Below are 72,089 nucleotides of genomic sequence, written 5' to 3' on the forward strand. Positions count from 1 at the left end.
TAACCACATTGATGTGAGATACCATTGAATTCGAGATGTGTTAGATTTTAAGTTGCTTGAACTTGAGAAGATTCATATGGATGATAATGATTCCGACATGATAACTAAAGCTTTCCCAAGAGGGAAGTTTGAAGAATGTTGCATGATCGCTGGGATGATGGTCTTCTCCACATAGACAGGAGGGGGGAATTGTTGGATTTTGATCTTTTTTCCTTCCTATGTGGATAAATAAAAGCCCAATTTGGACTAGCCTACTTTTACCTATAAGCCCAATATTATGGTGCATATGTAAGACTTATTTTAGGTTTTATTTCAAGAATCACAAGAGAGTATAGTAGCCACACATAGAGAAAAAAGTGATAAAAAGATAGATTTTTGCACCTCATTTTCAGCCCTAGCAGCCATTTTCAAATCACGATTCCCACTTCGTTTCTTATCCATTTGAGCAGGGTTTTAGACAGCTTATTCCTTTCAACTTAATTTGATTGGAAGCTGACAAGGGTGGTTTTGGAGTCCTGTAGGTCCACATTTTCGATCGTGAACAGTAGCTGCATTTTGGTGATTTTGCTCCTTTTACTTCTCTAATTTTTGGTGTTATGTTGTTGTTATTATTGCTCTTTGTTTGGCATTTCTTTGGTGACTATTTTGGAGAATAATTTTATAACTCTTGTTGATTATGGTGGAGTTGTTGGTCCCATGATTTTTACTCTTCACACCGAAGAGGTTTTCCACGTAAATCTTGGTGTCTCGTATATTGATTTAGTTTTGCCTTGCTATATTTATTTTGGTAATTTATTTGCTGCCTCAAACAGAGTTTGTGCTTGCATTAGTTTGTCTTCTCTTGATTCAAATAGTAGAAAAAATTTTGATTTGGGTTTTCTTCCACTGTTACTCTAGCGTGCACCTTTATTTGGTTTTTGCCTTTTCCAACAGTAATTCTTGGAAAATATCCATAGGCAGAATGACTAATGAAATTTGAGTTAGAGCGTTAATGCATAATTAGATTGATGAACAAATAACTTAAGAATATAATTAAAAATACATACTTATTAATAAGAAAAAAATCTTAGAAGTCTTACTATGTTAAAAAACAAACAAACCTAGCAAATTAATAAGGGAGATAGTAAGAGAAATAGAGACAGTTGAGAGAATTTTTGTATCAGTGTACGTTTTATTACACACTAGAAATGGGCTATTTATAGCCAAAGTGCAGCTAAATGATAAGGGAGAAATCCAAAAGAAATTGGCTATTAAGCAATAAGTAGGGACCATTTATTATTTGAAGCATCCACTAACTTAGTATAATAAAATACTCTCCCTTGGATGTCCATGTAAAAGAAACATTCTAGTGAAAGAACTAATATATATAGTTATTCTGAACACTCATAAGTGTTGTGCCTCATTCACACCTTACTAGAAAAAATCCAGTGGAAAAAAACCTAATGAAGAAAAAAGAGTACACACATCTGGTAATACGCCTTGAGTGTTGCCTCATTAAAAATCTTATCAGAAAAACCCAGTGGAACAAAACCTTGGTTAAAGGAAAAAAAGTACAACGCGTATTTTACTTCCCCTGATGAAAATTTCATTTGATATTTTGGAGACGACGCATTCCAATCTTATATCTTAGCTTCTCAAAAGTTGATGTTGGTAATGCCTTTGTGAATAAATTTGCAAGATTATCACTCGAACGAATTTATTGTACATCAATATCACCATTCTTCTCGAGATCATATGTGAAGAATAATTTTGGTAAAATATATTTCGTTCTGTCTCCTTTTATAAAGCCATATTTTAATTGAGCTATACACACGGCATTGTCTTCGAATATAACTGTGAGTACTTTGACATCATTTTTCAGTCCACATCTTTCTTTGATGAACTATATCATCGATCTCAACCACACACATTCTCTACTTGCTTCATGAATTGCTATTAATTTAGCATAATTTGAAGAAGTAGTAACAATAGACTGTTTTGTAAATCACCATGATATAGCAGTTCCTCCGTGTGTAATATAAATAAATAGCCTATTTGAGATCGAGCTTTATGTAGGTCTGATAAATAACTTGCATTTGCATAACCAATAAGGTCTGCACAACCTTTATTAGTATAAAACGAACCCATATTAATGGTACCCTTTAGAGATCGCAAAATATGCTTGACACTGTTCTAACAGAAAATGTTATATCAAGCCTGGTTACGTTGGCAAGATAAATAAGTGCACCAATAGCACCGAGATATGTTACTTCAGGACCAAAAAGTTCTTCATTCTCTTCTGGAGGTCAAAATGGATCTTTATCCACTTCAAGTGATCGAACAACCATTAGAGTACTTAATGGATGTGCTTTGTCCATGTAAAATTATTTTAAGATTTTCTCATTGTAGAGAGATTGGTGGACAAAAACTCCGTCTGCTAAATGTTCAATTTGCAAACCCAGACAAACTTTTGTCTTTCCAAGATCTTTCATCTCAAATTCTTTCTTTAGATATTCAATCGCCTTTTGGACCTCTTCAGGGGTTCCAATGAGATTTATGTCATCAACATAAACGGTGAGTATAACAAACTTTAATTTTGTTTTCTTAATAAAAACATATGGACAAATGACATCATTTATATAATCTTCATTTATCAAGTACTCACTAAGTGAGTATACCACATACGCTCTGATTATTTCAGACTATATAATGATCTTTGCAATTTGATTGAGTACATCTCCTGAGACTTAGTACATGCTTCAGGCAATTTTAATCCTTTTGAGATTTTCATGTAAATTTCATTATCAAGTGAACCAAAAAGGTAAGTTGTAACTACGTCCATTAGATGTATTTCAAGATTTTTATGTACAACTATACTGATGAGATATCGAAAAGTTATTCCATCCATAACAGGTGAATATGTTTCTTCATAGTTGACCCCGGGTCTTTGAGAGAATCCTTGTGCAATAAGGCTTGCCTTGTATCTTACAATTTCAATTCTCTCATTTCATTTTCGCACAAAAACCCATTTATAGCCAACTGGTTTTACACCTTCAAGAATTTGGACTACAAATCTAAAAATCTCACATTTAGCAAGTGAATCTAATTCTGATTAAATTGCCTTTTGCCATTCTGGCCAATCACATCTACGTCGAATTTAGTTTCAAGATTTTCACTATCTTGCATTAGGTTAAGTGCAATATTATATGCAAAAACATTATTAATCATAATTTTTGATCGATCTAAATTTATCTCATCATAGGTAGAACTTATTGAAATCTCTTCATTTACTTGAGTCTCGGGTTCACTGATTTCTTCAAGAATATCAGGATTACTCAAATCTTGACATTCTTTAAAAAGTTCTTTTGTAGTAGTATCATCTTTATTATTCCTCACGATTCTCTTTCTAGGATTTTTGTCCTTTGAACCCAATGGTATACCACACTTCATGCGTGTTTGGGATTCAAAAGCTATGATACTAGTAGATGGTCCTTTTAGGACATCAATCCGGATAGACACATTCACTGCAGGGATATGTGACTTATTTATCTATTTCAAATAAGTAAATGCATCTGAAATTTGATTTGTTATTTTCTGTAAGTGGATGATCTTCTGGACCTCCTGCTCACATGTGTGGGTAAGTGAATCAAAATGAGATAGTGATGAAATTTTCCACACAATTTCTCTTTCGGGGTCCTTTTTCTCTCTCCTTAGTTGCAGAAAAGTTGTTTCATCAAACCGACAATTTGCAAATTGAGCAGTAGGTAAGTTTCCTGTTAATGGTTCAAGGTAGCGAATTATAGAGTGTGAATCAAACTCAATATATATATCCAATCTTCGTTAAGGGCCCATATTTATACGTTGTGGGGGTGTTATAGGCACGTATACCGTACACTCAAAAATTCGTAGATGGGCTATATTTGACTCATTACCAAATGCTAATTGTGACGGAGAGTATTTATTATAATTTGTCGGTCTGAGATGTACAAATATTGTTGCATGTAAGATAGTATGACCCCAAATAGTAATCAACAATTCTGTTTTCATAAGTAGAGGTCTTGTTATCAATTGTATGGTGCTTAATAAATGACTCTGCAAGGTCATTTTGAGTATGAACATAAGCAATAGGATGTTCGATTTTTATCCCAATTGATAAGCAATAATCATCAAAAGCTTGGGATGTAAATTTTTCAGCATTATCAAGGCGAATAGCCTTAATTGAATAATTTGAGAATTGCGCCCTTAATCTTATTATTTGTGCTAATAACTTCGTAAATGTCAGGTTTTGAAATGATAAGAGGCACACATGAGATCATCTTGATGATGCATCTATTAGGACCATAAAATATCTAAACAACCCACTGGGTGGATGAATAAGTCCATATATATCCCCATATATACGTTCTAAAAATCTAGGAGATTCGATGCTAACCTTCAGGGTTGATGGTCTGGAAATTAATTTGCCTTGAAAACAAGCAGCATATGAAAATTCATCATTCGTAAGAATCTTCAGGTTCTTTAATGGATGTCCAGTTAAATTTTTAAGAATTCATCTCATCATTATTAATCCAGGATGACCTATTCGATCATGCCATAGTACAAATGTATTTAGATCAGTAAACTTCTGGTTTACGATCAAATGTGCTTCAAGTGCACTAATTTCTACATAATATAAGCTAGACGATAAAATTGGTAATTTTTCCAAAATATATTTCTGGCCTGAGACACTCTTGGTTATACCAATGTATTCGATATTCATTTTTTTTAGTATCTCAACATGATATCCATTTCTGCGAATATCTTTAAAATTTAACAAGTTTCTTGGGTATTTAGAAGAGAACAATACATCTTCTATAACAATCTTTGTCCCCTTAGGCAGAAATATAGTAGCTCTTCTGGAGCTTTCAATAATTTTTGAATTACCAGAAATTGTAGTAACATTTGCTTTTCTTTTAAGCAAGTAGGAAAAATATTTTTTATATTTAAAAATGACTTGAGTCGTTCCACTATCAATTACACAAATATCCTCGTTATTGATTATTGATCCAAACAAAATTTGAGGCATATCCATATTTTTTTTCAAAAAAAAATAAAATAAACATTATAATTAAAATATGGTTCATTATACAAATTTTATTTATTTACATAAATTAGAAAAATATAAACATAATATTTAATACAGATAAATAAAAAGAAAATAAATATTATCAGGCTTATCTTCCTTTTGGAAAACTGAAGAAATCAGCTACATCCAGATGAATAGGCTCAATATTATCTTCAGAGATAAAGTTTGTCTCTGCATTATTTTTTGCACTCTTCAAGGATGCCTAATATAGTTGAATCAGATGTTTTGATGACCGGCAGGTCCGTGACCAGTGCCCCATACCTCCACATCTATAACATATATTTTCTAAATTTTTCTTTGGTATAGCTTTTTGCTTCTCACTCTTCTTTTTATATTGCTGATCATTTTTCAGTGCCAGACGAGCATTATGATTATAATTTCTTCTTCGACCACGATCACAGCTTGGGTCATGACCTCTTTCTCGTTGGTTATAATTTGCCTGATTCACTTCAGGGAGTGGCAAAGAACCAACGGATCGACTATCATGATTTTTTATTAACAGTTCATTGTGGAGTTCAACAATAAGAAGGTGAGAAAGTAATTCAGAATATTTTTTAAAATCCTTTTCGCGATATTGATGCTGCAGAAGCATATTCGCGGCTGAAAATGTGGAGTATATTTTTTCAAGTTTGTCTTGCTCAGTGATTTTTTCTCCGCATAAATTTAACTGTGCTATAATTCTAGACAAGGCAGAATTATATTCAGTTATACTTTTAAAATTCATTAATCTCAAATTGAACCAATAATGACGTGCCTGTGGAAAGATGACCAACTTCAGGTGGTCATATCTTTCTTTTAGATTCTTCCACAATTTAAGGGGGTCTTTTAATATGAGGTACTTTAATTTTAACCCTCGTCAAGATGGTGGCGAACAAATATCATGGCTTTGGCACGGTCTTGACTAGATGTCATATTGTTATTTTTGATGGTGTTTGCTAGACCCAACGATTCTAGGTGTATTTCGGCATCTAATGCCCATGATGAGAGCCTTTTCCAGATATATCAAGAGCAACAAATTCAAGTTTAGAGATATTCGACATTTTATGACAATAAAATTCTTACCCTTTTGTTACTTTTTTAAAATAGTTCAAAGTGATGGTTCGTGCTGATAACGTATTATAAAACAAACAAACTTAGCAAATTAATAAGGAAGATAATAAGAGAAAGAAAGACAGTTGAGAGAATTTTGTATCAGTTTACGTTTTATTACATACTGCAAATAGGCTATTTATAGCCAAAGTACAGCTAAATAATAAGGGAGAAAGCCAAAAAAAAATTGACTTAAACAATAAGTGGGGCCCATTTATTATATGGAGCATCTACTAACTTAGTATTAATATTCTATATATTTTAAGATGTGTCAAGTTATTTTTTTCCATAATAAGTTTCTCGTCCACGAGAGTAGCTGCAACACATTCGTTTGTGACTCGTGGCATGGTTTCTTGAAGAGCATGAAACAAAAGCCACAAATTTTTTCATTCTTTATTTCCTTATTTTCCTATGCTTCAACAAGTTCATTTCCCTCTTACCATGTAATTGTCTCTTCCTTTTACTTTTTCCTCTTTGTCCAAAAAAGAATTCAGACTTTACCACTGTTATCTCACGGAGATAGAAATATTATTTTCAAAAGATTGACTTAAGAGCATCAAACTCAAGTAAAAAAGAAGAAACTAATGAAGAAAGCTTAACAGTAAATACGAAAAGTAGTATAGCACCTACAAGAAAGAAACAATATTAACAACAAAATAGTATGATAATTGAAACACAATACACAACATATGACAATAGATAACAAAGGAAAAATAACACTCTACCCCTATTGACCTTCTACTCTAATACGCGACCTCCTTCCTATCTAGAGTCATGTCTTCGGTAATATGAAGTTATGTCATGTCATTTCTAATCACCTCTCCCAATACTTTTTCGCCTACATCTACCCCTCTGTGTACCACCTACAACGAGCCTCTCACACTTTTTCAATGAGGCGTCTGTACACCTCCTCATCACATCTCCAAACCATCTCAGTCTCGCTTCCCTCATCTTATCCGCCAAAGGGGTCACTCCCACCCTTTTCCGAATAACCTCATTCCTAATTTTGCCGCTCCTATTATGCCCACACATCCATCTCAACATTCTCATTTCTGCAACATGCATCTTTTGAACATGTGAGTTCTTGACTGACTAACACTCCACCCCATACATTAATCACATTAAAAATAAATTGTAGAAAGGAATAGTCTGATTATTTATTAATAGATAGAGATATTATTTAATGATGTTGGTTGGCCACATTAATTAAGTTGGTAGATAAATATTAGTTGAAATTAATAAATGATGAGTGTTTTTATAAATATAAAAGTTTTGGGTAATTTTTAAATTTTTAAAATTTTTCAAGTTTCCAAGTTCTAGTTTTTTCTAGAACTTGGGATATTTGCCAAGTACTGACAAATTATATGCCAAGCACTAGTTCTACAGTTTTTTTCAAATTTTTCCCAAAAACTATTTGGGGCTAAATGACACCTAAACTAGAAATAATTTTTTTTTCTTAATTTAATTTATATGATGATGCTTGATTAGATATTACACTTAAATAAAAAGAATTTGTTTGAAACTAGAAATACAAAGCAAGTCATAGTAAAGTGAGAAATATAAAATTCAATTATTCATAAATAAAAGGTATTATATCTTCTTTGGGACAACGAGTAAAGAAACTAGCTAGTATGATACATAAATTAACGTAAAAAACTCTGTTTGAATTGATAGATATTGACTCGTCATATAGTTCAAGCCCCAAATTAAAAAAATGAGAGAAAAATAAATTATTTTTTAAATAACTTATTAATATAAATATTTTTATTCAGTCAAGTATATAAAAATTAAACTCTTTTTATAATTTTTTTTAATACTACTACCACTTTCATTACATATCATGACTAATGCCTCGAAAGAGTTCCACCTTCACTTTGCGTATGAGCTTAAGTAAGCCTTTTTGACTAATACATTTTATTGATGCAACAAACTCTAATTGAATCGATGTGTATTTTTATCGATTCAGCCACCTTAATCAGTTCATTAAAATTTTAATTATTAATGAACCCTAAGGAGGCTGCAATTACTATGTCACCCAAAATCTACTTTTAATTTGATTCAACATTTTTCCCTCGTCTTTTTTAATTTGGTGACATGACACATCAACTTTCTGTGACATTCCACCTTTGCAGTGTTTCCATATAAACAAACTTCTTCATTAATTAGGTGACTCTCAATTTGCAATACTAATAATCTACCAAATCACTTCTACATTTCTCGTAAATAATAAAATAAATACTCATATTGGGTTGGGCAGTTTATTCATTGGTAGTTGATGAGAAACAAATAAAATAAATATTAGATCAGATATCAATTATTATATATTCATTAGTAGTTGATGGGAAACAAATAAACAAATATTAGACCATATATTATCAATTATCATAAAAGCATCAAAGTACGTGTTATGCCTTCCCAAATAAACACTAAATTACTACTACACACCTAATTATTGGATTTGTTGCATACAACATTATATTATATTATACAATAATAACCAACCTTGATAGACATAGACATCGTGACAACCACTTCTTAGAATTTGTTTCACTTTCAAATTCATTCTTGATGAACATATATACTACTTATCTTCATCTCTTCATATACAATAATAACAATTCATTCAATTTCTTCTTGTTTCTCACATGGATTCTTTTGCAAATTTATTGAGAGAGCCATTTCAATTTTTTACAACTATACTTCTTAGTCTTCTTTTTCCTCTTTCTTTTCTTATACTTTCTAGGCTATCAGTTGCACATTATCTTATTGACCTTGTAGGTTATTCCACAACACAAATTGCAAATAATTCTGATCTACTAATCAAATTTTTCCTTGAAGCCAATCCTATTTTTCTACATCTTATTGTTTCTATTATCAGCGTTGCTGCACTTGCTCATACCTTAACGGGTGGTGGTACCTCATGCTTTATTAAGCATACCCTAGAGCCCGTCTCGAGACCGCAACTATACACCGCGTGGATTTTCCTTTGCATATTGCAAATTTGCGTTGGTTTAGGCATCGAAGGTACGTGTTGAAAATATAATTTTGAATATTCTTGAATATATTACCAAATGCATTAAAATCAAGATGGTTGGTTTTGATAAGTATTTCGAAAATAAATTTAGAAGTCAAAGGAGAGATAAAGAGTAGTTTGAGAAAAATATAAAGGATTATTTAGTCAAATAGCCCATCGGATCAAGAATCTTGAAAAAATGGAGTTATTTATACGACCTACTCTCTCATGGTAGTTACATTGATAATGTGTGATATATTTAGTCTAGAAGTGCATCTTTGACACTTATAAAAAAAATCCGTTTGTTATAATATTATTACGTATCGACGGAGTTGTCTAATATTATTAATGTTCTTATATTTTTTATTAAGAGCTTATAAATTTATGTTCCAACAGGTAGTATAGCTGCTGGAGTAGATGCATATGAAATTGGTCATGAAAGGGGATTCTTGACAAGAGCTATATTTTTCTTGGGCCTAAATGAGACAATGTTCTTTTGGTCCAATATAATTGTGAAGCCAGTGGTGGATGACACAGTTTTTGGCATTTCAAGGGAGAATAGATGGGCTGAAAAGGCAGCATTGGCAATGAGTTTTGGTGGACTTTGGTGGTGGAGATTGAGAGATGAAGTTGAGTCTTTAGTGGTTGTGGTTGAGAAAAAAAGAGACTTATTGATTATTATTGGATTGGCTGATTTTGTTGGTTGGTGGTTGTATTATTTAACTGTTACAATTGGTATGATCAAAATTGTTAAAAGTCTTGTTTGGGTTGTTTATGTAATGTTTGGTAGAAGAGTTGTTGATATTGACAATAATGTTGGTGACTCTAGGAACAATGATGAGAAGGTCTGAATTTGGACATATTCTTTTCTTTCTTTTTTCTCTTGTATTTTCCTTTTTGTGTAATTTTTACTTTTGATAGAGTTATTGAGTAATACCCGATGTTTATACCAAATCACATCAACTTAATGTGGTTATATGATGAATTGATGTGAGAAACACACACTATTTCACCGATGATTCAGTGAGAACACGTCATGTGTTTATTTGTTCGATGTAAATATGATTCATATGAGTCCATTCAAAGCGAAGAAATCAAAGTGCTGCTATAGTCTGCGATAACGATGTAATGAGATTAATTGTTGTTTTGCGATTAATATTTTCCTTTCCATCCAAACATGTCACTAATTACGCTCTATTCCGTTTCAGATTGTAATTATTCAACTTGTCCACATTCATATATATGTGATTGAAGTTTCTTTAAAGATAAAAACAATGGTAATCTATTTGGGATGTGTACTCTTTCATCTGGACTCTTCTGCTTGTTGCCATGGAAACATCACACTGAATCAATATTTTAAAATGTGATTTGATCTCTATGACCAGGTTATCTTATTGGCTCCTCGATGTTTACACCAAATCGATATCAACTTAACATAGGTAAGCGAGATAAGTCTATATGCAAACATATGTCATTCATATATATTCATTTGGTGTAAACACTATGTATCCATAAGTTTTTACTCTCAAGAATTCAGCTTCATACTCCTCCTTCAATCTAATTATTTCTTTGCTACATCTATAAACCCTTCTAATAAATGCATGTTACCACAGCCATCAAAAGAACAATATATACCAAGAAGTTAACTGCATGGTGCTGATTTTCAGACTCTACTCCTGAAGCTATAGAGTTCATTCGGGGCTACTTCGTTACGAATTTGTCCTGGAATTGGGACCATGGCTAACATCTCGATCTCTAATGATAATTTTAGTGATTTCCAGGATGATCAGTTTCATCTTAAAGGATATGAGAGAAGTGAATTAGTGGTCAATGGCGTCGAAGATCCTTGGTTTGAACATACAGATTGTGTAGACATTGATTCTCTGTACTCCATGTGTGGCCTTCACAATGAAGAGAATACATCTGATGAACAAGTTACAACCAACTTATTGGAAAATCAACAACAAAGTCTATCAGATTGGACGCAAAATCATTTCCCTACCAGCATAGTCATGCCCTTGCAACCGGTCCAAAACCAATCCACTATTGAAGCACCAAAGAATGATTATTTCCAGCCTCAAGTACCAGAACCTGGCACCTCTAGCAATGAAAAATCAAAGACGTTTCCATTAGCATCTTTGGAGCTACTGAACAATTATGGCAGACTAAGCAAGAAATCGAGTGAGGAAAACTTGAGCACTAATGCACTAAGCTGTGAGGCTCGCTTAGGTAACAGCCACAAGTTGCCAATGGAAATCTTGAGGGTTGCTGGAGAAAGGTACTGTTGAATCATGTGACCATCTCCGCTAAAAGTTTAAGCTATTAGATCTTTGCATACCCTGATACCAAGTTGAAGTATGCGACTTCTCATCTAAAAGTTTAAGATGTTAGAGCGAGCACACTTTTAATTTACTTGATCATATTATGTCTCAACAGGTACATACAGTACTCCACCCAAAGGCTAGATGGTCTTTCTACGTCACTCTCAGGACTTTGTATGGAGGGAACAAGGGACGTGGAACTTGTCCACCTTCTCCTAGCTGCAGCAGAAGAAGTGAATAACCAGAAATTCCATGTAGCTAGCAAATTGATTTCTCGTTGTATGTGGGTGGCATCTGATTCAGGTAATCCAGTCCAGAGACTTTCTTTCTATTTTGCTAAAGCTTTAAAAGAAAGGATTGATCGATCAACTGGAAGATACACATGTACGGATGAAGATCGCCACCCCAAGTATATAAAAATTATGTCATTAGGTACCAACTCTGCATTCTTGACCTGCCACCAACTAATCCCCTTCAATCAAGTGATGCAATTTGCAGGAGTTCAAACAATTGTTGAAAATGTCCGAAGCGCAAAAAAGATCCATTTGATTGATTTTAATATCAGAAGTGGAATTCAGTGGACAGTCTTGATACAAGCACTTACAGAAAAAGGTGACAGTCCAATTGAGCTTCTTAAGATAACTGCAGTTGGAAGCACAGAAAAAGAGAACATAGAATTCACAGGCAACACATTACACAGTTTCGCCAAGTCCTTAGGTCTGGCATTTTCATTTGATATAGTTTTTGTCTCGGACATGAAAGATTTCAAGAAAGAGTCGGTCAATATTAAAACAGATGAGACTGTAGTTGTTTATTGTAACTCTATACTAAGGACTATGCTACCGAGACCAGATTGTTTGGATAATTTGATGAAAGTAGTCAGAAGTATTAGACCAACAGTTATTGTTGTTGGCGAAGTCGAAGCAAACCATAATTCCCCATCATTTCTAAACCGCTTTATTGAGACACTTTTCTTTTACGGTGCATTTTTTGATTGCTTTGAGGACTGCATGGATCGAGGCAGTCCATGTCGAACAACGATTGAAGGGGTGTATTTTGGTGAAGGTATTCGGAACATTGTGGCGGCTGAAGGTGAGGACAGGTTCACCAGGAATGTGAAGCTTGAAGTATGGAGAGCATTCTTTGCAAGGTTTGGTATGGTGGAAGAAGAGCTAAGTGAGTCAGCTTGGTATCAAGCTCATCTAATTCTCAAGCAATTTGCCCAAGGCAGTTCTTGTGATCTTCACAAGGATGGGAAAGGCCTCATTATTGGGTGGAAAGGAACACCAATTCATTCCCTATCCATTTGGAAGTTCTTGTAAGAAAACAACTTTCCTTGAGTAAACAAATAGGATGCTTACTTTCTCAGTTCATTTGTACACCACCAACGGACCATAAGGCATCTCCAAGCTACCTAAATCTAGATTTTTGACCTTAAACTCATATTTCTGGGATAGAGGTGCTCGTAGTACCTGCTGTTCACCCTTCCTCCTTTTTTTGGGAGCACCTTGTGAACAAAGAGTGGGCAGAAGAAACGGAGGTCCTCATTTAGAGTTGCATACTTTAAGCAGTGCAGGAGACTGGGGAATGGGTTGGTTAATTACTACTTCTATCCCTTTAGATCGAGGATGTTAACCACAGAATTACAATAGACACCTGGATTAGGCCTGAAAAAAGCAAGAGAAAAATTTGAAGTCCTATGGTGTCAAAAGGTATAACCTCATCACAAGTGTCATGCTTCTGGTTTATCCTTTTACCGAAAAAATTCCCCTAGTGAATTGATTTTAATGAATTTCTTACTGAACGGGATATAAACTTTGGGAAGATTTCAGTCAATTTACTAGACTGGAGGTGGGAAATGGAGAAAAAATAGATTCTGGACAGATTTGTGGGTTGGTGATGAATGTCTAAAATATAAGCTTCCTACTCTAACTGCCCAACTAAAAAGGTTGGTAGTATTGCTGAATTTCATTCTAAATCTGGTTGGCAGCTAAGGTTCCGGAGGAATTTGAATGATTGGGAGAAGAAGAATTTTGGCAGTTTCTTCAACAATTGGGATCAGTTTATATTGATCAGAGTGGACATCCTGATATGGCTGTTAAGTAAAGACGAGAAATTTTTCAAGTTAAGAATTGCTATAGTATGTTGATAAAGCAGCCAGGTCAGAGGGATAATTCTTGGCCTTGGAGGATGATATGGAAGACAAAAGCTCCTATTAAAGTAGCATGTTTTGGATGGTTTGCAACATAGGGGCATGCTTAACTCAAAATAACTTGCAGAAGAGAGGTTTTGACCTATGTAGTAGATGCTACCTGTGTCAAGAAGATCAGGAAGCAGTTGATCACCTTTTTATTTTATTATTTTGATGGGTACATAATATATTGTATAAAATATTTGCACTAAGCCAGTGCAACAGGCGTAATTACAAGTTGTTCAAATCAGCAGCATTGAGCACCTTTTTCTCCACTGCAGATTTTCTAGAGAATGTTGGGAGTTATTCCTAAACCTTCGTGGTATTACATGGCTGATGTCTCAGAATGTGAAAGGTTAACTGGAAGGATGGCAGTGGCAGGTGATACCAAAAGAGATAAAGCAGAGAACTATTCCATTGAGCATCTTATGGACAATATGGCTGGAGCTGAACAAGGCTTGCTTTGAACGACAGAGAACTCACATTTTCTAGAATTAAGAACAGAGGTTTACAAAATTTGTACTTTTGGTGTAAAAGTAGCTTAGTGGATAGTTTGAACCAGTATATGGATTTCTTCGTTTTGCTAGGAAGAAGAGTGTAGTAGGCTGCTTTTTGTTCTATGTTTTTTTTTTCTTTTCTTGTACCATCTTGGTATCATTTAATAAAATCTTTACCTCATCAAATAAACAAAAGGTAACCCTGACTTGCACAAGGACAGACAAATCCAAATAAAGAAGCCAATTTCCACACAGTTCTTTGTTTAAAGAAAAAAATCTTGAGGGTGGCCTTGTTAATTTTGTCCACAAGTTCTTGCATTTTTATTTTTTTGGTGAGATGTCCGTATGCTTGTCTGCAATTCATGTATAGGTAGTATATTTTCTTCAACTGTTATCCAATTGTTATTCACATAACCAGTTACCATCTCGATTAGAAAATGACCACCTAGCAAAAGTACAGTATGTCCAAAAGTAGATAGGCTGAATTTCTTAAGAATTGTCATAAATCACAATATAAACCATACTGTCCTTAGTGCCATGCCTTATTTTTTCTTTTCCTTCTATTCTTATTAAAACTCTAGAAAGCCAGCAAATTTACTTTGTCATCTTAAACACAAAGATTAACAAGATATACAATTGCATTTATTCTAGATGATAACAACTCTGTGAAACTAACCGATATTGCCAATTCTTTTAGGGGTTTACGTCACAGTCTGTCAAAATATTATATTCAGTTGTATATGCTCTTTTTTTATGAAGGGTTAATCTCTCAAAAGTTTCAAGTCGTCCCATCGCCAGCCAGTTGCACAGCTTTAATTTGTAATTATAAACTTGGGATTTGACGAAGACTCAATAATATTATGCTCTCAGTTCTGATATGGCCAATCCCTTGTTTGTTCCATCTCGCATCATTCACTTCCAACCAACACCAGGGAGTGATGGTTCTCTCAGAGGTTGTAGAGTAGATATTGCAAAGAGTTGAACCCATTCAACAGTTATGGAATTTCACAGATATCCAGAACTTCTGTACCAACTATGGGTTCTATCAAGAATATGCAGTCAATCAACAAGTACAAGAAATGAATAAACAAGAAGAAGAGATGAATGTGCATGCTGCCCATTCTGCAGGTCAATTAAGTCAAGGAAAAATAAAGCTCAATGATCTAGAAACAGGAAACGATGTGGACGGGGTACCTTTTTTATCTCTAGCTCCTTCTGAATTGCTGAGGAACAATCCAAGCAGGCGCAAGAATACTGAAGGAGATAAGGCTAGAGATATGAACGGTGGAGCCAACGTGCACCATAAGCTCTCAGCTATGCAAATCATGAGGCTAGCTGGAGAAAGATTCATCCAGTTCTCTTCCAACAAGTTCATTAACATAAACAATCTCTTGCATCCCTATGATTCTGCTCTCTCAGACCTTTCTCCTGAAGATAATCAAGACGAAGAACTTGCTCAAATCCTCCTAGCTGCAGCTGAGAAAATTTCTGACCAGCAATATGACCGTGCGAGGAAATTTCTGACTCAATGCCAACTACTTGCATCAAACACAGGTAATCCTGTGCAAAGAGCAGTCTTTTATTTTGCACAAGCACTTGGAGAGAGGATCGATAGAGAAAAAGGAAAATTAATGTCAAAAATCTGTGCGGAAACAGATGAACTTAACAGTATCTGTATTGAATCAAGATTCCACGCCTCATATGTAGCATTGCATCAAGAAGTTCCATTCACCCAAGTGGTACATTTCACAGGAATTCAAGCCAACTAGAAAGTGTAGCAACGAAACCCAAAGTTCACTTAATCGATCTCCTTATCAGAACAGGGGTACAATGGGCATCATTGATCCAAGCAGCAGCTGAGAGAAAAGACAACCCAATCGAACATATGAAGATCACAGTTATCGAATCAGTCAATAAAGAAAGAGTAATAGCAACAAGCAAGTCTTTAGAGAGTTTTGCTAAGTCCTTAAACTTCCCCTTCTCATTCAAGATTATCTTTTTACCGGATAGAAACCAACTGACCGAAGACCACTTCCATATAAAACCTGACGAAGGGGTAGTAATTCATGCTGCATTCATTCTAAGGGCAATGATTTGCGAACCCAACTCTTTAGAAACTGCAATGAGAGTTGTAAGAAGGCTGCAGCCATCTTAAATGGTAGTATCATAAGTTGAGGCAAATCTGAATTCACCTCTATTTGTGAACCGATTCATAGACTCATTATTCTACTACAGTGCATTATTTGATTGCCTGGAAGATGTAATGAAGCGGGATGATCAACACAGGATGACACTAGAAGTGTCATACAGAGGGGGGATTCGGAACATAGTAGGAAATGAAGGGAAAGAAAGGGTAATAAGAAGCGTGAATCTTGATGTATGGAGATCATTCTTAAGGAGGTTTGGAATGGAGGAAGTAAAGCTAAGTGACACATGTTTGTATCAAGCTAACTTGATTATTCAGCAGTTTTCTTGTAGGGATTCTTGCAGTGTGGACGTAAATGGAGGGTCACTCATGTTTAGCTGGAAAGGGACTCTAATCTATTCAACTTCTGCTTGGAAATTCCATTGAGTTATGCACAAACTGATTGAATTCCTTTCTTCTCTTGGGATTTTTTGTCGAACAGCATGTGTGCATAATTATTTTGAGTGAATAATTTAAGTTATATATGTATACTCACAGTGCGTAATAGTAGGCTTATTTCAATTGAGATAGATATATATAATTACATGAGATATATATATTTATTGTGGTTAATTTAATATTTAATAAACTCATAAGAATACCTTCAAAAGAAATTTAAAATTTCTTTATTACGTGTTTAAGTGCTCAATTATTATGTATGTATTATGTCTAATTATTTATTATTCTTAAAAATTATAACTTCACATTTTTTCTTTAATCAAAAAGGTCGGAAGATCTCATTTAAATTGTACTTGTCTTCCATTTTATTTGTACAAATATCTAGTATTAAGTAACTTCAAATAAAAGTGTATGTTTCTTCTTCATCTTATGATGATGATGAAAACTTACATATATAACTGAAATTTTAAGTAATTTTTTAGGTGTACTTCAGTCATGCTAAATAAGTTTGTTAATTTGTTATTATTTTGATAAATTGATGATTGCAGTTTATTTCTTATAATATAAAAAATTTATGTTTTAAATTTGAGCTTTTTAAAAATAGATTGGGTGTTGAATCGTATATTAAATTGCTGAAATTTGAAGTACAATTTTTTTTTGATAAAAGTAATAATCCAAAAATGCATGACTAAAATTTTAGCTAATTTAATATGTGTACATGAAAAAAATTAAAAGGTTGTTATATGGAGTTGTTAGATTTGTTGTTATTATGACAAATTAATGACCGAAGTTTACTTTTTGTTATGAAAATTTATGTTTTGAATATGAGTTTTATTTAGAGGTTTTTTTTGGTATTAAATTATTGAAATTTGAAGAATAAACAAAATGGCAAAAAAATTCATACGCATGAAATTTCAATCAATTTTTACATGCACTTTAGCAAAAAAATATCTGAAATCAAACACAATTTTTCAATTTTGATTGTGTATGTCTGAACTATCCAAATAAGTTGTCACGATCCAATCCACCGGATCGTGCGGGCATCCACTCTATAACCTAAGTAGGAGAACCCTGAACCCTTTATATGAAATAAACATTGTGGAAGTTATAGAAAAATTAAATAATAAGTCAAGAAGTTCTATTAAGCCAACAATCAATCACAAACTCAAGTTTTATACAAGACTCTGATTAAACCCCCAAGGATACTGGTCTCAACAGGTACAAAAGCTCTATAGAACAGGACATAAGACAAATGAAAAGACACAGCTCCAACCACAAGGGAGGTAAAGTAGGAGCTGTCGGGGGATCATCTTCGCCTTCACCTAGGGAACTCCACTAACCCTGCAACCATAATATGTCAAGTGGCATAGCAAAAGTAGTATCAGTACAAACAACACGTATTGGTAGGCATCATCGATCAATCTGATACCCATCACATGGTATATATAAAGAAAAGTATGAGGAATCATAAACAATTAAGTTTTATAAGTCTGTTCACCCTAACTTGCTAATGAACTTCTTACTCCCATCTTTATGGTTCTTCACCCCCATACTAATCACGATTCACTACTAAATTCTGTTTACGAATTTGAGACCTGTGGGTTATGGGTTCACTATGCCCTCAAGATCACCCTAACCTTTAGCCATCTGACAACTTTAGCCACTCACGGACAACATGACTACCACTAGCCTTGACTCATATACCTTATCAAAATAACCTAGCCATCTCATAACCACACCCCATAACTAACTCTGATTTCTACGCAACAACTACTACGATCACTACCACCTGACCGAAGCTCCAATGAGAATAACTCCCTACCAACAAGCCAACTTCCTTATTAAGCCCAAAAGTATAGAATATCTCACATATCACCACCTGGCCTCACAAGTTTTCGTGTCCTTACTCACGAATAAACCTATACTAACTCCCAGTCCTCAACTATTAACACCCATAAAATTGACGGAATTCTTTGTTTAAAATCTTACCCTTTAGTTCATTGACAGTTACACTCACTAATTCACAAATAACTGATACCATCGGATCCTCTCATAGAACTACCCACACACATATTTGGCCCTCTCATAGGACCCAGGCTCAATCATATATGTGTCGGAATGTGACATCCAATCAAAAAATATGTCGAAATTGACATCCAATCCATTAATATGTCGAAATTTGACATCCGATTCAAGAACGTATAGGAACGTGACACCCAGTCCTCGCACCACAAAATCCATATTTATAATTTAATAGGCAAACACAACAATGCATATAAAACCACTCAAGTCTTGCACTCAATCATGAAAGGTTGCTAACCCCTAAGGTTTATCATAATCCTTCTCATATTTCATTTCAATATACGTACAATTATAGCATTTATGAACACGCAAGTCCAAAAGTGATAACACCGCATCAAATTTTCCCCAAAAGTCATTATACAACTTTCTTACCTAGGTCACCTTAAATTTGACCACTGATAACACCCGAATTTCTACTCGTGGCCTGTCACCAAGAGCCTAATTATGCAACCTCTCATTAAATTCCTTTTATACAATGGGTATAGATTTAATTACTCAGATAAGAGAAGTCTAGCCTATCAGGGTGCCAAGCAGCAGAGGAGGGATACATTGGCTCCAATTCTTGGTTCCAGATGTTAGACGGGCAAGACGGGCTTGAAATCTCCCGATTGGAATTTCTCCGGGGCTGAGATTCTTTCTTCTCTCCTTCCTAAGTCTTAAGCAGCCTTTTTGAGGATTTTTGTAGTAACCATCGCCCTCAATTTACCCTTTGAAAGAAGTGGAAAAATAAGAAAGTCGCGACTTAAGTTTTGTCCCACGATTTTCCGCTCTAGCGGTAGAAATCCCGCTGGAGCGGCCCCGTTGTGGCGGGATTATCCTGCTTTGGCGGGACTATCTCGCTCTGGCGGGATAGTGGGGTCTAGTTGAATTATTTTTCTTACGATTTCCCCTGGTCTTAATTAACGACAGTTCGGATCGTTACATAAGTAAATTTTTAAAAATTAAAAAGCGGACACAACATAATTAATGATCCTAGAATTAAAGTAGATATTTATGCATTTAGAACCTGTTTGGATAAGCTTTTTTTTTAAGTTGAAAATTCCAACTTTTCACTTTCAGCTTTTTTAAAGTTGTTTTGCCTTAAAATGAGTGTTCTAAAGCATTTTTTTCATTTACTCAAACACATTAAATGAGCTTAAAAGCTATTTTAACTTTAAAAAGTACTTAAAATAAGCCTATCCAAACGGGCTCTTAGCCTTGCTTAAGTCTAACATCGAAAGATGACCTTTTCTCATTTTATTTTTGTCAAATTTTTTCTATTATAATAATTATTTCTTCCATTTCAATTTAGGTGTTATTATAGTAATTATTCTTCCATTTCAATTTAGGTGTTATTATAATAATTATTCTTCTATTTTAATTTTGGTGATATAGTTTGATTTGATATAAACTTTAAAAAGAAAATGAAGACGTTTGAAATTTATATGTCAAATATGCAATAACATATGTATATTTAAGACTTGAACTTATGATCTCATTTATGCGTCCTAACATTAGTGTGATTATAAAAACTTCTCATTAAAATAAAATAAATAATTTTAAAATTATTTAAATGTAAAAATATAATACTTCATTTGTTTTATTTTATATGATATCTTTTTCTTTTTAGTCCATCCCCCAAAAAATATCATCTTATAATGATTTTTAAAAACAATTTAACTTTCAAATCTCTTTTACCCTTAATAAAATAATTTACAATCACATATCTAAGGATTGTTTTAAATTATAATTTTTATAGATTTTTTTTAAATACTATGTCAAATTAATTGATGCCAAATAAAAGAAAACGAAGGAATAGTATTATTTTTTAAACACACTAATTAGAAAATAGAAACAAGAAAGTTTTTCTTAATAACTTATGATAATTAATATTCTTTTATGGTGGCGTATATTTTTCCTACTAGCATCATATTCGGTGTCATATCACATCAGCAGTCTCTCTCCACGTAACACCTTCTTTCGATGGTTGTTATTCGTTAAACTGTGTTGGTATAATTTATTTTGATTGTTATTTAAATTTTATTGTATTATATTATTAAAATTTATTATTAGGTAATAATGAAAAAATCTATTTTATAACAATTAATTTAGTGTGATTGCATCGTTAACTTAATATTTTATTCTCATTTGTTTTTATTTATTATTTAATAATTATATTTTATTATTTATCATACTTTTTATAGTAATTCTATTCCATATCATTATTCAAATTATGAATATATGAGATTATATAACTACGAAAATATGATACAATCTATTTAAATATTATATTTATTAAAACAATATGATATAATTCAATATAATATAATATTATATGAAATAATCCATAACAACCATCCAAACAATGTACTCAAGTGTCCTCTCACTCCGCTAAGCTACTCTAGAGGTATTTGAATTGACTTATAAGTTATTTTTAGCTTTTTTTGAGTGTTTGACTGATCAACTTAAAGTTATTTTATGCTTAAAATAAGCTTTAATAAATAATTAAATTTATTTAAATAAATTTATTTTAATGAGTTTATAAGTTAAAAATAACTTATAAATTAAAAAAAAAGTTAAGGAGCATTTTTTTTAACTTGTAAGTAGTTTTCAAGCTGCTTAGAAATATAAACAGGCTACTACTCTACTCTTATATTCTTCATATATACCTCCACTTCCCTATTGTTGTGAAATTATCTACACAAGCCTTGATGATCTCCTCCAGCTCCATCTCTGCTGAATCTGTGGACACACCCACTGTCAGTCCCTTTCTTGATTATGTGTTTGAATTGTTTTGTAGTAAATCACTTTTTGCAAATTAGACTATTTCTTGCACCCCCCTTCTGCTTCGATCATCTTGTTGATCCATCTTTTCTTACAGGGTTGTGGGATATTTGAAATTCTTGGATAACTATGAAATTTTGTTGAAGAAAAACATGTTTTTTTCCCTTATTGGTAATTCCAATTGCTGAGAAAACAGGGGAAAGTGTAAAAATTAGGAAAGTAGTGTGCTTTATATATTTCTTGGATTGTGTTTGACAACTATGTCTATTTGATTTAACTGTCAATCGAGCTATTGTCCTCACCTTGTTGAATGAAATTATGGGCTATGAGTTCTTTTTCCCCTCTTTATATACCCCTTTTTGTTGTTTTGATGTCATCAGATAATTTAGGCTTTACTTTAGGTAATTTAATGAGGTCTGAGCTTTTTCTTTTCTTTTTTTCAATTCAATTATAGAGGATGTATTTGTTTATGTTTCTTTTTGATTAATTAAGCATGTATGTAAACTTTTATCTTTCTAAATTGACAGAAGTCGGATGGAGAAAATGAAGGACATTCTTCGGCATCTCTAATGTACAGAATCAATCAGTTGAAAAGGCAAATTCAAGCGGACAGAGTTCTATCAGTTAGGGTACTTATTCACACTTCTTTATTTTTTATTCAAAACTTAAAACTGTGTTCTGCTGATATCATAGTAAGCACACAGATAGGCTTGTGCATTTCTTTGATACTCTTTATCTCTTTCTATTTTTATGTTGAATGGTGTTTGGCCCACCCATACCTTAGTTAATGCCGAACATCATACAAAACTTTGCTCTCAAATGAATATTTCTTTTCTAAAGATCTTTGTTTTTTAAAATTCTTGCTCTGTGAGAAAAGCAAATAAGTGGGTAACTTCTACTTTCCGAGTTACCAATTGGTGGAAGACTTTTGAGTGGAAGTTTCAAACTTTTAAACTGTACAACTAAGCGTTCGGGCTGTCAATTTTCTGACATGTATGTTTATATGTATATATATATATATATTATATTTATATATATATCCACACAGATATATCATATTTGAATGTACGTGTATGAGGGAAATGCATAAAAGCTGTCTAGTTAAGTATTTCATCTTAAGGAGGAGATGATCAATTCATACTCATAGAGTCAGGTCAGATAACTAATTTTTTTTCCAGAATTTGATGTATCAAATATATCTTTGTTAGCTTGGAAGAGAGGTTTTATGGGATGGTCATAATATGGCTTTGGTATACAAAGGTGCATACTATTTGGCACTGGAGAAACAAAACATCAACAAAATAACTGTACTTGAAATGAACAATGCGAAGAAGGTTATATGACCCAATAAAAAGAAACATCAACTTTCTTGGTCCTCATTGCGTGACTGTGTCATGCTATGTCATATGAATTTGCTAGACTAATTGCTTACAATGTTTTTTTTAATTGATGGATGCAAGATGAATAGTGGTTCTGTAACCCCCCACTCCACCTCCAAAAAAAAACATAATTAAATGAAAGGGCAAAGGATTATCTGACATGTGTGTTTTTGTGCAGGGCAAACTTGAAGAGAACAAAAGGAAGCTAGAAAATCATGTTTCTGAACTTCTTTTGTTGTCTACATCAAGGAGTGATACTATGAAGAACTCTGGGACTGGTCAAATGCTTTCTTTAAGAATATCAAGTCCCCCCTGCAAAGTTGGTGGACTTCTTCAAAGTTCAGGAGACAGGGACTATGCTAATGGAGAGGAAGTCGTATCTTCAACAACTGCCAGACTTCCCTTCATTGAGAACATTCCATCATATACTACTTGGATCTTTTTAGACAGGTATGTGATAATCATAGTTATCTCAAGTCCAACACTGTGAAGAAGTCCATAGAAGAGGACACGTAAGGAAAGAAATTCTAAAAATAACATTTGTTGCTAGCTACATTGGTTAGCCTTTCGTATATCGTGAACCTGAATGTTTCACCAGTATAAGGCTAAATTAGAAGCACTAAAATTTGCATCTTTTTCTTTATTTTCCGTATTTTTTTTTTGGACATACACTTTCATGACAAGCTTGAGATAGAACATTTGACCTTTGTCATGGAGTTATGTAGGAAGGATAATATTTTACATGGAAAATGTTTTCTGTCACGACCCAAAAATCCGAGGTCATGATGATACGCATCTCAAAACCCAACTAATGTGTAAGCCTAATAATAATACTCATACGAGACCCCCCAAAAGGAAAGTCAGGCCACAAAAGAAACGAACAGAAGAATAACGAAGAAAATATTCCAAAACCTAATGTCATAAGTGTAAAAAACATCTAGTACAACCATCAAATTCGATATACATCATAAGTCTTCAAATAATAATAAAGACTGAAAGCAAAAGATAGAACTAATGGCGATTCGGATCACAGGATCTCACCACTAATCTGATACGACACTATCCGCTAGAGGAATTAGCTGTCGTGTGGATTACCCTGACTAGGATCTGCATCAAAAGGGAAACATAAGTAGGGGTGAGTACAATCCACATGTACTCAGTAGGTTTGACTGACTGAGTATAAGGGATTAATCAAACTTATGAAATAAACTAAGGAACGCTTTTACCTGCATACAGAAAAGTCTCATTCCAGTATTGGTGCCGTCAATTTATATAGAACAGTGCGAGTAAAGTGAACTCATAGGGACAGTTCAATATCACATATAATCAAATAAATCAAATAATCGAAAGAGCAATGCAATGCAATGAGATGATGCAATAATGTGGTGGTACGGTGGAATCAAGGTTGTCGCACAACCTGTCGAGCTAAGGCTTCCAAATAAGGACCCATGGGGGTACTCTCAATCCATATACCAAGTCACATCTCAATATCTCATCAACTTACCATCTAGCTTGTGGTCAAGGATATAAAAATTGTCACATTTTCTTTCTCAAAAAGAATTTCTACATTTCTCAACTTTCCAAGATCAATGATATGATGAATGAGGATGAATATATCACAACACATATGGCATGGAGGCAATATTCAACTCAACATGTAATATAAGGTTCAAAGTTCTCAAAACTCAACCCACACATGATATACTCCCTCAAATAGATAGTAATGGGAAGGAAATACATTGAAGTAAGTGTTCATCCTTACTCAACATGTAATATAAGGTTCAAAGTTCTCAAAACTCAACCCACACATGATATACTCCCTCAAATAGATAGTAATGGGAAGGAAATACATTGAAGTAAGTGTTCATCCTTTTTGAAAGCATTTCATTTCTCAAGTGTGATCAAAACCCCCAATTCAGCCCCTCACGTGGGCATTATAAGTCAAATAGTGTTACAAGCCTCTCTCATAGGCAAATCATGAATCACATGCTCTCAAAGCAAATAGGATAGCAAATCTGCAAATGATGCCCCCACACGGGCTAAACTGTACAAATAAGCCCCCACACGGGCAACAAAGTATAATCAAACCCAAACATGGGCATCACAATATAATTAACAATTCCGATTCACATTACAACCCTATCCCAAAGTTTACGACATATGAATGACTAATTACCCAATCCCAGTCTCAAAGAAGGATAGCCAAACGTACCTCGAATGTTGAAACTTCGTACGAACACCCGACCCGAAGCTCTATACTCAAATGACGACTCTGAAACAATTACCCTTTTTCAAGAATGGAAAGAGTTCATCAAAAGGAGTTTAACGATACCCGTATTGCAAGGTTTTAGAATTGAGGTCAAAAATGGTCCAAAAATCACTTTGATAACGAAAAGGGTAAATTTGGAAATTTATTTGAAAATCATAATCTACACATCAAGGGGAGTTCGTGGTTGAAAAACCCATTAAAATTGAGCAAGAAACGGATTTGAATTCACTAAATTATTAATTTTGAAATTGGGAAGAAAACCCCCCAATAACCCATTTGAAAACTTGATTTTGCAATCATTTAAGAATGTAAAATTGATAGAAATTGGGTTAGTATTGAGAAAGGGACTTACCCAAATGAAATTTCCCGAAAAATCCCTTCACAATTTGTCTCTCTCAAGCTCCAAACGTTCGCCAACGAAAGAAATGAGAAAAAAGGGCCTATTTTCGAGTTCACTGTTTCAGGCGCATGAAATTATTCATTGCGATCGCGGGCCACTAACCCTGCGATCGCAAAGCACAAGGCCTGGCATCATCGCGAACTCGAGCTACAAGACGCAACCACGAAGAGTACTGAAAACTCTTCATCGCATACGCGGCAAATCTGGAATTTTATTTGAAAATCATAATCTACACATCAAGGGGAGTCCATGGTTGAAAACCCCATTAAAATTGAACAAGAAACGGATTAGAATTCACCAAGTTATTAATTTTGAAATTGGGAAGAAAACCCCCCAAAACCCATGTGAAAACTTGATTTTGCTATGATTTAAGAACGTATAATTGATAGAAATCGGTTTAGGACTGAAAAAGGAACTTACTCAAATGAAATTTCCCGAAAAATCCCTTCACAATTTGTCTCTCTCAAGCTCCAAACGTTCAACAATGGAAGAAATGAGGAAAAAGGGCCTATTTTCGGAGTTCACTGTTTCAAGCGCATGAAATTATTCATCGCGATCGCGGGCCACTAACCCTGCGATCGCAAAGCACAAGGCCTGGCATCATCGTGAACTCGAGCTACAAGGCGCAACCACGAAGAGTACTGAAAACTCTTCCTTGCAAACGTAGCGCCTGGACGTGATCACGAAGCGTGCTGAAGATACAACATCGCTAACGCGAACCCACATGTCGCGATCGCAAAGGGTAAGGGTACACGCACCAGATAGTAGAAAACAGCAGCATGCAATCTCCAAAATTGTCTCCGATTGGACTCTCAAAAATCGTTCAAGTTCCGAATAAAATAAACCGGATATGCTACTACACTGAATTCGACATTCCGGACTCAATGGAATTGTCAAATTTCTGCAAAAAGGTTGTTATGACGAAAATACTCTCCAGAACCCCTTTTAGGCCTAAAATTCAACTTTTGGCCTAAATTCACAAAACAAATTCTAAGGTTCGGGGCTCTAAGTCAACACTCAACCAGACCAAACTCGACGTTTCAGACGCGACAGAACTGGCGGAATTTCCATCCGACGCTCGGATCTCAATATGTTGACCAAAGTCAACTATTTCAATAGAATTCCCACTCAAGGTCTCAAATCGCTAAAATAACACCTAATCGCATCGGGAACCGTGCCAACCATCCCCGCAACACAAACAAAGCATGAAAACGCTAGAAAAAATATTTTCCAAAAATTTTGTCCAACCAAACTTGGGAAAATAAGAAATCCTCCATACCAAACACACTCTTAATATCTATTTTGGTGATAAGTTACCATCAACAACTGAAGTCCCACTCTGAAGTCTTAAGCCAGTTCCACAATTTAATGGCTTGGAAGATTGGGGAAAACTAGTTTTCAATCATATTATTCATCCATTATCATGCATTGAAGCTAATCTTGTTCATCTTGCCTTCTCCAGTTACTCTTCTTTAGCTTCTATGTTATATATTTCTGAGTTTTCGATTAGGCCAATAGTTGATGCTACCATGATTATACTTTCTTCTTATTCAAACTAAGGATTATATTCTCTCTGTTCTCAATTCTTCTTCACTAAGCACAGAAATCAAAGAATGGCTGAAGATCAATCAGTTGTTGGGAGAAGGCGGATATATTATGACCAGCATGATAGCGAGGCACTAATCTGTAGTGACAGTGAGGAAGACATAGCAGAACCAGAGGGAGAGAAACGTCATTTTTCTGAGGGGGAGGACAAAATTCTTAGGTGAGTTCAGATAATACAGTATGTATTACAACTTTATAAAATGTTAGCACTTTCCCATTGTTCATTTATTAAACAATTTTTGCTTCAATGTCGAAGAGAAAAACTGACCATAGACTGTTTCGAAGAGTTGGATTTGATATTGATTTATTTATCTATGTTGCAACTAATGCTTAGTCCTTACATAGGAAAGGTTTGTATATGTCACACCCCAAATCCAAGTGACCAGCCAAGGACACACTACCCAACCCGAGCTAACCAAACCCATATGATGCATCCCGACCATATGCATGAAAAGAAAATTAACCGTGGAAGCCATTTGTTTTTTAATTTTATTTTTACATTTTCAAGTTAATCATGAAAAAATTTCAACTTCAAAAGTACATACCCGAAGCATTTCATAAGAATTATGAAATCAAAATAAGATAGATGTTTTTCCATGTATGTCATGTACACTCCCATTATTACAACCCAACACAACTTTCTATGGAGCCCTCATTCAAACACAAATTAAAGGTAGTTAGAACACGTAGAACTTCTTAATGGCCTTTAAACATTTCGAACTTTCTGGGATGCTACAATATAGAAATTCTGCAACTGAGAGATTTATCCTTACCATTTTCTTTTCCATTTGAGATTTCCCCTTACTAGAATTTGAAAAGTTATTCTGTTGCTTTCCTGAATAATGCATGCGGAGCACAATGATTTATTTCATCTCTGTTCTTATTTTGTTTTCTGTGTCCATATAGTTCCTTGATTTTTGTCTTTGTGAAATGATGATAAGTTTTCCTCCGAGACTCATAGCTCAAAAGGGTAAAGAAAAATATTCCCTTTATCCTATTTGTAACTACTATCAGCACCCAAGGGGTTACTTACTGACAATGAAGTGGGTTGAGAAGTACCTGTTGCTGGTGGGAGGTATCCCATGGAATTAGTCAAGGTGCGTGCAAGCTAGTTCGGACACCACGGTTATCAAAAAAAAAATTACTATCATAACGTATAGAAATGTGTAAGTACTTTAATAGAACATTATGATCTGTATCACTTTTAGTAGTCTCTAAATATGTATTTTTTAAAACCATAAAGAAGGTCAATGTTAAGCTACACACCAAAAAGTAGGTGCTTTGACTCTCATACATCAAACCAATCGCTCTTTTTGGTATGAAAAGAGTTGATTTGATTGTTCTATGTTGTTGGATTGACGGATGATTTGTTATCCTGCCCTATCCTCAGTCCCTGCCGCAGTAGCCTGGGCATATTACACTTCTTTCCCTTGGATAAAATAGTTTGCTTTCTGTATGTTTATGTAAGCTTCTCCTCACCCTCAGTGAACTGGAATACTGTATCCTACTTTTAGCCAGCTGGATGAAGTTGCTAGCATTTCATGCTAGTAGTTCCCTGAACAGAAAGGGTATAGCTGCAGCCTGCAGATTTCAGACAGGAAACACACTTTTTGCATTGCTTGTCAGTTTGGTTCTCCCTTGGTTACTCACAGAGCCATCTTATATTCATTTTTTGGGATTCTGTAGGATGGCTTCACAGGAGTTTGGGCTTAACGAAGAAGTTCTTGACATCTTGACCCAGTATGTTGGAGGCACCACTTCCGAAATCCTGGTAAACTGAGTTGATGATGTAATTGGGTAATGAACTTTTAGATCAAAGATGTTTTGGTTACCTCATTTATGTGTGTTTGGGCCTTCTCACATGTTGACGGATGTATCTCTATCTTTCATGGTTATCTTGGTGACTACCTGAGGAATCATTTTTTATACCATCTGATTTGTATTTGTTTGTTTGTTAATTAGGAGCACTGTACTGTGCTTGGGGAAAAACATCAAGATACAGACGGCAAAAGCTTGAAAGATTCTGGGGAAAGTGGATTTGAGGGGAGCATATTTCTGGACAAAAGCCTTACTGCTGCTTTAGATTCTTTTGATAACCTTTTCTGTCGCCGCTGTCTGGTATGTGATTGAAACGTGTTTTTTTTTAAACTGAAACAGAAGTTATATGTGTTTTTAATTGGTTCCCTGTACTAAAACAGGTGTTTGACTGCCGTCTGCATGGCTGTTCACAAATTCTTATTGATGCTGTAAGTATAATTGCTCATTCAGCTTTTTCTACCGGATTAGTATATGGAATGTGAAAGTCTTTTTCGTTTGGCAGATTGAAAAGCAGTCCTATTCTTCTGATTCTGAAGATGATAGAAAACCTTGCAGTGATCAGTGTTATCTTAAGGTATTCTTTAGACATGTATACACAGGCATGGATATCATACTTCTTTAAGTTAGGAATACCCCTCAATGTGTCATTGATTTGGTTTATACTAAGATAACTCTTGTTTTTGAGGTAGTCCGGAATATTTGTAGTATTTTAGTTCCTAAACTTTTTTAACTAAACAGCTTAGCTTTTTCAGTAGTACCTAGGCAGCTCTGCTTTCAACATATAACTTTGGTATTAGCTGGTTTGCTAGTTTTGGCATTGACTGTCAAATGCCAAGTTCAGCTTTGGTAACACTTGCCACTGCTACTGACTGCTATTTTCATTTGCTAACTTGCTCTTCCCCTTTTTGTCTCTTCTTCTTTTTTCACTCACTTTCAGCTTTTTATGTGGGAGAAATTCATTTTGAGGTTTTAGGTAAAAGGTGCAGCAAATCAGACCAAATATTCAACTGTAGATCCAGTGGAAGGACCAGAAAAACACACTTCAGAAGTGGGAAGTAGTACTTTGCTCATCAAGAGAACTGGAGATCCAGGTGACGATGATTCACACACTTTGCTGATATTTTCTTGTCTTGTCTATAACATTTAGAGTTACCTGTTGTTGGTTCCACTTGTGCATGTTTCCTTGTCGCAATAGACGAGCACATTGATAGCAAAATGAAGCACAGAGTACCAGAGTCTATAAACACAACCGTAGAGAAGTCAGATCTGGCTTTGGATGACCAACAAGATTCTTCTTGTAAGAGAAGGAAATTATCACTCCCTACTGCTACTAGTGTGGCAGAAGAAGATGGATCTGAGAGCAATGGGATGTCTATTATCACCAATGATTATGTATCACATTCACAAGCACCAGATCAGTCTGGCTATAATCATGGTACCTCTTTGCATAAGTCTGGGGACAATGTCAGGAATGAAGCAGCGGACACTAAAAACGAAACTGTGAAGCATGCATCCTACTCGAAAAATCTACCAGAATGGAAACCCCTAGAGAAAGAACTATACTCAAAGGGGATAGAGATATTTGGGAGAAATAGGTATGGATTTTAGTTAATATTGTCTCTTCCTCGATAATAGAATTACAATTATGTTACATTAAAATAGGTCGATATCATCAGTGGTAAGAAATGCACGTCCAAGTGAATGAAAAAGATTGAAATGACTCTTCCAAATTTAACCTATACCTTTCTTTGAGATTTAACAAAAAATTGTTACACTAGGTTTCTTCTTTCCCTGTGGATATCATCTGGTAAAGTAGCTGTTTCTTGTTGACATCAGAGCAGAGAGTGAGAGATTAGATGGTAAAAACAAGAGTCTTTCTGAGTCTTCACATTTCACTTGGTACTTTTGGGTGTACTCAGGTCAGTAGTAACATATCCTTAAACTTTACAACCCATGCTATCTATTTCATCCGCATGCAACGATAGGTCAGACTAAAGGGCAGCCGGTGGACTAAGCTCCCGCTATGCGCAGGTCCGAGGAAGGGGGACCACAGAATGTCTCATTTACACAGCCTTACTTGCATTTGTGCAAGAGGCTGTTTCTGTGGGCAATGATAGCTCAAACTCAGAAATAGAAAACTGTCTGCCCTTCTCTTCCAGCTACAGACACTAGTGTTGCCAATCCGACATCTGTGAAACTATTTTTAAGATCCAAAGCTCCACATTCTGACCCCACTTTGTGGGATTTCACTGGGTATGCTGTTGTTGTAAAGCTCCACATTCCTTGTATTCATTTAAAGGATTTCCATATGTATATGCTGCTATCCTTTTTGTGTCTCCTGCCAATTTCAAGCAATCCTTTCCTGGGCTGCCAGATAGCCGATCCTCATTTTTCTTCACATTCTATAGTTGCTTGTAATAATTTCCTATGGAGGTACTTCATATGGCTATACAAGCACAAATATCGTTGTACCATCTGCCACCATATTTGGGAGCAGCGATATAGAGCTGATTAAACTTTGGACTCAAAAGGGCACACGTTCTTGTGAGAAACCATGGGCAATTGCAGATAGTTGAAAGCTTAGACAAGTATGAATTGATTGGTGGGTTATGAACAGGAGATGACTTTAGCTGTACTGCATTTTCTGGGTACTCATGCTATCTGTACTGCATTTTCTGGGAACTCATGCTATGTTAAATTATATTTTACAGAAGTATTATTAATATCTTTTAGGCAATAAATAATATGAAGGTGAGAGTGATTAGATGTTTTTGGAGTCCTTTTCACTTGTATTATTTTGAGAAATGAGGCAGCATCAAACTCAAAGATATTTATCTAGCTCACACCAGAGCCTAGGAGGTTGGGGTGCAGTTGGCAGCTATGGGGGATTGGGGGAGTAGTGGGGACGCAGATAGTATGTGGGCTACAGGGTCATAGCTAGAGAGGTGTTAGGGGTCTCGAGGGGTAACCCTGGTGGACATAAAAGGGACTGGTGGTAAAATGGAGATGTTCAAGGAAAAGTGGAAGTCAAATCTATGGTAAACTTCAGAAAATGGGAAGAAATATCACGGCCTACAAAATGAGGAGTACCAGTGATAAACAAGTTGCAAATAGGCTTATTGCAGGTTTTACAGGAACCCTAAAAAATTAGTGGGACAATTATCTCACTGATCATAACAGGGCTGAAATCCAGAATTCTATTACTACCAAAATGGTAGTAAAAAAGAAAATGGAGTTGAAACTGCTTCAGAGGCAGTTGTTAAAGATGCAACTGCTACTTTGATATATTGCATAGCCAAACACTTCGTGGGCGAACCCCGTCTTTTCCAAGATAGAAGTCTTGAAAGTTAACAGATTTCAGATGGTACAAAGATATGTTCATAACCAAAGTTATGATTAGGTCTGATTGCAATAATGATTACTGGAAGGAACGCTTTCTTAGCGGCTTACCCCCTCATTTCGCCGAAAAGGTAAGATCCAAAATAAGAGACAGGTGTGATGGGAAAATCCCATATCCCCAGCTCTCTTATGGAGACCTTATCAGCATTATTAATGTTGTTGCTATGGAGCTTTGCACCGACCTTAAGCTAAAGGAACAACTTAAGAAGGAGCAAAAGACTTATTCAACAGAACTTGGCAGTTTCTGTCAAGATTTTAGGTTTCCCTTATTAAAACCTCCATCAGCAAGAAAAGCAGGAAAGAAAGAAAGAACTAGGGAAACTACTCCCGTAAAAGGAGATCTTCCAAGAAAAGAAGAGAATCCAAAGAAAAACCCAAAAAGAAGTTTAAAAGGAAAACTTCTAAAGATTCTTCTAAGGAAACTTGTTGGACATGGGCAAGAAAGGTCACAGATCTAATGATTGCCCCAGAAACAAGAAGAAGAAAAAGAAAGTAAATCTTCTTGAAGTTGATGAGGACATTAAGCAAAAACTCTTCACTATCATTGAGTCAGAAGAGACTGAGTCAGAATACTCTTCTGAAGAAGAGCATGAAGAAAGTGATGACGAATTCCTTAACGTCGCTCATAACCCAGAATCTGACGAAGAAGATTCAGAATGCAATTGCAATGGTGCACTTTGCCTTTGTGATAGCAAAACTATTAGAGTTATTTCTGAGAGTTCAGCAGAAACTCTATTCTCCACCATTGAGCATATCCAGGACGAAGAAGCTAGGAAGAAATATCTCCTTGAATTACAAAAGTTAGTTACTAGGCAAACAGAAGAAAGAAGAAAGGCCTACTGTAACTCCTTTTAGCATGAAGCAAATCATGAACCAATTTGACTCTAAGAAGGAAGAACGTTCTATAGAAGTGCTTCGTGGTGAAGTCAAACTTCTTAAAGAAGAGATAAAAGAAGTAAAGGCCAGACTTCACAAGATAGAAATGGACGCTCTCACCGAACAAGTTCTAAAGAGAGCAAATGGTCAAACTGAAGCAACGACTTCAAAAGCCATTATCACAGGTGATGATTCTGATGAAGATGAACAACATCTTGAATCTCCCAGGTATGAATCTGAACCAGGAGTAAAAACAATTACCAAAATTCGACCTCAGAGTTCGCATATTTTAATTGAATTAGTCATTAATGATAATTTAGTGCTTAACAAAATTGCTTTGTTAGAAAGTGGTGCAGATAGAAATTGCATTATCGAAGGCTTGATTCCTACAAAATACCTTACTAAGGGTACTACTAAATTATATAGCGCTACTGGAGAGCGTATTTTGATCGATTATCCAATATCCATATATGCAATAATGGTATTTGTCTTTCTAATGACTTTGTTATTACAAAGAACATTAATGAGGAAATTATTTTGGGTATACCTTTTATTACTCAGATAAAACCTTATATTTAGTCTCAATGCCTTTGTATAAAAGACCATATCTTAGCTAGTCAAAGTTTTTGTTTCTTTCTATGCCAAGATTAGTTGCTCAACTTTCCTCAGTATCAATCAATAAGTCAATCATAGAAGTGAAAGTAGGGAACATTCATCTTTTTGCTGGCCTTCCAGGGACCCTTTCACATTTTAGAGTTCTTTTTTTGATGTCACGAGACAAAGGGAGCACCTGAATAAATGCCACACCATACTTTCGCTCATTTAGTCCCTCTATGTTGAGAAATCTGCTGCTTCTTTTTATGCAGATCATATCCTAACCCCCTCCCTCCCCGCTTGGTCGTGCTTCTTAAGTACATGGAGTTGATTAAGTGTTGGTAACAGATTCTTGTTGGACTATATTTGGTCAAGTGATATGCTCAAATCAGATTGTCATGTCAGTATGTGTCAGCTCTAATGTATATCTCATACATTGCAGTTGCCTTATTGCTAGGAACTTACTTCCTGGCTTGAAAACTTGTATGGAGGTATCCTCTTACATGGATAACAGAGCAGTGGCGCAACGTGGAGGCTCCACAAGCTTATTTTCAGAGGATAATGGGAAAGCTGACATGGATTATATGGTTTGTGCTCCTCTTCGTGCCTAATCATTTACTTGATGCTTTGGCCCAATGATGGTAATATATGAATTCTCATATTCCTCAGTCCTTCAAACGACTGAGGGGTTCGTATGGTACACAGATTTGGGAATATATATTACCTACTTAATAATTGGGTTTTTGGGACTGAAAAGGTGTTTGTATTCTTAGCAACACTCCCTATGCTGATATTTTTCAATCCGAGGAGAAGGATATTGTTAATGGGATTGTTAGTCTTCTCTTTAAATCCTAAACTGGTAAAAGTTTTCCCTACCACATGATGGACTTAAATCCAAGGATAAAGTTCAAAAGAAAAAGTTAGTCCAGTTGCAAAACCAGATATCACACTGCATTAAAGTCCATATCCTTTTTTAGTGCGATAAATTATAATACATTCACTAGTTAATCTCACTTCATAATAAATTACATAAAAAGTTTATTCATGAAAGGTTATTATTGTAATTCTTGTAGTATAATCTAGCGCTGTATACAAAAAGTATACTTATCTTTTTTCACACAAATATATGTAGAGCTAAAGTACTTGACTAGATGACAGACTTCTAATTTCAGTCTATAACTTGGACAAAGCAGTCTGAACAGACTGTTCAAAGCTATCAGCTTTGCAATAAAAAAGAAATAAGCATCATGGATCTTTTGGTATTCATGAGACCATTTTGACTGTTATAAATATTTGGAGCAGCAGGCAATGCTACCTTCTAACATTCTGTACCCTCTTTTTTTGTATTTTACAAGGATGGGGTAGCTTTTGGCTCTAAAAAATCATGGTCTTTCTCTAGCCAGAATAAGATATTTTCAAGAATTACTTCTAGTTCATTTTTGAAGCGCAGAATGATGCTCAAGTTTATTTTAGGAATTTGAGGAAGTCGGATCTTCTTCTTTGGAAATTGATGCATATATGAGTATTGTTTCCCTTGAATTTCTCATGCTACAAGTGGAACATACTACCATATAAGGTGCTGCTGGAATTGAAAATGCTCAAGCTGCTGATTTTATTTTGTTAGCATTGTACTTTCCAGATTAGTTTGAGTTACTTCCTTCATGGTGTATATCCAACTAATTAGATGTATTTGACTATTTAGAAGCCAGATATTCCGACAAAATCACGTTTTCTTCGTAGAAGAGGCAGAACACGCAAGCTGAAATATTCCTCAAAGTCTTCTGGGCATCCCTCAATCTGGAGAAGAATGGCAGATGGAAAGAATCAATCATGTATACAATATAATCCATGTGGATGCCAGCCAATGTGTGGAAAGCATTGTCCTTGTTTGCAGAATGGTACTTGCTGTGAAAAGTATTGTGGGTATGTTGAGCTTTTGAATTTATCAATAAAGGATTTCGTCTTTGACTTGTTAAGTCAGATGCTTCTCCAGTCCACCTTTTTCTCTTTTTTTTATTTCTTTTAACTACTTTCATACCCTCCTGTAAAGCTTGTTCTCTTGCACCCCTCCTCTCCTCCTGGATTCATTGGTGGCTCTGTTTGATGCTATGAATGGGTCATTTGTGCTCACTAAAGATGAGAGTGATGCAGTGCATCAACTTTTTGTTGCATTTACCATACTTTGAACTCCTGCAAAGTTGAACAGGACTTAATAAACTAGAATAATTATGTCCTCAATTTGCATTCATTGTTATGTGAAAGAAGGCTGCAGCTCGATATCCTTGACTGTGTTCGTTCTACAAAAGTTGTTTAACTTAATGCTTGCTCTATTTTATTTAGGCTTACTTAGGGCTTGTTGGGGATTCATTTGTTTGGTTTCCGATATTATTTCAGGAACCTGTCATCTCTCCTAATATCTCTTCTACCATTTCAGCTGCTCAAAAAGCTGTAAAAATCGTTTCCGTGGATGCCACTGTGCAAAGAGTCAATGCAGAAGCAGACAATGTCCGTGTTTTGCTGCTGGACGTGAATGTGATCCTGATGTCTGCCGCAATTGTTGGGTTAGGTAAAATGTAGCTAAACTGTAGCCTCTGAATTCATCCATGTATTGCTTCTTGAAATATTGACGCACACTTTTCAGCTGCGGTGATGGCTCATTGGGTGAGCCTCCTAGGCAAGGAGAAGGTCAATGTGGTAACATGAGACTCCTCCTAAGGCAGCAACAAAGGGTCAGACATTTTAGGGGTTTTAATTACGATTTCTGTCTCTCTTTCCTTTTCTCCTTTTTCAATCTGTCTTGCGTCATTTCTATAACAGATTCTGCTGTCAAAATCTGATGTTGCTGGATGGGGTGCCTTTCTGAAGGTAAGTTGTATTCCTGTGTCATACACTTGCTCCTTAAGCTAGTACTATAATGTATTAATAAACTAATTTAGTTTGTTTAATCTTTTTGCACCTAGAACCCTGTTTACAAAAACGATTACCTGGGAGAATATACTGGTGAATTAATTTCTCATCGAGAAGCAGATAAACGGGGGAAAATATATGATCGTGCAAATTCGTCTTTCCTTTTTGACTTGAACGATCAGGTGAGCACTGCTAATGTTTGAGATATTTTCATATTCCCTTGTATTGCGAAATCTGAACCTTAGAACCATCCGCTCTGCTTGTTTACCATAGCAGGTATATGCTCTTCTTTCAACAATCTAGAATGTCTGGTTCCAAGTTGTTGTTACTAATTTTCAATCGTGAATCTGGTGCATTGAAGTTTTCGATTCCAAAATATCCCAATTATTAACCTTTGATGTCCTCGGGATTTACTTGTCCTTCAAGTTTTTTGGATTCTTCTAGTAGTATGCCTGATTTCTTCAACCGAGAAAATGAAGTACCAACATAGGGAAGCTAACTAAACACTCCTTTTGAGTGATCTCTTTAATGCAGTATGTCCTTGATGCCTATCGGAAGGGAGACAAGCTGAAATTTGCCAATCACTCATCAAACCCAAACTGTTATGCTAAGGTACATACAATCCTATGTATTAGAGTTCAATAAACTTCTTGATTGTTGCTGATTCGACATTTCTTTAGGTAATGCTGGTTGCTGGTGATCATCGGGTTGGGATATTTGCAAAGGAACGTATTGAAGCTAGTGAGGAGCTTTTCTATGATTATCGTTATGGTCCTGATCAAGCGCCCATATGGGCTAGGAAACCTGAGGGCACAAAGACAGACGATTCACCAGCACCTCAAGGTCGACCAAAGAAACACCAATAATCTCATTGAGACAGCATGCTGACTATCTCAATGGCTGTAACATAACCATTTCTATCTTATTGTGGAATGCTAAACATGGAGGAACAGAGGAAGCTCTAGTTCATCTCTTATATACAGTGATATAGAGTCATAGACCATCATAAAAGATCTTTATTTGTTTTTTCTTTGTTGTGGGGTTCCTTTATATTTTATTATATTATTGTGTGCTAATAATAAGACATTAAAGATGTGATAGGGGAAGATCCGGCTATGTAAAGAATAAGCAGAAAAATTTTGAAAGTAACATGTATACATATAGTTATCTGAACAGGTGAAAGAAATTACTTGTATTGGACACAAGGTGTTGTAATAATACAGTTTATGTAGATCTATTTCCTTTTACTCTATTTGGAACCAGTTTTGGCTTGAACCCCTTTTATGATATTGGGAACAAAGGTGAACCCAAGAGTCAAAATGCAATCCAAATATACAAAATCAAATTTGAAATTTGAGAATTATGTAAAATTTGGAAGAACTTATGCTCATATTGTTGCAACAGAAACTATTATATATGATCCTATATTGATCCAGTTGATTGAAGCAAACTTTGGATGTATTAATTTGACCTATTTTAATCCGTCCAAGTTTGACTGACTAACACGTTCATTTGCCATCTCTAGACATAAACAATCTTTGACACACCAAGAGAGAACAAAAGACCAACCTCAACTTCACAGCTATATACAGCTTATCAAACATGCTGAACAAATGAAAGAATAACAATTTTGAGGATGAAGTTTCAGTTGGGCAAACTTTTTCTTCTTTTACTCTCTAAATGCATATACAAGATTTCATTCCAAGTATCTGGAACTCCTGGAAGACACCAATGGCTACAATCTTGAACACGCGAAGAGCTACCCGGTTTTCTTCCATATATAGAAGGATGACCATCAATCCTGTAATCTGACAAGCCAGTTATGTTCAAAAAGGTAACTGGAGTCTTCATCTCGCCTATTATTTGCTCAACTATCATATTCTTCTCTGGATATTCACCTCTGTAAGCCTCGGGGAGCGGTTGAGAAGCTTCTCTGCAGTGCCCACCAGTGTTCCACTGACCCCCACTGTCCAATTTAAGAAGAGAATAATGAGCCATGAAGCCAATACATCACAAATCTTATGACAATGAGTTCAAAGCAAATCAAGCCATACCTGAAATGAGAAGGGGCAGAACTCCTGAAGAAAACTTGTGTTTTGCTTGGATTGACGTGTCTATCAATCCATGATGCCCAAGTTGTCAGGGATTTTTCGAAAGCTGTTGAAACATCAAGACGGGGATGTACTTGATTCCTCTCCTGGTAGTAATTCTTCCTGTTGTGACAATACCAGTTATATAAGCGAGTAATTAGAAGATGTTAATACAGCATCCATCCACACAAGAACACCAGTAACTTGTTTTCCATCGTCATAGTAATAATTGACAGGATGCACCAAAAAACAATCTAGTTCATTAACCAGTATTGTCAGGGTCTTTCTATATGCTATATCACGGTATCATGACTATGTTTTCATATCAACATATTGGCTACTCTAATTAAACAACAACAATTATGGCTCAATCATAAATAAGTTTGATTTATATGATCAATCCTCACTGATCATGTCGCACCATTTGAGCTCTTCTCATGCCAATATAGGCTTCTCCAATTAAACATCAGTAAAAAAACTGCTAGTAACTTCCAAGCACCATATGTTAAGATAGATCTTCATATGGATCATTAAACTAAGAACTACTTAAAGAACAAATTCTATTCATCCAATTATTGTTTCTCGGATGTTAAACTTGAAGAAGAATGAAGTAGCAGAATTAGCCAAAATAGCCGTCCACTTAACTTTTTAAACTATAAATAGCTGGCGGAGGTATAATACACATATAATCCATGTATAATATGTGTATAATCGTGTATATTCTATGCATACCGGTTAGAAAAAGTAAACAGTAAATCTGACTGTCTATTTGTGTGAAGATCCCAATAAATTATTCCCGAGGAAAATAGTTTCCAAAAGGCTTACCCTGCTTTAGTTTTATGGTGATTCCACCAATGAGCAGTGTTAAAGACCAGAATATCAGCCCCTCTCCATCTTGATGAACCTTTGTCCATCGTATCAATACGCAAGGTCTGCACCCGTTTGCTGCCTATTCTTGCCTTGCCCTCATGAACCAAAAAATGAGTAACATAATATTCAACTGTACATTGGTAGTCCTGTAACAATGACACCAAAAATTTGTAAACTGCAAAAACACAATGTTTCACATATTCAGTTAATCACAAATTTGAATTACTTACCACAAACTTAAAACAATAATTTCCCTTCTCTTTGGTTATTCTCCGACCACGAGTCTCATAAACCTTTCTTGGATCTTTAATTGCTCCGATTAACAAGCACAACATCGATTCCCATTGGTTCCTGTTGATGGAGTCACCAACAAACACTAATCTTTTTCCTCTAATAAGTTCCAGCATCTGAGTAGCATTGAACCTGTACCAAAAAATCACAAGCTAAGAATTACTGTATTTTTTTCAAGCTCTTTTATTACTCTTCCTACTCTTTTGGTACTAGCCAGACAATGAAAGTGTACAATTTAAGCAATGGATCCACACACACAAAAAAAAAAAGAAAAAAAACTAGGGGCAAAAGAGTCAAGTTTTTATTATTTTACCTTGGAATGTCACAATCTTGAGGTTGCCACCTCCATTTCATATAATTCTTATCCAATCTTCCATTACTTTCACAACTAAAACCTTCATCAATGTAGGGACATGAAGCATTTGTGTACAAAGGATAGCTCTCATCAAAGACCCATTTCCCTTTTGAGATGTCACATTCTTTCTTATTATTCATCACCTTAAGCACATCACTAGAAGCTTCTCCTTTCTTTGACAAAGTAATAGAGACATTCTGCTGCTGCTTCCTAGTAGGAATACTACTATTGGCACTATCTATTTCAAGATCCTTAGAAGAAACAGTTTCAGATTTGGTCGAACGGTTACCAAAAAAGGTCGAATTTTTAACACTATTTATATCATAAGCCACTGTTTGAGGCTGACTTTCCTTTTCCAAGATTTTCTCAAATGTAGAAAAGTTAGAAATTTGTGATTCATTTTCAACTCTACTGAAATGGGTACTCACCAAAATCGAGTTCTTGATTTGGGTTGCTGAGTAATTTCTGTAAAAAGAAGTTAAAGTTTGAATCTTGAAGGGGGATCTTAGCCCCAAAGAGACTGAAGTAGTAGTGTTGAAGTGAAGATGAGTTTCTTGACGAGTACCTAGTGGAAGGTTGAGAACCCAGATGGAGAAAAAGATGAAAAAGATTAGAGAAAATGTAATTGTGAAAGAGAAAAGCCATAGCCTTTTAGGCTTAATGGAGAAACTCCTCTGCTTCTCCATGAGATTTCTCTGAGTAAACTGGGTTTTTTTTTTCCTCACGGCTTTTCTTCTTCTGTAATACTACTTCACTACAAGTCAAGAAGAGTGGTTAAGGTATGGTAATGTACAGAGAGGCACATGCAAAAATTAAATATTAATATAGTACTACAACTAATCAAGAAAATAAATTAGTTACTATTCAGAATGATTAATAAAACAATGACAAGAAAAAAACGCAGATAATGAGGATTCAGACAGAATTGATGATGGGGGTGGTGGAAAAAGGATCGTGTGACAAAGTGAGTGTTAATTGTGCACATAAACTAAATATACCTAGGTAAGAGGCATGAGCCTTTTCTATTTTTAAAAAAATCGTGTTTATCATTTTGTTCTTGTTAAATAGCTTGTGGTTTATCGGATTGTTGGTTGAAAATTTGATGTTTTAGAGTGTGATTTGGTACGGAGAAAAAAATCAAAAAAATGTTTCAAATTTTTCAATTAGAAAAATAATTAGTGTGAATATATGGTAAGTGGTTTTCCAAGTTTAGTGTTTTCTTCCCACTTCCACCTCCCACCACTCTTTTGATTTTCATAGTATTTCTTTTTATTAATAGAAATGTTATTGGGATGATATTTTTTACTTGATTATGAAACATTTAAAAATTAATATAAAATTATTATTTTTTCTAAAGGGATAATTTTAGAGGCCTTTTCAGATTTCGTGAAAAGACTACGATATTATATTTATTTTTTAATTTTTAATTTAATTTATTTGTAATAATTTTTTTAAAATCTTTTCACTATTAATGTAGAAAAGCAAAATATGACTACTTTACCAGTAAAGTTACAAAAAAAAGATATTTGGGAACATTAGTAATGTATAATAAAAAGAAGTACAAAACACACAAGACACAAGTGGGGGTTCTATTGCTAGAAAAAATAAGATTTAATGAAAAATGTTTCAGTAAATTTACAGACGTGAAAAGAAAGCGTTATACTGAAAAATATTTCAAAAGTATACGTGATATCGTGATTTACAAGGAAAGTCAATGTGAGGAGCGAAGTTAAATGGATATAGCCTGTTTGGATTAATTTATTTTTAAGCACCTTAGCACAAAATGATTTTAAGTTAGTCAGCTAAATATTTAAAAACAACTTATAAGTCAATTCAAACGGTTTCTTAAACTTCGTAAAACTACACAATATCTTCTAAATTAAATAATAGATATATATAATAATTATTACATTCTTTTAATTTATACCCTTTAATAATAATCTTAACTCCGCTGCTATCAAAACAATGCACAGGAGAGGCGCTGGCACAAACTGACATCCAAATGTGCTGTGGAATTTTATAACAATATTCAAACAACAGAAAATTTGATTTTGTACCTTTTACAAATTTTGTTTTAAATTTATATTATATTATAAGAAATTTTTATTTTAACAAAAAAATATCTTATTTTTTAAGAAAAATTATCTAATTACACTTTTTATTTATCATATTTTTCATTACTCCCATCCATTTCAAAAAAATCAAAAATCTCTTTTTTCCATCCGAATATATTAATTTTGATTCATAAATTATTTCTATGTTCAATATATTATGCTTTAAATGTTACCTCCAGATACATAAAGTCCTAATTAATGTATCCGAATTAATTAATTATTGTATCCGAATTATCATATTTTTTTAAAAAAATTATAAATTAAAAAATGATAGAAAAAATAATAATTAACTCTCTACACTATATAATTTATTTAAGTTATACTATTTTTTATACATAAAAATTTGAAAATGTCATTTTCTAGTAATTATCATTTTCATAGATAGTATTGTACAAAATGATGAAAAAGTATCCACAATAAAGCAGATAACAAAAAATGAGAGAAGTTGGTTTCCTTTTATTTGTAGTCATCCCTAAATTCCATTTAAAATTGAGTAGTTCTCAACAGTGAAAATGTTTAGCAAGAAGCTCTTTTTATTTTTTTAATCTTAGCTTGCGGTTAAACTGGGTGCGTGCATTATTTGAATTAAATCAAAAAAATAAATTAAATGTAATTTTAATTTGGATTGATTTTTTGATTTAGTTGTTTAGTTTCGAATTAAAAGTTTACTTTTTTTGATTTTTTTGGTTAGATTTCGGATTTAGAAAAAAAAAATTGAAAATGAAAAATATATTAATAATATATATATATATATATTAATAATTACACATATAATATTTAAGTTAATAATTAAACTTATAATTAACCACTTTCATCTCCCTTTTTTTAGTTAGATGATTTTTATTAGGGTATTAGTAATTTACCGTACTAAGATATTTAGGCCCAATTCACTGGTCATTCTTATTTCACTCAATTTGTATTGTAAAGTTTTACTCATGACTTATATTAGAAAGTACATTTAAGATATTCAATATTATTACTTTTCATTGTATGTAAAAAAAATTAAGCACATAAATATAACGTTGATTATGCTATTAATTATTGACATTGTCACGATCCAACCCCGCGGGCTGCGATGGGTGTCCGAACTGGACACTCGCGTATACCCTTGCTAACCATAAGTAAATCGGTCTCCTATTTGAGTCAGTGTGCCAACAGGCAAGATAATATATAAGCCGACGAGGCTATCGTAGCATATCGGCACAACTGTACATACATACAGATACACAACCCACATACATGTCCACAAACCTCTAAGAGTAAGAACAGTAACATAAGGTGGGATAGAGCCCCCATCGTACCCCTGAATAAATAAATATATACATCGAGGGTTGCTACTAAAACTAGGCTCCGGCATTATAGAGCGCTTCTGAACTGCTGAGTGGAACTCGTACACTGACGGATCCCCAAAATGTGCATCTGTACCTGCGGGCATGAACGCAGTCCCCTCCCTCTCTTCTGAAAAAAGCGGGGTCAGTATGACATATGTACTGAGTATGTAAAGCATAGACATCATAAGGAAATTACAATTGGCGTAGGGATGCAAGGGCAAGTGTGACATCTAATCATTTACCGTACCTGTAGCTTATAACATAAGGTCATACATACTATCATCACGTACTGTACCCGTCCCGTTCGGGGACTTGGTGTAACGACTACATCACTCTGTTATCATAATCATCTGTATACTATTAGTGTTATCTCATTTAATAATGCCGAGGAACGTTCGGTCCAATCCACATATCATATAGTAATATCGAGGAACGTTCGGTCCGATCCACATATCATATAGTAATATTGAGGAACGTTCGATCTGATCCACATATCATATACTAATACTGAAGAACGTTCGGCCCGATCCGTATATTATATAGTAATGTTGAGGAACATTCGGTCCGATCCACATATCATATAGTAATATTGAGGAACGTTCAGCCCGATCCGTATATTATATAGTAATGTCGAGGAACGTTCGGCCCGATCCATATATTATATACCGTATCCGGCCCTTTATGGAACTCGGTAAAAGATGTATTATCGTATACACGAGTATGGTAGTGAGTAACCATATACAATCTAAATCATTATCAGAGACTCGACAATGTAAGAATATTAAGCTATCATTTGAGGACCAAAATAGTAGTGTAGCCATTTCGAGTTCCTTCTAAATGCCATTAAGGCCTATACCACTTAGGATCTCGATGACCCTAGACATGTACTAAAGTAATACTAATAGCTCATAGAATCAAGGATACCCGTCGTCACATCGTCGTTAGGACTAGGAGCTTATGTATCCAATATTTCTCAACCTATAGAGTTCAAGGAAAGTAGCTCAACCTACTACAAGAGTTTGACATTCAGAAGTGAATAAGAGATACTAATTACATTTAGGACTTAATAGTGGAGTTACCCCAGAGTTCGTATCACATTTTACTTACAATTAGGACATGCCAAAGGAAGAGAAAGAATAAGCTTTACCTAGTCTCTACTTTTCCTCAAGGAGTCATCATTTACATATATTGTACCCGGCCCGTCATGGGCTCGGTATCATAACCTTCTTATTGCATTACCTTACCATCCTAGCACCACACTTATGTCAAAGACATATCAAGAGGAAAGAAGGGTAACTCTACGTACTTATGTCAAAACATGCTAAGAGAAAGGAGATAACTTCACATACTTACTACTCTCCAACATATAGAAGCCTTGAGAGGCAATAACTCAACTAGTATAGGAATTCTACCATCGAGAAGTGAATAAGACTTATGAGTCATACTTGGAGTTCTATGAATGAAATTATCCCCACATTTCGGATATCAATCACTTAAGGCTAAGACATGCCAAAAGAAAAGAAAGATAGCTTCACATACCTCTTACGGATTACTCTTACACGTTCGCCTCGTCGTTTCTTGAACCTATTTAACATGAAAGTAATACTAAGGTTAATGACCTTTCACTTTCCAATTTCCAACTCTACACCCAAGTACTCATAGGAGTTATTTCCTTATCCATTACCCTCGACTAGTTTGTTACTGTTCCGAACCTATCGAAAATCGGGCAGCATCTCCCCTGTAACTTCAACATCCCCGAGATTTCAACTCGGCCACAATGTCAAAAACCATACCAAGAACAACAACCAGCAGCATATTTACAAGTAAATCACTTTAACCTTACACAATACAAGCTCCAAACAACTAGCTCCAAACTACGATACAAAAATAGAGTTTTTAATTTTTGTTTCACAAAATCTTTAACCATACCAAACGGAGGGTCGTGTGGCTGACTCCAGCAGCACCCACACCCTTGTTAAAACACTTTGAAGCCCTGCAACATGCAACCCAACAAGCTGCACCTGTAGCACCACAACGACAACCCACTACTCGACTTCAATTTAACGCTAGCGACATCAATTTAATTTATTTCTAACGCCAAGCATCCTTATGCAATTCTTCCACTTTCAGCCTCATTTAAGACATGTAATATACCCATAACAACATCATAAACTTAAATTTGAAAGGGAAAGCCTTACCTTATCCGAAACTCGCCAAAATTTACCTCGAAAGTTCTTTTAGCGCGCCTAAAACTTCATGGTTGTTTTATAATGTTTTGGGCTGCTTCAAACCATAAATTTTCATTACTAACACCTTCATAACATCGTGGTGCACCCTAGGTAATTAATTCGCAGAACGAAATCAGAGACTTATCTTTTTTTCTCCTACAAAACCGAAGCTCTCTCTTCTCTCTAGCTCAAGTTTCTTTTCTCTTTTCTTCTAGACTTTTCTTGAATTTTTTTTTGGATAAAAAGAAACTTAAAGGATAAGGATGACTTAAAAGTCTTCAAACACATCTATATATAGGCCACCTTAAGGGGTGACACGTGTCAACCCCTAAGTGGTGACACGTGCCAAGCCCTTATAGGGCCAACGCACCACCCCCTCCACTTAGGGGTTGCCACATGGCATGTGGGGCCCACCCCTTTTGCTACAGCTGCTGCCACGTGGCCCTCCCTCATGCTACCACGTGGCATTCTCTCATGGGCTGCCACGTGTCACTTTCTTTTCCTCCTCGTGGGTTCATAATCTCGTCTTGCTTTACGAACCTATGTAATCCTTACTATGTAACCTTGGTATGTACTCAAGTAGCTTAAGTATGTAAGATTTTCAAATTGGTAGCTTACGTAAGTAAGTCGAGTCCTACGACTCATTACTTGGCCTCCAATTCCTTCCGAATTCTTATAACCACATTTCAAATTGATAGCGTCATAGATTATCCGGCTCACATGACAACTTATAAGAAGCTTATGATCCTTTCAAGAAACTTAAGAAGCTTAAGAGGTTCAAGAAACTTAAGAAGCTTGAGAACCTTCCAAGAAACTCAAAAACCTCTCAGGATACAAAAGTCTTTCAAGGTACAAAAGTACGGAGTGTAACAGACATAATCGAATAATCGAACCGAAAAAAAACAAATTGAAAAGAAAAAAATCGAACCAAATCAATTTTATTTTGATTTGAATTGAATCACATTTTTTCAAAATCGAATAAGACAAAATCAAATCTAAAAACCAAATGCACACCCTAAACATACAATGAATGATTTCAAATCAACCTTGGAATATGCCACTAGAAAGAGTAAATTCTATATAGATTTTTTTAAATGAAAAATCTAACCCAAAAATTTATATTTTGTTTAAAAAAGACTCATTATTTTAAAATTTGTAAGAAAAAATGACTCGTGCTTGGTATTGTTCGGTGTGATAGGATTATATTAAAGAATATCTAGCTACTACTATTGTTGACTAATGAAATTTATAAAATTATTTATATTTGAACATTTGTAACTACAATCATTTATTTATAAAAGAAACATGGAGATAATCGATTTATCATTCGGCGCATTAGAATATTTCATTATCTTGTTATGAAATATAATTTACCTATTTGGTAAGATTATATAAGAATTAGAATTATTATTTTTTAGTTTTCAAAATTTATGAGATTTTTATGTTTATGAAGAACAATTCAACTTAAGAAAATTTATATTGTACGCCTAAATAAAGCTTCAACTTTATATTAATCTAATTTCATATTATGATTTCACATTATAATTTTATATAGCATGTTGAAACAGACCTCAAAGTATGAAAGGTTACTGAAAATATTTTTATTTATTTATTTTTTTCAAAAGAAAACAGTTACATCTTGGCAATGAAGAAAAGAATGACCATTGTGGTCCCATACTGCTCAAACTTTTGATCGTGTTGGATCTTCATTGACGTTCTACCAACCATAGTTAGATAGTATTCTAGAAAATTAAGAAGCATTACGTATTTTATTCATAAAGAACACAATTGACACCCTTTATCCTATGTTCAGTGAATTCGCATATCCTACATAAATTTAAGCCATTCTAAGACGCCACTTGCATTTAACATTTGTGACCCAAACACTTTTAAGAAGAAAAGGCGCCTTCTTCGACGAAGCTTATTCAAATATATTACTGTCTCGTTTAAATTTATTTATCTGATTTTAATTTAACACGATAAACTGCTTGAACTCCGTAAAAGAGCAAAACACATCCAAATACTGCGACTGCGTGATGCATAACAAAATAAATACTGTATATCCTACGACTGAGTTCTTTCTGAGGAACATAAATCAGTAGATGGTAATCAAGTTTAAAATTAACTCTTACACACAAATTAAAAAGGATGGATGGAACAATAATTAAGCAGAAAAAACAGCCTCAACAAGGACATGTTTTTTCCTAGGATATCCCAAACCAATCATATGATTAAGATAAACAGTTCCTTCCTTCACAGTTGCTGCTGTACTTAAACGATGAATAGCCCCTTTGGCCTTCCCCACAATAGTGCCACTCTCCCAATCATCAGAGCTCTCAACTAGTCTTGTAGGATTTCCAGCCACCACAAGCTTGGTTGGCGACAGTAACTCCATGCCATCGCCAAATTTCAAAGATCCATTATTAATCTTCACTAGCTTAACTTCATCACCCTTGGCGATTTCAATCTTGTACAAATTGCCAGAGAACGTATGAGCCACCAGTAAGTATCCGTTTGGATGATACACTATTCCGTTTAGCCCAACCAGTTTATTGTACCACTCTTTAGGAGTAAATATTGGGTTCCTGATTGTATATTTAAGATCTCCATTCGCGCCCACCTTCCATATCTTGTCTGCTTTGGCATCTGTTATGTATGCATTCCCCTCTGTATCGACTACCACATCGTCTGCAAATGCTTTCTCATCCTCTGCAGATTTGAGTATAGCATTATTACAGCAAAAATCAAGCAATTAGAAAGAGAACTCAGAGATGGATCTAGGATAATCAATTTGCATTCAGCTCGAACTATGCATATACATATATAACAAAATTACACACACATTCTGAATGCACTGACTCTAGATCTTGATTCGACTTTACACGAAGTCATTGTTTGATGAGCATATCTCAAAAATGCATAGTAAATGAAGTGTTCCAACACTAACACACCTGGACATGTGGAAACAATAATTTGACTAACGAGATGCCAGCTTTCAGTGCCTAGTTCATTGTTAACCATTTATTGCCCTAGCTCAATTCCAAGTGACATCTAGTCATCGTATGATTTTAAGTCTTAATATCTGCTTATGTCTGAGGCTCAATAGTTGGTCAAAATGAAACTCACAAAGCTATACAAGAACAGAAAACAGAAAAATTATTACAGGTCACATTGAGGGATAAAAACAATGTTAGAACTTCAAAACTCAATGGGCTTATTAGCTGTCTCAATAGACATATTCTCTGTCGTCACATGCAAATACAAAACTGCAGTACGTCTCAAGTTTCTTTGCTGGAAGAATATTGAAGGGCATGATATAACACAATCAAAAATGTTGCTCGTACTCTTTAAAAATGTATGTTGGATCATCCAAAAATATACAGGATCTATAACACATGTGCAGCAGTATTTTTGGAGAGTCCAAGCAGCATATATAGCTTCAGAACAATTCTCTAACAACTGAACTTTCAAATAATGAGGCGCCATCAGCCGTACAACTAGAAAGAAAATCCACAATGCAACTGAAGAAAGAAATCTTTCAAGAGATCTTATGCCAGAAAGAATGGTACTAGTTGTTCCTTTATGTGAAATAAAGAACATTTTTTAAGCTTTTATTCTTTCACTTATTTTATCTTCTACCGTAGCACCACATGTTAGTCCAGCATATATAAGATTAAAAGGCAAGCATGCGAGATCATATAACTTGTTTTTTAAAACTTTTGCACACTCCTTAGACAAAAAAATAATAATTATAAAAGTGTTTGTCTAAACAATCATTTGACTTTCTTAAACATCTTATTTAAACGTCGTGACAACTCCGTTTAGCCATAGATATTGAAATAATATTTGGAGATTATTTCAGATAAGTGTTTTCTCGATGAATAAAACTTCAAATATTTGAACTAGTTTTCAAACAACCATTTGGTTATGAATTTGATTAATTATTTCACTTCAATTTGAAAAAGAAGTGTGAGTAGTATTTCAAACTTCATATTCTCTGCCTAACCAATTAATATTTGGGAGTTGGGACCGGAAGAAATTCACATAATTTTCTTTTAACCCTAAAATTTTGGTCCTATGGTCTAGTGGTCAGGACATGGGGAACATTAGTTAATTCTCTTAATAAAAAATTTATGTTAAAAGTGTTAAAGAAAGGTCATATATATAAGGTAGTTTCTTTCCAACAACGTTAATGGGGTGTGAATAAGAATAACAAAGAGTCATGTTTTTTTTTTATCTTTCTGTCATAATAAATGTGAATATATGATTAATGTTTATTAAATTTATTATTATTGAAAGCAAAATTCTTTATTTTTATTTTTCCCACATCAAAGAAGGAGGTATCTTTTGGAGAGTTATTACTCCAATTTATTTATAATAATAACCACGATGATGTTATAATAATAAAAATAATTGTATTAATTTTGTCAATTTTTCTCTCTCACTCTCTCTCTCTCAATATATATATATTCTCCAAGTCTTGGTAGTTTTTCTACATCGGCAGGCAGGCTAGACTTAATTAATTGCAAACATATTTGGGAAATAGAAATGGTTTCCTACCCACCTAAAAAGAAGTGGAATATTAATTGAAGTCAAGGAAGATCCCATAATGAATTTTTCTGCCATCATTGGCCGGAAAAAGTAGACCGCACAACTGAAGCACATCAAATTATTAAGCCCCAAGTGCTTTCTTACCCAAATTCTCATCAAAGACTTGGAGAGAGACATCAAAGGTAAATTCAAATTTTTTCATGAATTTAAAATTTAAAGAAGTAATATATAATTAAGTTAAGGAATTTAATATATATAATAAATAATTCTAAATGTATATATAATATATTTTTTTATAGAAGGGATTTAAATGAACCTATCCAAACTCCGCCCACTTAGACAACTACTTGTAAGCTTATTTTAGAAAGAAAGAAAAAAACATGTCAAAAGTCAATATTCCAACCTACACTTTGGCTATACAAAGGAATACTCCAATCAGATACATTTTACCATACGCGACACACTTTTTTGTTTTAGTTTATCTCAAAATATATAACTTTTATATAGTTAAAAATAGATGAATTTTAAAATTTCTTTTTAAATTTTAATAAAATAATTTATAATCATACAAATATCTAAAGTTTATTTTATACCATAAATTTGATAAGTCTATCTTTTTTTCTTAAATTCTATATTAAATTAAACTATATAATTGAGACTTGAGAGCGAGGAGTACTAATTTTTTTTTAGGTTATATGGATATGCGCCATCGACTGACGGGTCATCTGCCCATGCTTGTTTCTTTTCCATTTTTAATTAGCAAAACAACATCAAGAATCTCGATGCAAAATGGTCGCCAACAAAGCCGGTCACAATTGTATAGAAACAAGTCGAGACAAAAACTAACTACCAATTCAATACTACTATTCAAAAAAAAGATATTCCATACCAATAATTACAGTGATAAATAAATTAATCAATGAAAATGTTTAGGCTTATACTCCCTATAGTCGGATTATTGATAATCAAGTGTAATAATTTCTTTATTTTTATCAAATTATTAAAATTTCTTAAAATTATGATTTTTTGGATACATCAGTGGACTTTCACATACACAAGAAAAATGTATCAGAGAGGAAATAGACTATTATGTATCCGAAAGGGGATTGAAATGTATCAAAATGATGTATTCGAGATGATTTTTGAATTTTTTTAAATGATAATTTTTTTTTAGAAATTATGAAAAAATAAATTATGTATTTAGATATTTTTTTCTTAATTTTTTTTTATTTTTCATATTTCAACAATTTACTTAATATAAGCACCAAATTTTACAGCAAAAAAAAGAATTTCATTATTATATTATTATTTTTTATTTCATTTATATTTTCTTATTTCATAAAACAAAATTCTTTTTTATAAAGATTCACTATATATAATTTTTACTATTTTAAATTTAATATAAAATTTAAAGTGGATTAGAGTAACTTTACATTAAATTTTATATCAAATATAATATTTTATGTTGAAAGAATCGTTATTTGGACTACGATCGATAATTAATTTGGAAAGGACAGTACATTACTATAAATAATTAACATTGTAAAGGGCAAAAAGGGCTACCTGGACCACTAAGTTTAGTGAGAAAAATCCGGTTCCACGACGTCATATCATAGGCAGCCAAAGCGCTATAGCGATTCCCAAACACATCAGCGACGGCGACCAAAACCCGGTTCCTTTCCCGGTCTATCGTAAAACCGAGCGACGCATTACCAGTCAAATCAGCGTCTTTAACGACCGGAATTTCCTGTAGCACGTCTCCCGGAGAATAATCGGCGTCAATCGGAATCACACCTAAACCGCCTTCGAAGAAACTGACGATGAAGCGGCGGTTCACATCGTCCCATTTGGAACACTCACGTAACCAGCCGGTACTGTGGTAATGGTAAACGTGGGTTGTTGGGGCGGAAGTTTCTAGATGGATGATAAAGGCGATTGGAATTGCAGATAGAAAAAAGAGGAGTAGAAGGAACTTGGTTGAACAGAAAAAAGATGCCATGCTTTAGTTTTTTTTATTTTTCTTTATGGAGAGAAAAATGTGGTGTTTTGAGTGTTTATATGTGAGTGTGAGAGTAGAGATTAGGTGAAAATTGGAAAGAAGATAAAGAAATACGGATGAGAAAAAAGTTACGATTCAACATGGGGGGCCGGTTCCAACTTCTTGTGATTTGAATTGCATCACCAAATTTGTTGGCGTCTGTTTCAACATAAAAATTTCTTATTTTAACAAAATTTAGAACCTATTTGAATTGGCATTTTAGTTTGGAAAAAGGGTCAAAGAAACAGACGGATTGAGTTAAAATTGAAAATCTTAAAATGGATTGAGTCATAATCCGTTCAATTTGATCCACTTAATTTCAATAATTTTAACATATTATTATTTATTTATTATAACTACAATTTGAATTTTAACTCAAGAAAATAAAAATAAAAATTTACAAATTCATTGATTAATTCTAAAAAATAGATAATAAATCATACCTTTAATATAAAAACATACATTGCATCAATACAAATAAAGAGCCTTAAAATAAGATGAAATTGAAGATTAAGTTGGCTCAATTGAAGATTCGAATTAAGGTTTGAATGGATTGAGACTGAACTTAATATAAATTATTTTAAGTTCAACCCATAAAAATTTGGATGAATTAAGGAGTTACTTATATTTGAGCTTATTTTAACACCCCTATTTCCCATTAAAATAAAATTATTCATGCCTTCGTAACTTGTCACAAATACTCGTATGTTTGACGATTCTCCAGCGGAACCTTTTGGCTTAACTTATACACTTTTCTCTTCTAATTGGATGATATATAACAAATTATATTTAATTATTAATTTTTAATTGACCCTTTTCCCTTAAGGGAAAGGGATATTTTGTTGAGCTCAAAGGGTGTGGGGGGGGGGGGGGGGGGGGATCATCTCTGTCCTTCTTTTCCATTTTGGGTTCTTTCTTCTTCTAATAATAACACTCTCTTGCAACAAAATAAAAAATAATTTATTCCCAATTAAACTGAGGAAAATGAAATTCAAAATTGAAAATTAACTAATCGTTTTTCATTCCCAATCTCACCCTCCGAGTAATAATAGTGTCCCCTCATTTTCGCCGTCATTTCAATGGCTCCATCGAGCTCAGCTTCGCCGCGTGTTATCGAGGCCGATAGCTCAAAGGAAGGCCCGTTCATAAGTTGAATCTTTGGAGATCTGCTGCCGGCGTAGGCCGCGGATGTCAATGCCTCCGCCGTCGAAGAAATTCAGGTCGATGGTTGAGATCATGAAAGTAATAATTAAATATAATTTGTTATATCATCCAATTAGAAGAGGACAGATATGTAATTTAAATCAAAAATTTCTCTCACCTTGCCATGGTGAAAAATCGTCAAAAATAGGGATATTTGTGACAAAGTTTCGTAACGGCGGGGATGAATAACTTCATTTTAACGGAAAAAGGGTTACATCAGCTAATAAATAAAAATTGAGAGATATTTTTGATCATTTTACCTTTAAATTTTTACTTTAAATTCTCAATTTTAATTTTGACTTATTTTATTATTTTAATTTAAAATAAAGTGTGTATAATTATATTTTTCAACTTATGCAAATAATATAAAATTATTTATTAATTATTTTAACTTAAAAATATTTAAAATAAGTCAATTCAAACATATTCTTAAAAAAATTCTCTAATTATATTTTATGAAAAAATAATTGAAAAGGGTTTTGAAATTTTTTTATCCTTGTCATTGCCAAATCCGTCAGGATCTACCCTTATTTTGCTACTCTCCCTACTAAAATCTCCTTTTATTTATCCATTTTAAATTTGACAGGCTTTTTAAAAACTAATAATTTACATCAATACTATGTCAAAAATAGGACGTTTCTTAGAAATATTGATTGTGTCTTTCATCAAAAGATTTACAATAAAAAAATTTATCACTTATTATTTTTTTCAAAATATTATTTAATTATTTTTATAATAATATAAAATTAAGGAGTTTTAAAATATATGATAAGAAAAAAAACATTTTAAAATTAAGAAGTATGTCCTAAGAAACATGATAAAAGATATTAGAAAAATTAATAATTAAGAAATTTTTAAATACATAATAAGAGGAAAATATATTTTAAACGAGATGCATCACAACAAAATAAAATTACGTTAGGAAAAATTAAGAATTTTGTCATCGTAATGTGACCTAAAAGTTCAAATTTTTTTGGTATAGCTCAAATACATTTTTTATTAAAATTTTTGTGATGGCAATATAATGTGGACTAAAATTTGACATAAAATAGAATCTACCCTTATTTGCCACTCTCTTTACATTTTTTACTTATCCAATTCAAATTTTACACGACTCTTAAAAATAATAATTTATATTTATTTTATATTAATACTATATATTACAAGCATGAAGTTTCATAGAAATATTAATATTCATTAATTAAAAAACTTTACAATAGATAAAATTGGCACTTACTATTTTTTTCAAATTATTATTTAATTTATTTTCTGATATTGAAAAATAAGGAATTGTATAATATATGATAAAAATAAAATATATTTTAAAAATTGAAGAGTATGTCTTAAAATATATAGTAAATGATATTAGGAGAATTAATAATTAAGAAGTCCTTAAATATATAATAGGAGAAAAATATATTTTTAACAAAATGCATCACAAAAGCTAGGAAGCAAAATAAAATCAAGTTAGAAAAAATTAGGAATTTTGCCGGCCTAAAAATTGGCATAAAAAGATTCACATTTTAATTTTTGGTATTTAATAGGTCAAATACATTTTTTTTTCTAAGCCAAATATTAAGATCCTTTGTTTTATCGTTATAACTAAAAAAATCCATTCATGACCTAATAATTTTTATTAGCTTGTATTAAAACTTGTATATCCTCATGCTCAGATTAAAAGTTGTCATTCCTTTTGCTCCCTTTATTCATTTAACTAATGTACTTAGCCGCGCTTCACGCGATAATAGATATTTAAACAATATTTTCATAATATGCAAATGATAAAAATATTTTAATCTCTAATTTATATATTAAATTTTGAATTTTGATCTAATATATAAGTAACACTTACTTTCCTCTAATTTTTCATCACTTTTAAAGAAACTTGATCTCTTAACGTGGGTATGAGTGAAAAATTTGAAATATAATTTTCCTTCGTACATTTAAAAATAAATATTTAATCTTGTTTCCTTTCATAGAAAATTTAATCTTTAATACTTTTATATATATCTTTTAAAATTTAAATATAAAAAGAATTGTTACTATATAAATATCCGTCTCACCATTTTTCTTTTTTTTTCTCTTCAAATTCGTCATCTCTAGTCTCCTATTAATTTTATCTAACCGCCAATTCGTATTTTTCTCTCATGATAATATTCATTATTGTGCCTTGTAAATTATATATGAAAGATTTCGAAACAACTCTTCTTTTAAGTATTCTTTCCTCCACTTCCTTTTCATCTTTAGGCGCACGTAACGTCAATGTCATTATCAATTAGTTTAGACTGGCGTCAATCAAAATAATATTATTTTTGAAAGGCATTGAAATAATGTATTTTTTCATCAGATTTTGTTGGCATATTCAACAACGTTAGAAATTTATACACACTCTGTTGAATACAAAAAATTAATCATGTATAGTGATATTGATATTTTACACACAATTTTTTTTATGTCTTTTGATAATCGAGAGATAAAAGTAAAAAATTAGTATATTAATTGAATTGAGCAAAATCATGCACACAAATTTAAATCTTGCAATTGCAATTTGTGTGTTGAGACGTGGACTTATATAAGTTTTGAAAAGTTTCTTGACATATATTAAGGTAATTATAATTATCAATTAAAAAGAATTAAACCATAAAATAAAGAGAGAATTGAGGGATGTTACGAGGTAGAAGATTTATATTACATATAGATATGTATGCTCTTTCCTTTACACTTTTTCATTGCTTTTTTTTAATGCAATAATTAAAAAAAATTGAATAAAAAAGAAAGATGGTCATAAAAAAGTATCACATCATTTTGTCTATGCCTAATCTTAATATTATATATAGATTTAGAAAAAGAGAAAGAGAAGCGTATTCATGTAAATTAACGACTTCAAAATAATTACACTTGAATCACAAATTCTTCAGAAACTTAAATAATAATGAAATTGATTAGGAAAAAAAAATCAACAATGACATTGATAAGAAAAACATTTGCTGACTTACCTCTTCATATAAAAAAAACTCTATATTAATTTGTCGGTTATAAGATGATGATAACATATATATAGTAAAAAACAAGGAACAAGAATAAAATAAAAAGAAGAAAATAAATAAAAGAAAAGAGGAAAAAAACTTACCTGAGACCTCAAAAGAAAAGGTGAGTATCTATATATATATATATATATATATACACACACACGAAATAAAGCATGAATGATGCCAATTAATTATTGGTGATTAAAAGCATCAAAAGTAACTGATGCTACGTGGGTTGAAGGCTTCAAGCAATAATTTAATTGTACATTATGTACCTACCGTTGCACAAATTCTTTTGGAAGGAAACACTAAATGCTAATAATGAGAAAAGAGGTTAATTCTTTTAAAAGATTTTTGAACATAAAATGAAGAGAAAATTCAAAATTCTGAGCAAATAGATAAATAGTGATACAAGCCAATGAGGCATACCACATCAGCGTGCTAAATTACCCATTTACACATGTTATATTACCATATTTACTAATACTCCCAACTAGTTGGAAAAATATCAAAACTCTCTATTTTTTTAATTCTCTCACTATTTCACTGATACATCACTTTTACCTTATATCAGTTACCTAAATTTACGCCTATTTTTTAGCCTCCTTGATGGCAGTTTCTTGTTTTCAATTTCAGTCCATCTATTACTCAATTTCAAGAATCCAAGTAAGGTATATTCAAGTTTTTTCTTTAATGGTATCTCACTTCATTCTCACCTTCTTCGATTTCCTCTGTTTTCTTTTGTAATTTTTTTTTCTCACATTGTTCACTGATTCACATGGAATCCGCTCCATTTTTTAGTGTTGGTCTCATTCAGTTGAATAAAAATCAAGAAAATCTTGATTCACCGGACGAGGTTAGATCCAAACATCGTAACGATCCATCAGTGATGGATAAGCTCCGTGAGAAATTGAAGTCAAAATCTCAAGTTCAACATTCACCCAAAGAAGCCAACAAGAAGACTGAAGGGGTTTCAACACGCCCTAATCTTCCAAAGGTATGAGTTTCTATAAGTTTTTTTTTAATGTGGTTTTTTACTGCTCCTGATACATATAATTTTTATGTATCAGATTCGTATGTATCAAGCTTGCATGAGAATCTGATACATCCTGTTTATATTTTTTTTAAATGTCATTTTTATAAAGTTTTACTGATTCCTGATACATATACTTTATGTATCAGATTCTTATCTATTTCATGATACATTGTCTTTTTGTATCAAATGCTCATATATCGGGATTTACTGCTTCTGATACATATTATTTTTATATCAGATTCTCAAGTATCAAGCTTACATGAGAATCTGATACATCTTGTTTATATAATTTTTTTAAATATCATTTTTCTAAAGTTTTACTGATTCCTGATACATCTATTCTATGTATCAAATTCTTATCTTTTTTTTTGATACATCATTTTTTTATTGGATTCTCATGTATCAAACGTTAATGCTCCTGATACATCTTGTTTATGTATCAAGATATAATGCTTCTGATACATCATGTTTAAATATAAAAATTAAGTTGTATTTAATCAGTTTCCATGTCAATGCAGGGAATGAAGTACGTCATCAAGAAGATCCCCTCACACTCCCTAAGATTCGGCACTGCATATACGACTAATTTTATTGATGATTTCAAATCATAAATAGGTGATGAAGCTATACAATTATTTCGACAAACCATACTTGGTCACTATCTAGATATGCCACAGTGCAATTTTCAAGGGCAAATCATCAAATGCCTCTTACTTCTTGAGGTCGAGCAAAAAAACAGAGAGGAATTGCACAGTATGGGTGCATGTCTGTAATGTCTGGAAGGCCAAGGATGGTTATGTTAGCGACAACGATGATCCAAAAAAACCTAAGAGAGAATTCATGCATCCTGATCAAGGAGAACCGGTGGACGTCGAATAGTTTTTTTTTAATTTTATAGTAATAGAATGTACAATTATATTTTTGCACCAATAGTAAACATTTTTTTGGCTATTCAACAATTTAGCAGACTTTTAAGTTTTTCTAATATTTATGTATCATATTTTGATTTATCAAACTTGAATGCTTTTGATACATCTACTTCATGTATCACACTGTAATATATCAAGATTTAGTGATTCTGATACATCTACATTTATGTATCAAAATCTCATGCATCAATATTTACAGCTTCTGATATATATTGTTTATGTATCAGATTGTAATGTATCAAGATTTAATAATTCTGATACATCTACATTTATGTATCAGAATCTCATGCATCAATCTTTACAGCTTCTGATACATATTATTAATGTATCAGATTGTAATGTATCAAGATTTAATAATTCTGATACATCTACATTTATGTATCAGAATTCATGAATCAATCTTTACAGCTTCTGATACATAATTGTTTATGTATCAGATTGTAATGTATCAAGATTTAATGATTCTAATACATCTACATTTATATATCAGAATCTCATGCATCAATCTTTACAACTTCTGATACATCTACAACCTATATCAATACAACATGTTATGTATCAACCACAATTCAGTTGACAAACTAATACAACAACCTTTAAAGTATCAACCTTAATACGTCGAATGTTTATGTATCTGCTATTCATATGTATCAGATTCGAAATTACTATCAATATCAAGTAACTTACAATGAACATAATTACCAACCATTCATGTATCAATTATTGATATTCAATTACTATTCTGGTTAATTGATATATGTATCAAATACAACCCACAATGTAAAAAAAACTATGTAAATATAAGTACATGATCCAAATAAAATGTATCCTGCCATAACAAAGCATCATTTCTCTTTGAGAATGAAATTACAAGTCTTTCTGTTGTGGCCTTCATGGCCACAACGACTACAAGAATTTCTGCTCGTTCTTATCTTCTCACTAGAGTACTTTTTTCTTCCTTTCTTTGATCTTCCTGGCATCCTTTTGTATCTTGGTGGCAAGACGAATTCTTTCAAAATTTCTTTCAGAACAGAACAATCTTTCTTATCTGGCATTGGAACCATTGGAAATTCATAAGTAATTGCCAACGCCTCTGGCTTGTAGTAATTAGAACAGTATGGGTGCATGTCTGTAATGTTCTTGCTCTTCAACACTGCAATTGCGTGTGGACATGGTATCTCGTCTAATTGAAACCTGCCATAATTGCATGTTTTTCTTTCAAGACACACAATGTATCTTATACCTGACTCATAAACAGAATAAAGATATTTTGATGAAGCAACAATCTGCATTAAATAATTATCACAGATATATATCAGCAATGATTTATCAAATACATAAATGATGTATTAGAACTGATGTATCAGGTAATACTGATAATAGAAAATACAAAACTGATGTATCCTATAGCTATGTATCAAGCAACTATGTATCAAGTAGATGACTTTTTCAATTTAACTCTGATCTCTTTTATTTAGTTAACTAGCCTTTTTTTGGTGTGTGGTGAGATAACTGCTGCGATCCTCTGTTGTGCAGATAAAATTACTTTAAAAAAAATAACTGGTGTGTACCTTCATTCTCGAACATTTCATTGTGTTTGATACTAGGATATCTTCGAATTTTCTACCCAAAGTATGTTTTGTATAAGCTATTATTTCCCTATTTTTGCAGTTCCAAGCACCAAATAACATTCTCGTTTGCTCCAAAAAGTCAATTATAGGCAGCCCTCGTGCTTCAACAAGACATCCATTGATATGCTCTGTTTTTGAGTTTTCTTTCATAGTCAAGATCTATTTCTTTTTTTAAAGAATTTTTTACCTTAATTAGCATGGTAATTGATTGAAACAATCAATCATAACTTGAATTACGTTATTTCCCATAATTAACCCAATAACATTAATTGTTTTACACCCAAAAACTGATGTATCCGCTCAGCAAGTAATGTATCAGAAATTTGAAGAAAAAAAAAGGGAAATCGCGTAATTTCATAAAAATGAGGAATACATTGTAATTGGGCCTTTTCAATATGTGATTTAGATAAAGTTTAGATGTATTAGTAATCCACAATAACTTTGAGTCCTGATTTCGAGCCCATTATTTCAATAAGTATGTGATTTATAGCTTTTTAAGTCTACATACACGTGCAATATCATTACACTAAACTAGCTATTAAATTATCCTAATATTCAAAACTTTAAAGTTAATTAAATTTATGATTATTAAATATTTATTTATTTGCAATAGGTAAAAATTTCTAATGTTTAGTATTTTAAAATTGAATAAAATTTTTCTTCTTGAATATTTGCTTATTTGATCTATATTAAAAGTCCTAACATTTAAGACTTTAAAATAAATATCTTAAACTTACATAAATTTTACTTAAATTATGGTAAATAAAATAAATACACAAATAAAAATATTTTTAAAAGAGGTTCACGGTTTTTTGAAAAATGAATTTTTAACCTTCACATATGAATTTCTTATTATTTAGATAGATATAACATTTATTTTAATGTCAATATCTATTTTTTAATAATTTTATTTTTCTTGGATATAATTTTATTGATTGATGCGAGACACACATATAAAACATGGAGGTACGCAGAAACGATGATTGAACTTTCTATCTAATCATTTAAAGACTCTACAATAAGCAGTATTGTTATTTATTATAATTTATTATTTAATTATTTTTATAATATTAACTTTTAATATATATTCGATACGTGTAAAATAAAAACTCCTAAAATATTTAAAAAGAACCTAAATAAAATAAATATATTTTTCTCACAGCTTGATTTGAGTGGAACAAAACAAAAGTACTAAAAGGGAAAAAAAAAGTTAAACATAAAGAACAAAATTAAGGAATTTTTTTCTCAAAGTTTGATTTGGACAGGGAAAGGCAGAAGTGCTGAAAAGGAAAAAAACTAAGAGCATATTTGGAAAGCTACAATGTAATTGGAATTTGATGTAATTTGGTGTAATTATACTTTTTGACATGTTTGGTAGATCAAGTAATTACCAATTAGTAAGAGAGGAATTAGACGTAATTAAAGGGGAATGATTACACTCTTCAATTTCTAAGGAAAGGTAAGAAATTGGGGTAATGAAGCCTTTTAATTTATTTTATTTATATTTATATTTTTTCATTTTAATTTTTTTTATTTCTACTATTTTTTAAAAATATATATTTTTATTATTCTAATATTTTATTTTTTACTTTTTTTATTATATTTCATTTCATTCTCATTCTCATTCTCAACCTTTACTTTTTCATTCCATGCAATTTTTCATATTATTTATTTATTTATTGTTCTATTTCTTTTTTAAAATAATTTTATTAGTATTTTAATTTTTAAAATCATATTTATGTACGTTGTGTTAAAATTTGATATAAGAGCATTATGTTAAATTTTTTGTTTTGAATTTAGGATTTATGTCATGTTTTCAATTTCATTTGTTTTAGTACTATTGACTTGATATTTCACATTGCAAAACATTTATGTTAAACTTGATAGATTATTTTTTTTTGTCAAATATTTTAATAATTTTATGACATTATATTTATAATATTAACGTTTTTGTCAAACATACATTTCATGTTGTTCATAAATTTTTTATACTTTTAGTTTATTTGATTAAATTATTTAAAATATACTAATTTAAAAAATATAAATAAAGTATTTTTTATAATATTAGTTAAGAACATATGTTTATTAATTAATATTTAATTTAATATCATTTACAGAGATCCTTATTTGTCTGATATAAATTTTAATTTTAGAAAATTAACTTTTATTTTTAAAATTTAATATAACCTTATAATTACACTAGTGCAACCAAACAGAACAATTGTAATAACACTGAAATTACACTATGACAAACAAACAGATCATTGTAATTACTAGACCGTGTAATTACTACCTTCGTAATTACACCAATTTCAATTATCAAGTGGCTTTCCAAACAGACCCTAAAAATTGGACATATAAAATAAAATTAAGAATTTTTTTTCTCAAAGCTTGGTATGAACAAAAAAAAAACAGAAGTAAATGCCAATATAAAGAACAAAATTAAGGAAATTTTACAGATTTCGAAATAAATAGTGACATTGTGAAATTGATTTAGTAGCAAAAATATCATATTGTTAGTCTTCTAGTAGATGATTTTGTTTGCGCACATTGGAGAAAGTGCTCTTCTAGTGAAATCGGTCAATTGACACCGATAATAGGAGTCTGTGGACATCCATTTACATCATTTCTTTGAAAAGCTCTCGATTTTATTTCCCACTTCACGGGAGAATTGGAAAAAGTTGTAGCCTTGGAGGATGACCTTCTATCCAGAAAACTCCGCATCATGAGCAGTTTTCTCCCTAGGTGATACTAAGGAGGGCGAGACCCTTTTTTTTTTATATTTGTTTCTCTCTTTACTGTTCAAAGAAGAAGTGGTTTTGAAATTGGAACTGGAACTTGATAACGAACCTGGACTAACCCAGATAGAGTCGTGGACAACATGAATTCGTGACATACCAGCTAGCAGAACGGACGGAATGAGAAGAAATCTCTAGGATGGAAAGAAGCTTGAAAGAGAGAACCAGGAATGAAATAGCGAGGCCAAACGAGCAAAAAGCCACAAAGGTTGACAGCAGGTACCCAAAACCGTCGTAACGAAGAAATGAATGAATCTATTAAGTGGGAAAGAGCCCTCGTAAGGCCTCATGTCGTTTTCACAGAGATCGCCGTGAATTTTTTGCCAAATTAGGTGGAGTGGGGAAAATTATAACTATTTTCATCTTGAATTTAGCACCCTCACAAGGTGGAAATATCACCATCTTCTCTCTTGAATGACTTTATTGTTGATGGATCCCCTAGCGAGACTGAGCTACCTTGTGAGCTAACCCAAAATCTTACTGCTCTTTTACTTTTTTTCATTCCAACTTTCATGTTATTATCTTCTCCTCTACCGTAATCCTTTATGTTATTGTTAATTTGTTATATGTAACTGTATTACATTATCATTCTCATATATAATGCATTTTATTTATTTTTACCTTATTTTTTAGTTTGTGTTTTTGTACATCGATATCAACATAATTTTGATTTTTGATATCAATGGAGAAATTTTATTCGTTGCATTCAATTTTGTTGCTCAATTATTTGTGTAATGATGAGTTATCTTGTTCTTCTTTAAGTACAATTTTTATCTTTTAAAAATTTACATTATCTTTTTTAAAATTTTGTACTTAATAATATAACTTACACATAATATATATATATATTATATGACCCCGCGCATAGCGGGAGCTTTAGTGCACCGGGCTGCCCTTTATATATATATATATATATATAACGGTATACACGTGCAAATCACTTACACTTAACTAGTAAATACAAATATTTTACCTCAATATTCATACTAATTGATGTATAGTTTTAGGTCTTGATAATTAATAATTTAGAAAATAAATAATTAATATTGAGGGTAAAACAAAAAAATTCTTAATAAGTTAAAGATAAATCTATTTTTAAAATATCTAAGAAGTAAAAGTGAACGATGGAGTAACAGTTCGATCTTTGATTTGAGTCTTTGCCTAATTTCATTAATGAGCACAGGAAGTCTCTGGGTATCTCCACATTGTTTGTCGAAAAATCATTATTTTGCATATAACAGATAAAAGTTGTAAATTAGAGTTAAAAGTGAGTGAATTGTGACGAATCAAACTCTTTTCAATTTTGGCTAGACTAATAAAACAAAAATAAATAAAAGAATATTAACTATGAAGAACAAGAATAACAATGGATTTCTTGTACAAATGATGATGAGATGTCTTTTTCTCTTGCGGGAATATACTTACTTTAAGGGGCTAAAAAAGCTAAAGATACTAACATAAAAATGATATTATGCCACCTTAAAAAATTAAAGGCTATTATTAATAATAGGAAAAATTATGTGGATAAACAAACATATATTAGTTAATTAACTAACATAGCTATAGTTTGAATTAATTACGGTTCGCGGCAAACATCTAACTGTTACAGTTTGATTTTTGTATAATTCGCGCGATTATATAGTTGAGTTTTATATAATTCGTGCGATTTATACAACCGTTGTGCGCGAATCGAATTGTATAGCGAAATATACAAACATTACAAATTGTATCGCGAATTATACAAACGTTGTGCATGAATTGTGTAGTGAAATATACAAACGTTATACAAAAACTGCGAATTGTATAACGAATTATACAAACGTATACAAATATTGCGCAAATTATACAAATGCTGCTATAACTATAGCTACGGATTGTAATTAGCAAACTATAGCTATGGAGCATAATTAAGATATTTTTGAGTGACTATATGCGAAAATTTCTCTTAATAATAACACTCAAATGCTCTCACAATGTATTTGAAATAACACTATTTTCTTAAATGGATAAATATGGGCTTCAACCTATTTAAGCTCATACAAATATGGACAAAATGGGTAAAACATAAAAATTCATATATACCCATATATCACCTACTTATAATTAAAATCTCTAATTACACTATTTGTTTTTGAAAATAAAAATAAAAATTAGGGGCGAAGGTGGATGTGGGGATGAAAAAAATTTGAATATTTTAAAAGTTTTTTTATGAAAAAAAATTGGGAGTGGAACGGAGTGGGCGTGTGTCGGGGGTGGGTTGGAATAGGGTCGACAAATTATTATTTTTTGTTTTTTTCAAAAATATTTATTTTTATGTTGAATTATTTTTTGGTTGGGGGGGGAGTATAAGTGAGGGGTTGGGGTGGATGGGGGTAGGGTGGGCAATTTTTTATTTTTTATTTTTTCTCTAAAATATTATTATTTATGCCGGAGTGGTCGACTACTGAAGCAATCCATCTTATGCGGAGACTGGTGGAGAAATTTACGAAAAGAAAGAGGTATCTTCATATGATGTTCATTGATCTTGAAAAGGCTTATGACAAAGTTTCGATGGATGTTCTCTGGAGGTGTTTGGAGGCTAAACGTATTTCGATGGTTTATAGTAGGGCGATAAATGATATGTATGCTGGAGCCAAGACTCGGGTTAGGATGGTGGGAGGTGACTCAGAGTACTTTCATGTTGAGATGAGACTACATCAGGGATCTGTGCTGAGTCCTTTCTTTTTACTTGCTGATGAATGAGCTAACATGATCTATTCAGAAGGAGGTTCCATGGTATATGCTATTTGCGGATGACATAGTTTTGATTGATAAGACTCGGGACAGAATCATGATAGGTTAGAGGTTTGGAGACAATCTTTGGAGTCCAAAGGATTCTAATTGAGCAGGACCAAGACAGAGTACCTGGAGTGCAAATTCAGTGCTGCGTTGGATGAAAAAGGCATGAAAGTGAGGTTGGCCACTCAATGTATCCCCAAGAGAGAAAACTTTAAATATCTTGAATTCGTCATCCAGAGTAGTGAGGACATCGACGTTGATGTCACGCATCGCATTGGGGCAGCATGGAAGAAATAGAGGCTTGCGTCTGAAATCTTGTATGATAAGAAGGTACCACCTAAATTTAAAGATAAATTCTACAGAATGGTGGTTAGGCCGTCGTTGTTTTATAGTGTAGAGTGTTGGTCAATCAAGAACTCTCATGTTCAGAAGATGCATGTTCCAGAGATGAGGATGTCGATATGAATGTGTGGATATAATAGGAGTGATAAGATTAAGAACGAGGTTATTCAGGAGAAGGTGAGAGTGGCCTCTGTAGCATACAAGATGAGAGAAGCGAAACTGAAATGATTTGGGCATGTCAGAAGAGGTGTGTCGATGCCCCAGTTAAGAGGTACGAATAGTTGGATTTGGAGGCTATACGAAGGGGTATGGGTAGATCAAAAAAATATTGGGAAGAGGTGATTAGACAGGATATGAAGCAACTTCATATCACTGAGGACATGACCTTAGATAGAAAAAAATGGAGCTCACGTATTATGGTAGAAGGCTAGTAAGGGTAGAAGGCTAGCAGGGGTAAAATGTTATTTTGTCCTGTGATTGTTTAGGGTGGTCTTAGGTCTAAGCATGCCAGTATAGTTGTGTTGTTATTGCCCTCTGATTATCACCTTATTTTGCTATTGATATTCTTTTTGTCTTATAGAATTTGCAGTGCTTCTCGTTTTAGCCGATATGGTATATATATATATTGTTGTTCTCTCTTTCTTGGGACAGATACTTTTGAGCTGAGGGTCTTTCGAAAACAACATCTCTATCTCCATGAGGTAGTGGTAAGATCTGCGTCCACTCTACCCTACCGACCTCACTTGTGGAATTTCACTAAGTATGTTATTGTTGTTGTTGTTGAATTTTTTTTGGGAGGGTTGGGGGGATGGTTGGGAGGTGGGGGTGGGGTTGGGTGGAGAAAAAAAAATAATTTTCTTCTTTTGTATGCAAAATTATTTTTAAAAAAATAATAATATAGGAGTGGGATTGTAACTGTCACGACCCAATTTCGTAGGTCATGATGGCACCTACTATAACTCTCTAGTATGTAAGCCAACCCGTCAACCCGGAACTTCAAGTAATGTGTTTGAAGGCAAAAACTATATAAGAGCATTGAATTATAAAAGTAAACAGAATGAATAAGCGGAAGTAAACCAAAACATGTTTTAAATAACTAAAGATCCCTCCCAGAACCTGGAAGTCACAAGTACAGAGCTGCTACAAAATAAAATATGTGTACAAGTCTCGAAAGTGGACCAAAAAGATATAAAACAACTGGCTAGTCTCAGAAGGCAAAAGACGGGCCATCCATGCTGAAGGAGACAAGAATGATCTAAAAACGCCAAGTACTCACCCTAGTCTCCGAAGTTGACTGCAACAGGCTCGATTTATCCACGGCGATAGCTGGTGCTCGGTCCTGCATCACGAAAGTAGATGCAGAGTGTAGTATGAGTATCAAGACAACAGGTACCCAGTAGGCATCATAGGCCGACTGAGCAGAAAAGAAAAAACAATATGAAAAAGAAGAATAGCCTAAATAGGAGTCAACATAAGCATCAAAAGGGAAAAGAGTACTACCTATGAAAACTACAGCTAACTATACCCAACTGGACCCCCATAAGCCCAACCGGGACACTCGTGCGCAAGTTAAATAAAAACTCGGACGAACCCCCATAAGCCCGCCGAGTACACAGAATAGCTACAACTACCAAGGCTAGAAACCAAGAATCTGCGATATTAGGAGCTGAAGTATTATATCATTTCCAAACCCAGAATCTCTAAGAGTCAATCGATCTAGTGGTGACTTAGGGGTCGAGGCTGGGACTAGGACCCAGAGGCTCACCTGAATGTTCAAAGTGGTCAAGGCCGGGACTGGGTACCCGAATGCTTGCCATAATACATAAGTGCGGTCGAGGCCGGGACTGGGTACCCGGATGCTCGCCGTAACACATCGATATGATCGAGGCCAGGACTGGATACCAAGATGCTCGTCATACTAGCAAGTCGGCGGAGGCCGGGGCTGGGTACCCGGATGCTCCTCGATAATTCAGAATGGAGGCCGGGACTGGGTACCCGGATACTCACAGATATTTTATCCTATGGTGCCGAATATTCTCCTTTCTAACTAAACAATAATAGTACCGAGAATCTCCTTTCCAATGAGTCAACCAATATGCCGCCAAAACTAAAACCGGAGCCAAAGTCAACGATCACGAAATCTAGTGCTGTCGATGCCTCACAAAAGTCACGATTATATCGAGTTATGGATGATGGTATTTTTAAGAGCAAGAGTAACGCCTAGCTAAGGCCAAACTACCAGGCACTAGCCCGCTACACCATTCTACAAGGATCTAAGTCTACCGGAGCGATGCCGGGACATCTAAAGCAAGTTTACATCCTATACTAAGGCCAATATACCCTACTGTATCAACAACATGCTCATTCCACTCTACTTATAATACTTAACAAATAACGACAAGATATACATGCTTCTAAATATCCGAAAACCCGATAATAAGCCTAAAGCATGATTTCTAACACCTAAGATATACAATCAAACTACCCAACCCAAATTCCAACTATTTCAACATGCTTTCACACATTTTGGCTCAATCTAAAGAAAGGTAAACCGTAGCCTACCTGTAGGCCAAACACGCGGACTCTAAATCACTGTGCTGTAGCTTTTCCCTTTTGAACGGCCTCAGAATGCTGTCAAGCTGTCAAAAATAGAACCACAACGTCGATACGGTCGTTTAGACACTAATTTCATAATTTTTGGAGATGGACCAATTTTTGGGTCGAAAACGGGAATTGTGGGACCCACATACGAAATTCTAGATTTGACCCTCAAAACAGGTTCTAAACGTCACCCCAAGCTCAAAAATCAGATTTATAATACAATTCGGGGTGGGAAATTACGCAAGACGATCAAACAACTAAAACTCATAAATTCGGACTAAAGGACCAAAAATGACAGCATCGAAATCAGTAGATTTTAGAAATACGAGACTCTTTCAACCCAAAAAAATTGCACTATGATGATCCTTGCAAAAAACCCCACAATCTAGCCTCAAGAATCACTCAAAACAGAGTTATATTGACCAAAATACACTTTTTCAAAATTCCACAAAATTTCATTCCGAAAATGACTAAATTAGTAACTAAAAATGCATTTTTACCTCAAACGAAGCTTCTCCTAGCGTTTCTGAGATTACCACGAGATTTCTCACGAAATTCTATTGAATTTAGACCCTTGAATCACCAAAATCGGATTTATATTGGTCAAGATATAACTTGTCAAAGTTCTTCAAAAATCCATTCCGAAAATGGATACTGCTGCAAATAAAATCACGAATTTTACCTGAATCTAATGCTCCAAATCAGTTTTTAATCTCTCCAATGCGTTCTCCACGAAAAACCTCACAATTTTGACTTTTGAATCACCCAATTTGGAGTTCTAGAACTCAAGAAATGAGGGTTCAAAGTTGAGGAGAAAATCTGAAAAACAATCTGCACTCTTGCTGCAGATTTTCTGATTTTTGCCACAATTTAAAGTCTCCGAACGAACCTTCGGAATTCGTTCGGAACCCGATAAAAATAAAATGAATATGCTAACACACTAAATTCGACATTCCGGACTCAATGGCGTATTCAGAATTCCCATACGAGATCATTTTAATAAAAAGTGGATCCCACATCCAAGAGTCATTTTCCACAATGGGTCTCGATATTAGCTCGGGAGCCTAGGGAAACGAACGAAAGGTCGTTCCTGACCAAAATTGACATTCCAGAAATAACCGCGCTGTCAGAATTTTTATTCGATTGCGTTTTCCAAGAATGTTGACCAAAGTCAACTATAGGCTAAGTTTCAAAGTCAAAAGCGCCAAATGGCCCAAACTCGTATCAATTGCCTCGATAGTCATTCCAACAGTGTTACTAGCCTAATTTGGTCATTCCGGAGCTAATGGAACCATCAGAATTTGAATTCGAGATCTCGTTGACCCAAAACTCGAAAAGTCACAACTAAACTAACTTAGGCCTTTAAAATACCAAAATGGACTCGGGACCTCTAAAAATTCAAACAATACTTCTTCTAGACCAAAAACCATCTCCTGAATCCAACGGAGTTGTCAGAATTCTATTCCGAGCATCGAAACTTCAAAAGTTGACCAAAGTCAAACCTTGGCTTAAAGTTCCTCAAATTCTCAACTCAAGGCCTCAAATCTTCGTTACAGCTCCAAAACTGATTCTGTAAAATCTCCTAAGCCTATTTCGACATTTCAGAGCTGCTGGAATTGACGGAATTCCATTCTGAGACCCGTAGCTCCAATTGACCTCAAATACCACTTTTTAACACTTAAAGCTTATGAAACTCAAAATTTCCAAAGACTTAATTTTTCATAGGATTTTCTAAAAATCAACATCCGGTAACAATTAGAAATGACTCGGGGCATCTAAAGAGATGGGTAAAATGGTCATTTTACAAAAAATCCAAAAACATGACCTTGAGGGTCATTACAATATCCACTACTAAAAGAACTTTCGTCCGCGAAAGTAAGAACAAGAGTATACCTGGAGGGTCCAATAAGCTGGGGAATTGCTCCCGCATCTCCTGTTCGGTCTCCCATGTAGCCTCCTCGATTGGACGATGGCGTCACTGGACCTTAATCACAGGGATGGACTTAGAACGAAGCTGGCGAACATCTCTGGATAGAATAGCAACTGGCTCCTCAACAAAAGTCAGGCGATCATCCAACTCAACAGAGTCATACTGAAGCACATGAGACTCATCTGGAATGTACCGGCGCAGCATAGAAACGTGAAAAACAGGGTGTATAGCTAAAAATGCTGGTGGCAAAGCCAACTCATAAGCAACCTCTCCAACTCTCCTCAGAATCTCAAACGACCCAATATACCTGGGGCTAAGTTTACCCCGCCTACCGAATCTCATCACGCCCTTCAAGGGCGACACCCGCAAGAACACCTGATCTCCTACCTCGAAGCGCAAGGGCCGACGCCTGCGATCAGCATAACTCTGGTGCCTACTCTGAGCTGTCCTTAACCTATCCTGAATAACTCAAACTTTGGCTATGGCATCCTGAAGTAAATCGGTACTGTGCGGCCTAGGCTCTGAAGACTCAAACCAACCAACTGGAGTACGACAACGCCTACCATATAAGGCTTCAAACGAGGCCATCTGAATGCTAGAGTGGTAGCTGTTGTTGTACGCAAACTCTGCCAAAGCTAAGTACTGCTCCCAATGACCCTTGAACTCTAATACACAAGCTCGCAACATATCCTCCAGAACCTGAATAGTACGCTCTGACTGACCGTCGGTTTGTGGATGAAATGCCGTACTAAGATCAACCCGGGTGCCCAACTCTCTCTGAAAGGCCCTCTAGAAATTGGAAGTAAATTGAGATCCCCTATCTGATATAATGGATATCGGTACCCCGTGCAGATAGACCACCTCCTAAATATAGATTTGAGCTAGACGATCTGCAGTAAAAGTAGACCGTACTGGTAAGAAATGCGCTGACTTGGTCAATCGATCAACGATGACCCAAATACCATTATTACCTCTGGATGATCGAGGCAATCCCATCACGAAGTCCATGGTAATTCATTCCCATTTCCACTCGGGAATGGGTAATCTCTGAAA

The 72,089-nt window shown here is 33.8% G+C and overlaps 6 protein-coding genes across 7 annotated transcripts; 4 read left to right on the top strand and 2 right to left on the bottom strand.

Annotated features, from left to right (window-relative positions):
- Positions 1-8,838: 8,838 nt before the first annotated feature.
- LOC129884899 (uncharacterized) lies at positions 8,839-10,460 on the top strand. The gene is made up of 2 exons (XM_055959171.1): positions 8,839-9,217; positions 9,603-10,460. The coding sequence occupies exons 1-2, from the start codon at positions 8,839-8,841 to the stop codon at positions 10,055-10,057; spliced, it is 834 nt and encodes a 277-aa protein (XP_055815146.1). The 3' UTR covers positions 10,058-10,460.
- Positions 10,461-10,738: 278 nt separating this feature from the next.
- LOC129887108 (DELLA protein RGL1-like) lies at positions 10,739-14,421 on the top strand. The gene is made up of 2 exons (XM_055962068.1): positions 10,739-11,484; positions 11,643-14,421. Exons 1-2 carry the CDS (start codon positions 10,943-10,945, stop codon positions 12,847-12,849), a joined length of 1,749 nt encoding a protein of 582 aa, XP_055818043.1. The 5' UTR covers positions 10,739-10,942; the 3' UTR covers positions 12,850-14,421.
- LOC129884135 (uncharacterized) lies at positions 14,048-15,984 on the top strand. The gene is made up of 2 exons (XM_055958482.1): positions 14,048-14,174; positions 15,227-15,984. The coding sequence occupies exons 1-2, from the start codon at positions 14,048-14,050 to the stop codon at positions 15,982-15,984; spliced, it is 885 nt and encodes a 294-aa protein (XP_055814457.1).
- A 5,517-nt stretch (positions 15,985-21,501) lies between these two features.
- On the top strand, positions 21,502-38,122 carry LOC129887109 (histone-lysine N-methyltransferase EZA1). 2 transcript variants are annotated; one of them, XM_055962071.1, is made up of 18 exons: positions 21,502-21,619; positions 22,172-22,273; positions 23,202-23,473; positions 27,296-27,457; positions 28,984-29,068; positions 29,260-29,415; positions 29,496-29,543; positions 29,618-29,689; positions 30,089-30,206; positions 30,311-30,710; positions 34,442-34,571; positions 35,687-35,907; positions 36,419-36,550; positions 36,626-36,713; positions 36,802-36,849; positions 36,945-37,073; positions 37,426-37,503; positions 37,572-38,122. In XM_055962071.1, exons 1-18 carry the CDS (start codon positions 21,572-21,574, stop codon positions 37,755-37,757), a joined length of 2,475 nt encoding a protein of 824 aa, XP_055818046.1. In that variant the 5' UTR covers positions 21,502-21,571; the 3' UTR covers positions 37,758-38,122. The 2 variants fall into 2 exon arrangements, with proteins under 2 accessions (XP_055818046.1, XP_055818045.1); XM_055962070.1 differs by having other exon boundaries at positions 21,503-21,619; positions 34,427-34,571.
- Positions 38,123-38,327: 205 nt separating this feature from the next.
- On the bottom strand, positions 38,328-41,384 carry LOC129887110 (protein trichome birefringence-like 6). Its single transcript, XM_055962072.1, has 5 exons — positions 40,456-41,384; positions 40,082-40,274; positions 39,807-39,997; positions 38,946-39,104; positions 38,328-38,857 (listed from the first exon to the last, which is right to left on the bottom strand). Exons 1-5 carry the CDS (start codon positions 41,181-41,183, stop codon positions 38,536-38,538), a joined length of 1,593 nt encoding a protein of 530 aa, XP_055818047.1. The 5' UTR covers positions 41,184-41,384; the 3' UTR covers positions 38,328-38,535.
- A 6,861-nt stretch (positions 41,385-48,245) lies between these two features.
- On the bottom strand, positions 48,246-52,895 carry LOC129887111 (uncharacterized). The gene is made up of 2 exons (XM_055962073.1): positions 52,285-52,895; positions 48,246-48,879 (listed from the first exon to the last, which is right to left on the bottom strand). The coding sequence occupies exons 1-2, from the start codon at positions 52,718-52,720 to the stop codon at positions 48,335-48,337; spliced, it is 981 nt and encodes a 326-aa protein (XP_055818048.1). The 5' UTR covers positions 52,721-52,895; the 3' UTR covers positions 48,246-48,334.
- Positions 52,896-72,089: the final 19,194 nt, after the last annotated feature.

The sequence above is a fragment of the Solanum dulcamara genome, chromosome 4, assembly GCF_947179165.1.
Source record: "Solanum dulcamara chromosome 4, daSolDulc1.2, whole genome shotgun sequence".
In the NCBI taxonomy this organism is placed as follows: Eukaryota; Viridiplantae; Streptophyta; class Magnoliopsida; order Solanales; family Solanaceae; genus Solanum; species Solanum dulcamara.

What these genes read in the sequence shown, in the direction of transcription:
- LOC129884899 (XM_055959171.1), top strand. Translation starts at nt 8,839, where the DNA reads ATGGATTCTTTTGCAAATTTATTGAGAGAGCCATTTCAATTTTTTACA. An exon ending in CGTTGGTTTAGGCATCGAAG is followed by an intron (nt 9,218 to 9,602) that starts GTACGTGTTGAA and finishes ATGTTCCAACAG; the next exon opens with GTAGTATAGCTGCTGGAGTA.
- LOC129887109 (XM_055962070.1), top strand. Translation starts at nt 21,572, where the DNA reads ATGATCTCCTCCAGCTCCATCTCTGCTGAATCTGTGGACACACCCACT. An exon ending in ACAGAGTTCTATCAGTTAGG is followed by an intron (nt 22,274 to 23,201) that starts GTACTTATTCAC and finishes GTTTTTGTGCAG; the next exon opens with GGCAAACTTGAAGAGAACAA. An exon ending in TCCTAAGGCAGCAACAAAGG is followed by an intron (nt 36,714 to 36,801) that starts GTCAGACATTTT and finishes TTTCTATAACAG; the next exon opens with ATTCTGCTGTCAAAATCTGA.
- LOC129884135 (XM_055958482.1), top strand. Translation starts at nt 14,048, where the DNA reads ATGGCTGATGTCTCAGAATGTGAAAGGTTAACTGGAAGGATGGCAGTG. An exon ending in TATGGCTGGAGCTGAACAAG is followed by an intron (nt 14,175 to 15,226) that starts GCTTGCTTTGAA and finishes GGAATTTCACAG; the next exon opens with ATATCCAGAACTTCTGTACC.
- LOC129887108 (XM_055962068.1), top strand. Translation starts at nt 10,943, where the DNA reads ATGGCTAACATCTCGATCTCTAATGATAATTTTAGTGATTTCCAGGAT. An exon ending in TTGAGGGTTGCTGGAGAAAG is followed by an intron (nt 11,485 to 11,642) that starts GTACTGTTGAAT and finishes ATGTCTCAACAG; the next exon opens with GTACATACAGTACTCCACCC.
- LOC129887110 (XM_055962072.1), bottom strand. Translation starts at nt 41,183, where the DNA reads ATGGAGAAGCAGAGGAGTTTCTCCATTAAGCCTAAAAGGCTATGGCTT. An exon ending in CAAGATTGTGACATTCCAAG is followed by an intron (nt 40,275 to 40,455) that starts GTAAAATAATAA and finishes TTTTTGGTACAG; the next exon opens with GTTCAATGCTACTCAGATGC. An exon ending in CACCATAAAACTAAAGCAGG is followed by an intron (nt 39,105 to 39,806) that starts GTAAGCCTTTTG and finishes TTGTCACAACAG; the next exon opens with GAAGAATTACTACCAGGAGA.
- LOC129887111 (XM_055962073.1), bottom strand. Translation starts at nt 52,720, where the DNA reads ATGGCATCTTTTTTCTGTTCAACCAAGTTCCTTCTACTCCTCTTTTTT. An exon ending in CACTAAACTTAGTGGTCCAG is followed by an intron (nt 48,880 to 52,284) that starts GTAGCCCTTTTT and finishes TCAAATCTGCAG; the next exon opens with AGGATGAGAAAGCATTTGCA.